The following is a 68,993-nucleotide window of genomic DNA, read 5'->3' as shown; positions in this document are numbered from 1 at the left end:
CAATAAGATCCAGGAGACAGATTGAAAACAGAAACCCAGGATGTGTAAGAGAAAAGGAAGGAGAATATGATGGCAGAGTAAGTCAAGAGTGTTGACAGACTTTACAAAGTGGGAGAGAGGTACAAATCGGCCATAGGAAGGAGAGTATGACAGCACACAGACTGGTGGGAGGGGAGCAGTACAAGAGGATGGAAGGGAATGTATTTTGTACTGAGTACAACTGGTCCAAAGAAACAAGAGTATGATGGCAGACAATGAAACGGGGGGGGGGGACACACACAACAGGCAGTATGGTGGGGGGAATAAATGTTTATGCATATATATATTAGATATTCAATAATATGTTCATCCAGATCATTACCCACCATTGTTGGGCAATGATCTGAAGAAAATGTACTCAATACAAGCTTAGAGTACAGTAGTTTATTTAAGCTGAGCCAATAGCTTGTTACTCTGTACAGCTGCTTCTGCAGATGGGAGAGACTGGACTTGCCTGACTTGTCTGAAGAAGTAACTGCTATGCCATAGAAACTCAAGAGTAACAGGCCATTCAGACCTCTGTATTTCTGTAGGCTCCACTATATTTCTATAGTCGGTCCCACACTTTTCTATAATCTGTAAATAGTTCATACAACTTCAATAAACTTCCTACAGTCACTGTACCTCTTTGTGACCTTTCTATAATTTCAACTACTCTCTATAATTTTTGAACTAATCAGAAGTAACTGAGTTATGGGTGGAGTATTTCTGTATCATTATTGTCATCATCATCATCGTCTTTTATCATTATATAAGATTATACAAAATACAAGATAAAAGAATAAAAGTACAAACAATTGACTTAATTATTTCTTATAACTTGAATGGTTCTGAGTTCAGTCCCACTACATGGCTCTTTGGGCAAGTGTTTTCCACTATAGACTATTTATAGAATATTTGCCTCAATGCAGTTCCTCATAGGTTTGTGTGCAATTAGTGTCGTATCATTGAATAATTGTTGTTGAGACAATTAGGAAATGCATAATAACAAATATAGAAAAAGCATAATAGCTTCTTCCCTTGAAACATTTACTTTCATTTTGGTGGGCAAACAAATGAACAAATACACAAACAGACAGAATCTCTCTTTTATATGTACTCTTTTACTTGTTTCAGTCATTTGACTGTGGCCATGCTGGAGCACCACCTTTAGTTGAGCAAATCGACTCCAGGACTTATTCTTTGTAAGCCTAGCACTTATTCTATCGGTCTCTTTTGCCGAACCACCAAGTTATAACCATTATCGGTAGGAACTTTTAAAAAAAAGTTATATATATATATATGTATATATAAATATGTTGTATGTGGAGTCATATTTGTGGAAAATAGAAATAAACAGTCTTTGACTGCTATTTCTGATTTTTCAGTATGTGGCTAAGCAACCTGTTGCTCGCCCCTTTATATATATATATATATATATATATATATATACACGACAGACTTCTTTCAGTTTCTGTCTACCAAATCCACTCACAAGGCTTTGGTTGGCCTGAGGCTATAGTAGAAGACACTTACCCAAGATGCCACGCAGTGGGACTGAACCTGGAACCATCTGGTTAGTAAGCAAGCTACTTACCACACAGCCACTCCTACACCTATTATATAAGATATATTACTACTATGGCAATCCCTCAAGGTCGAGGATGATGGTCTTCGCGCAAATTTATTGGTGAGTCCGCAGGTGACTGATAAGACCAATTCTTGCTCGAAAAGATCGGTCACAGTGCGGACATCTAGTGCCGGAAGGGAGAAACTTGGACTGAGCATCAACATCAAGAAGACTCACTTACTCTACCAACCTCCCCCCAATGCCCGTGTTGACAACCCGCCATCGATTCAACTCGAAGGAAATCCACTGGAAAATGTGAACCACTTCTGCTACTTTGGGAGCCATCTGTCAGCAAAGGTAGACCTCAGCGATGAAATCCAACACCGTCTGAAGTGTGCAGGAACAGCTTTCGGCAAGCTCCGAACAAGAGTTTTTGCTGATTGGGACATCCGAACCGAAACCAAACTCATGGTGTACAGGGCAGTCATTATTCCAACCCTCCTTTACGCATCCGAAACCTGGACTCCTATATAAGATATATCATCAACATCGTCATTTAACAACTGTTTTCCATGCTGGCATGGATTAAACAGCTTGACTGGAACTGGTAAGCCGGAGAGCTGCATCAGGTTTCAGTCCGAATTTGGCTTGGTTTCTATAGCTGGGTGCCCTTTCTAACACCAACCACACAGTGTAGTGGGTGCTTTTACATGTCACTGTTATGAATGCCTTTACATGTCACCAGTACAAGTGCTTTTACATATCACCATCATGGGTGCTTTTATGTGTCACCAGTACCGAAGCTGTTATGTGTCACCAGTACTGAAGCTGTTATGTGTCACCAGCACCAGCCACAACTATTATTTCACTTGCTTTGATGCGTCTTCTCATGCACAGCAAATTGCCAACGGTCATGATCACTTGTCATTGCCTCCAAGAGACCCCACATTTGAAGATCATGCTTCACTGCCTCATCCCATGTCTTCCTTAGTCTACCTCTTCCACAAATTCCCTCCACAGTTAGGGACATCTTTACGCAGCATCATTCATATGCATCATGTGACCATACCAACACAGATGTCTCCCTTGCACACTACATCTGATGCCTCTTATACCCAATTTTTCTTTCAACACAGGCACACTGACATTGTACATCCAGCAGAGCATACTAGATTCTATTCTTTCAAGCCTTCGCATATCCTTTGCCATCACAGCCCATGTTTCATGCAGTGAAACACAACTGTTTGTATGCTGGCATTATACAATCTGCCTTGTACTCTGAGGGAGAGGTCCTTTGTTGCCAACAAAGGTAGAAGCTCTCTGAACTTTGCCCAACCAACCTATTCTTATTCTGGCAGCTACACTCTCAGAGCACCCCGCTTCACTGCTGACTTGGTCACCTAAATAATGAAAGCTATCAACTACTTCTAGGTACCCCACTGGCATTTGATGGTGTCTATTTTCTGTATATTTCTAATGTTTATTTTACCTGCCACACATAAAGACTATCTTCCTTGTTGACCTTCCTCTAATATTGTTGTAACTCTTATGTGTCCTTAACTTGCACTAAGTACACCTTCTCTACATATTGAGCAGGGCCATCTACTTGAAGGGATTTGTGATTTGTCAGCTTTTCTACTAAGACTTTGATTTTTGCTAAAATAACTCTGAAGCCCTTTGATTCCAGACCTTGCTTTCACTCATTAAATTTTTTTCTCCAGTTTTGGTAGTGATTATGCTATATATATATATGTATATATATATATAAATAAACACACACACAATATACATTTATATGATGAATGAATGGATCAATGGATCGATCGATCCTTTATTTGTTTTAGGCATTTCAGCCATACAGCTGTGGTCATGCTAGAATGCCACCATGATTTTGTTCCCTTTCCACAGTCCTCTTATGGGTTGGTTTCTTCAGGGTGGTGGGATTTCATATCACAACTCTTGCAAGTGTTTTTCTTTCCTGGTTGTTGGCTCATTTTGTGTATACATCTTCTGTATATATATTCTATCTTCTGTCTTTCATTTGTTATATATATATATAGATATATATATATGTATGCATGTATATATATATATAGGTGTGTGTGTATGTGTATATATATATATATATATATATATATTATATATATATATATATATATATATATATATATATGTACCAATTAAGGACTGAACACGAAAAGTGGACAGTCAACATGCTAGATATAGACGTCAAATTGCCATTCTCCACAAAAAGTCTATGTTCTCAGATCAAACTCGACACAAAACCAAAGCAATAAACAAGTGAAAAATATACGAAATAAATATTTACCCATGGGTAAATATTTTGTGTATGTCTGAGTTTCTTATCAGGTAGGTAGTGCATGAAGACATTTGGTATTCCTCATACAAGATGAAAAAGGACCAATTTTTATCCCAAGCCATCAAGGACAAGAGGAAAGACTGTGCCACAAAGCTTTTGAACAAACTCAAGCATCCCATGGGTAAATATTTACCCATGGGTAAATATTTATTTCGTATATTTTTCACTTGTTTATTGCTTTGGTTTTGTGTCGAGTTTGATCTGAGAACATAGACTTTTTGTGGAGAATGGCGATTTGACGTCTATATCTAGCATGTTGACTGTCCACTTTTCGTGTTCAGTCCTTAATTGGTATATATAAATATTTTAATCTTTGGGTTCTTTCTTTAATATGCTAGACCACTGGTTCTAATTGATAAATATCAATTTTTACCCTAAATTTAATTTTATATATATATATATGTATATATATATATATATCTATATATATATATATATATATATATATATATATACACACACACACACACACCTATATATATACATGCATACATATATATATATCTATATATATATATATATAACAAATGAAAGACAGAAGATAGAATATACAAGAATTTATTATTAACCACGACAATTGTTTTGACACATCTAGCATCGATTCCTTGGGTGGGACACTCAACAACTGGTTCAGAAGCATCCGTCGGGTGATAAATAAATAAATAAAACTCATTAAAATGAGTCTGATGGTGAATACGAAGGTACAGCAGCTTGGAAAACTCACTCTGACTGTTCTGATAGGAAAAGAACTGAATTTGTTGGTGAGATCCAGGTCATGATTAATAGCAATCCCTCCAAGTCAATCAGGTCTATTACCAAGGACATGTGTATGTCTGAGTTTCTTATCAAGTAGGTAGTGCATGAAGACATTTGGTATTCCTCATACAAGATGAAAAAGGACCAATTTTTATCCCAAGCCATCAAGGACAAGAGGAAAGAGCGTGCCACAAAGCTTTTGAACAAACTCAAGCATCCCCTCTAACTGAACATGCTTTGATTTTTCTCAGATGAGAAAAATTTCAGCCAGGATCAGATGGTGAACATACAGAACAACTGTTGGCTTACCATGTTCCCAAAGCATGTACTGAGAGTGATAAAAATCAAATGTCCAGTCAACATCATGGTGTTTGGAGTGATCACTAATGATGAAAAAGTTATGCCTCCATCCATCTTCCCACACAGCCCCAGACTCAACACTGGGGCCTACATCAAGTGCCTGGAGGAGGTAGTGCTACCCTGAGTCAAGAGGGTTGTAGCTGGAAGACCCTATGCTTGGCAATAGGACTCTGCACCATGCCACACAAGCAGGAGAGCCCAGTCATGACTGTCAGACAGTTTCTACGATCACATCACCCTGAACATCTGGCCACCTAACTCTCCAGACTGCAACTCCTTTGTTATTATGCATGGGGCACAGTTGAGTGATAGACCAACAAAACTCTTTATAACAACAAAGGTGAACTGAGGGCAAAGATTACAGCAGCATTTACCAACTTAAACAAGGAAACTGTCCAGAATAGTTGCAGGAGATTCCAAAGTTGTCTGGAGGCCATGACTGAAGCCAATGGCAATTTAATTGAATAAATTTACTTTTTAGTATTTCAAGATATTTTTATGTAATTTTGGAAAATAATTGTTAAAATGAGATGTCAATGTTATTTTCATTTTTGCATAATTTAGATGACAATTTATTCACCGCACCCTGTATGTATGTTATATATATATATATCATCATCATCATCATCATTTAGCGTCCGTTCTCCATGCTAGCATGGGTTGGACGGTTCAACTGGGGTCTGTGAAGCTAGAAGGCTTCATCAGGCCCAGTCAGATCTGGCAGTGTTTCTACGGCTGGATGCCCTTCCTAACGCCAACCACTCCGTGAGTGTAGTGGGTGCTTTTTACGTGCCACCCGCACAGGTGCCAGACAGAGCTGGCAAACGGCCACGAACGGATGGTGCTGGCCAAACCTTCAAAGTGGAGTCCAATCTCACCTGCAACCTGGAAAACCTGATCTACGTAATCATATGCAATGGTTGCCAACATAATTACATAGGCCAGATGGGTGGATCATTATGCAACAGAATGACGACCCATCACGAATAGAATCAAGACAAAAGTCTCTAGGAAAATTCCTTTAAGCAGCCAGATGGCAACATAATTTCAAAATATTTCCCCTCTACAAGTGTTCAGATTCCTTCAATCAACAACAAAGACTGAATAAAGAAAGTAAATTTATCAACAAGTATAAACCACAATTAAATATAAACCTAATCACAACTTTGCCTTTCATTCTTTTGGAGTCGATAAATTAAGTACCAGTTGCATACTGGGGTTGATCCAATTGATTGGCCCCCTCCCCCAAAATTCCAGGCCTTGTGCCTAGAGTAGAAAAGAATATATAAGCACAAATTTATACATATTGTCACTTTTAAAAATTACTTCCCACCACCACCTAAATTTTTTTCAATATACATATATACCAGCACACACATACATACACACACACACAAAATAACATCACAAAAACACACACACAAGAGAAAACATCACAAATACACACACACAAACATACACAAAAACGCATACACATACCATAGAAAACATTACAGACACACACACACACACACACATAAACATACACAAAAAGAAAACATCACAAAAACACACATGCACAAATGCATACACACACACACACACACACAAGAAAACATCACAAAAGCACACATCATCATCATCATCGTTTAACGTACGCTTTCCATGCTAGCATGGGTTGGATGATTTGACTGAGGACTAGCGAATCAGATGGCTGCACCAGGCTCCAATCTGATCTGGCAGAGTTTCTACAGCTGGATGCAATGATCACGCTCGGACGGTGCTCTTAGCACCCCACTAGCACGGATGCCAGTCATCGAATTTGATTTTGATTTCACTTGCCTCAACAGGTCTTCGCAAGCAGAGTTTAGAATCCAATGAAGGAAAGGTATGCATAAGTGGGCTGGTTACACCCCTGGCATAGACCACAAGGTTATGGTCTCACTTTGCTTGCTGGGTTTTCTCCAGCACAGCATATTTCAAAGGTCTCAGTCACTAGTCATTGCTTCGGTGAGGCCTAATGTTCGAAGGTCGTGCTTCACCACTTCATCCCAGGTCTTCCTGGGTCTACCTCTTCCACAGGTTCCCTCAACTGCTAGGTGTGGCACTTTTTCACACAGCTATCCTCATCCATTCTCACCACATGACCATACCAGTGCAGTCGTCTCTCTGGCACACCACATCTGATGCTTCTTATGTCCAACTTTTCTCTCAAGGTACTTACACTCTGTCGAGTATGCACACTGACATAACACATCCATCAGAGCATACTGGCTTCATTCCTTGTGAGCTTACACATGTCCTCAGCAGTCACGACCCATGTTTCACTGCCATGTAGCAAGGCTGTTCGTACGCAAGCGTCATACAGTCTACTTTTTACTCTGAGCGAGAGGCCCTTTGTCACCAGCAGAGGTAAGAGCTCGCTGAACTTTGCCCAGGCTATTCTTATTCTAGCAGCTACACTTTCAATGCACCCTCACCCGCTACTGACTTGGTCACCTAGGTAACGGATACTATCAACTGTTTCTAGTTTTTCTCCCTGGAATGTGGCGGAAGTTGTTCTCTGCACATTTTCAGCATTTATTGCTCCTGAGCATCTGCCACATACAAAAACTATTTTCCCAGTAAGCCTTCCTTTGATATTGCTACACCTCTTATGTGTATATAGCTTACACAGAGTACATCTTATAGAGTTTCTACCTATGCCTTTTCTACAGATTGAGCAGGGCCATCTACCTGAAGGGATTTGTGGTTTGTCTGCATCTCAAAAACACACATAAACACAGCTGGTGACCACACACATACATACAGATGGAGACACTCAAAAGAATACATCAATCCCAAAAGAAAAATTCTACTCCTATAGGAGTAGGGGACACCCCCGAAACTGAAACCAGATGTGGTTCCTCCTGATAATGTCTTTAGCCACTAGATCCTATAAAGGAGCTGTTGCTCAACTAGAGAAATTCTTCACAGCATACACACCCATCAACTCACAGGTGGTCATGTTTCAAAACATATTGAAAGGACATTCAACACAATACACACACACATACACAGGTGGACATAAAACCCATTCAACAAATGCTTTTAGCTACTCCCTTGACAAGAACACACAAAGATTTCTTTTAGACAATAGACACTCCTTCTCTCACTCTCTAATACTTTGAACTCTACATGAAACTATATTTAAAGAAGACTCCAACAAAAAACCTCCAGACATGTTCTTGACCACCAGACCAACAGACAGACTGTTTTTACTTCAAATTTTTATAAATTTTTACTAATATTTGATAAGATAAGATACATCGAAACTGGTAATATTAATATTTTTATTTATATAATCTTTTATTAAATTCCCTCTTAAACTGAAATGTCTTAGACTTAATTCTGTACTGTTTCCACCTCCCACTTTTTTATTTATAAAAATTTGATTTGTATAGATCTCTAATCTTTTTTTTAAATCATCATCATCATTTAGCATCCGCTTTCCATGCTAACATGGGTTGGACGGTTCAACTGGGGTCTGTGAAGCCAGAAGGCTGCATCAGGCCCAGTCTGATCTAGCAGTGTTTTTATGGCTGGATGCCCTTCCTAACGCCAACCACTCCGTGAGTGTAGTGGGTGCTTTTTACGTGCCACCCGCACAGGTGCCAGATGGAGCTGGCAGACGCCACGGACAGATGGTGCGTTTTACGTGCCACTGGCACGGGGACCAGGCGAGGCTGGCAACGAGTACGATCGGATGGTGCTTTTTACGTGCCACCGGCACGGAGGCCAGTCGAGGCGGTGCTTGCAACGGCCATGCACCATACATTTGGTGTTGATTTGCTTCAGCTTTATTTTAATTTTTACATTAATCGTATTTTGGCCAGAGTTATTTTGTCACACTCCTGTGACCTCACCAGTGGTCCTTTGCTTTCTTCTTTCTTATTTATGTCTTTCCTTACTAACGATCAGCCATTTTGATACAAATATATATATATACACATATATATATACATGTATATATATATACATATACATATATATATATACACATATATATATGTATATACATATATATATATATATATGTAGATATATATACATACATGTATATATATATACATATATATATGTACATATATATATATTTATTTTTTCTTTTTAAAGTTTCAGCTCAGAGCTGCAGCCATGCTGATGCACCACCGTTTTGCGCTACAGTGCTATTACTAGGAGCCTCCTCTAATATGTGGCACTTGATGAAGAATGGAGTTTGATATAGCTACCCTCATTTGCATCTCTTGCCGTGAGGTAGGCTCATCTGGGACTCTCAACAGGAAGAGGTCCAGCTTTGATGTAAAAACCCCTACATCTACTTTGTGCAAGTTCCTCAGACTCTTTCGGAGAATATTAAAAAGCTGTGGGCCCTTGAAACCCGCCAGAAGACCATCATGGTTTCCTTATCTCTGGTTCTGAATGTTCTTAGGATCCATCCAGCCAGTCGTCTGCACTTTGTCGCCATCCTGGTAATGTGCACTTGGAAAGAGGTATCATCACTCATGTTGATACCCAGGTCCTTCACTGACTTAGGCTCTGGGATTGAAATTCCCTGTGGACTGGTGTACCCTGTAGGTTTAATATTCAGTTTTGGATGCTGGTAGCGCAGGGCCTGGAATTTTTCAGCATTAAACTGCATATGATTATCCTCAGCCCATCTGTAAATTGAGTCCAACTCCTCTGCAGGTGTGCAACATCACTGGGGTTCTGTATATTCTGTGAGACTTTCGTATCATCTGCATAGCTTGCCAGAGTGGCTATCTGGGCATTTGAGGGCATATCTGAGACGGCCACTATAAAAAGCTGTGTGTGTGTGGATATGTATCTATATATATATAAATACACTAACATATAGTAATAGATAGATACACATACATCTGTCTCTATCTAATTATCTGATTGTATATCTATATCTATCTATCTATCTATATATATATATATATATATATATATATGAATTTTTTGTGTGTCTATGACATAAAACCAACTTTGAACCCTTTATTCGCAATATTACCGAATCTGGAACTTAACTATGGTCTGCCTATAGCACTTATTCAGCATTACCTAACACCTTTGGGTCTCAATGATGCCATTATCTCTTATATATATATATATATATATATATATATATATATATATGAATATGTATGAATAAATAAATGATGTTAAATGCAGGTGTTATTCAAATTCTTTTACTTCTGAAACACGTTTCGAAGATATCATTGGTATAATTCCTAAGGAATAAAATGGTGTAAAACAATGTAATCTTCTCTTCAGGGAAATGAAGAAATAAAAATCGTATATAAGATATTTTAACGGAATATATAAGCCCCTGTACCTGGCTTTTGTTGACATGGAGAAAGCCTTCAACAGGGTCCCCCGATCCCTTATCTGGTGGTCAATGAGGAAACTAGGGATAGATGAATGGTTAGTGAGAGCTGTGCGAGCCATGTACAGGGACGCTGCTAGTAAGGTGAGGGTTGGCAACGAGTACAGTGAAGAATTCCGGGTAGAGGTAGGGGTCCACCAAGGTTCAGTCCTCAGCCCCCTCCTATTTATCATAGTCCTCCAAGCAATAATGGAGGAATTCAAGACAGGATGCCTCTGGGAGCTCCTCTATGCTGATGACCTTGCTCTAATTGCTGAGTCACTATCAGAACTGGAGGAGAAGTTTCAGGTGTGGAAGAAAGGATTAGAATCGAAGGGCCTTAGAGTCAACCTAGCTAAAACCAAAGTCCTAATAAGTAGGAAGGTAAACAAATCACAAACGCCTTCAGGTAGATGGCCCTGCTCGATCTATAGAAAAGGCATAGGTAGAAACTCTATAAGATGCACCAAGTATAAGCTATGGATACATAAGAGGTGTAGCAATGTCAAAGGAAGGCTAACTAGGAAAATAGTTTTTGTATGTGGCAGATGCTCAGGAGCAATAAACACTGAAAATGTGCAGACACCAACTTCCGCCACATTCCAGGGAGAAAAACTAGAAATAATTGATAGCTTCCGTTACCTAGGTGACCAAGTCAGTAGCGGGGGTGGGTGTGCTGAAAGTGTAACTGCTAGAGTAAGAATAGCCTGGGCAAAGTTCAGAGAGCTCTTACCTCTGCTGGTGACAAAAGGCCTCTCGCTCAGAGTAAAAAGCAGACTGTATGACGCATGTGTACAAACAGCCATGCTACATGGTAGTGAAACATGGGCTGTGACTGCTGAGGATATGCATAAGCTCGCAAGAAATGAAGCAATATGCTCCGATGGATGTGTAATGTCAGTGTTCATACTCGACAGAGTGTAAGTACCTTGAGAGAAAAGTTGGACCTAAGAAGCATCATTTGTGGTGTGCAAGAATGGATGAAGATAGTTGTGTGAAAAGAGGCACACCCTAGCGGTTGTGGAAGAGGTAGACACAGGAAAACCTGGGATGAAGTGGTGAAGCACGACCTTCAAACTTTGGGTCTCACCGAGGCAATGACTAGAGACCGAGAATAATGGAAGTATGCTGTGTGTGAGAAGACCTGGTAGGACAAGTGAGACCATAACCCGTGACCTCTACCTGGGATGTAGCCAGCCCACTTATGCATACCTTTCCTTCTTGAGACACAAAACTCTACTTGTGAGGACCTGTTGAGACAAGTGAGAATCAGAATCAAAATCGAAATCGATCAACATCAATGGAAATTGTAGCTGTGATACCAGCGCCGGTGGCACATAAAAAACACCATCCGATTGTGGCCGTGTGCCAGCCTCGTCTGGCACCTGTGCCAGTGGCGTGTAAAAAGCACCCACTACACTCACAGAGTAGTTGGCATTAGGAAGGGCATCTAGCCGTAGAAACATTGCCAAATCAGACTGGGCCTGGTGCAGCCTTCTGGCTTCCCAGACCCCAGTTGAACCGTCCACCAACCCTAGCTAGCATGGAAAGCGGACGTTAGATGATGATGATATATATATATATATATGAATATGTATAATATATATATATATATATATACATATATATATATATTTATTATATATATATATGTATATATATATATGAATATGTATGATTGATTCTAGTTTCATTGATTGATTGATTCTAGTTTCAGCAAACGAGCTGCGGCCATGCTGGGGCACCGCCATTTGGTGTTGCTACATGGTTTTACTTCACGAATGCTTTTTAGCAACTGCCATTTGGTGCACGAGAGAGTTCGATGCAGCTGCCCTCATCTGCACCTCCTGCCGTGAAGTTGGTTCATCTGCGATACCTGACAAGAAGAGATCCAGTTTCACTTTAAAGACATCTGCATCCACCCCATGCAGGTCTCTTAGATTCTTCGGGAGGATATTGAAGAGCTGTGGGCCTCGGAAGCCCAGGCTATCACAGTATCTTGTCCTACATCCTACATGTATATATATATATATATATAGGAATATGTATATATATATATGAACATATATATATGAATATGTATATATATATATATACATATATATGAATATGTATATATATATATGTATGTATATATACACATACACACATGTATGTATATATATGAATATGTATTTATATATATGAATATGTATATATATATATACATATATATGAATATGTATATATATATATATATATATATATATACATACATATATATACATACATATATATATATACATACACACATATACATATATACATACATATATATATATACATACATATATATATATACATATATATATATATACATATATATATATACATACATATATGTATATATATACACATATATATATATATACAAATATACACATACATATACATATATATATATACATACATATATATATACATACATATATATACATACATATATACATACATATATATATATACATATATATATACATACATATATATATATACATACATATATACATACATACATATATACATTATACGTATGTATACATGTATATTATACATATAGATATATATTATCCACACATATGTGTATATATATATATATATATATATATCTTATACGTATGTATATGTATACATATATATTTGTATGTGTCTGTGTGTAGATATATAATATATAAATTCCTATTTCATTATATACACAACCCATCATACACGCGTATTTTGTACTGTGTATATGTATTTAAATGTATATAATGTATGTTCACACATTCACACATGCATTTGCCCACGACTAACATGCGCATCATATGCACCTACACGCACATACACACACGCATATTTGTATTTTAAGTATTTATTTGTATGTATGTGCATACATATATATATAATTATTTTTCTCGAATTTATTAGTGTATTTATTTCTATTAAATGTGTTTCATCAAATTTTCGGGGAAAAAAAAAATGTTTATATTTCGTAGCTTTATTTTTTTTCTGCTAAGTCATCGTCGGTGATATCAGACGAGATAAAACGAGATCTGCCATCTTGGATTAAGCACTCAGCACTTTGCCGTCACACCAGAATAGTAAGATATCTGATCAGGATGGGCGACAAAGGAAGGTAAGATATGAAGTTTAAAAGGCTAACCAACAAATAACACAATACAGCACAGACATAGAAAACGCTAACGACAAACATGGTGGAAAACAAAGGGGGCAGTAGGAATAGTTAAAAGAACATACCGGAAAAATAAGTACTACATATGACTTGGAACGAAAGCAAAATTTTTAGATTGTCTTGAGTGGAGAACAAAGAAGTAAAATTATAGATACCCCCCGCTTTTAAAAACAATTATTTCGACATATGTATATTATTGTCTTTCGTTCTTTTTATATTTCTATTTATAATCGGTAAATGCTTCATACGCTTCCTTTTTCTTTTGCATTCTGTTGAAATCGTTTGTTATAAAATGCAAGTTAACCACTCTATCAAACGCAGTTTGATTCACTGAAAAGGGGTCTGTCCAAATTTTTCGACATCCGCTTTTTTTAAAAAAAAATTTCCTAGTCTTCTGTTCTATTCCGTTTCACTCTCACTAGAAATAGGAGTCAAAATATCACTCAAATCGCACGTTCTGCCTTAAAAAATAAACAAATAAAACATTGAGTAATGTAGTTCTAGATACTTTGTCTGGGATGGCGTGGTGGAGGGCAGGATTGAATGGTCAGGTCTTGAACATCTTCGGTCATTGGTCTGCTCAAAATTTCCTTGTTCACTGCTCAAAATATACTGTATTTTTATATATATTGTTTAGACACAAGTGTACCCTAGACTATATTATCTTTGTGAACTTCCTTTTCTCAAGACAGCTGTGATTTGGCTTCTATTTTGAGCAATTCGAGCTATCGCGTAGCGGCTCTCGTGAGTATGTGTGTATATATGTACGTCTGTATATATTTGTGTGTGTGTTATGATAGCCATATATATCTGTTGGACGCAACACATTCCGGTATATATATGATCTGAAACAATACTACGAAGTGTTTAATATTTTAACGATGTCTTAAGAGCTGCGACATTAGTCTGAAATGATAAATGTACAAAGAAAATCCTGTTAAACGCAAGTGAAAAATATCTATTTAACGTGTCAGTCAACACAAACGAATGTTGACAGAAATCGAACAAAGAATGAAACGATACAGATAAGGGGTGAGGTGGAGGGATGGGGGGTGGTGGTGGCTTCAGTTTAAAAATTATAGAAGAGCAGCGAATGAATCCAATTTCAATAACTTGGTTTATACCCTTGAGAAGTAGGCATGAATTTTCTCTAGTAAATATTAACTTGTAGCCACCATAAGGAACCAATGACTTGATGATCGGCAAGAAATAAAAACTACCAAAATAAAAAAAAAAAGTTGGTAGATTGATTATATAATTATCTTCGAGCTACAATTGTTACACAGATATGACTGGGTGGATGTGTATTGTACATGCTACTTGTTAGGTTTGATGTGATAAAAGTCAACTGTTTTTATTCAGCCACAGGTCAAACCTGATTAAAAGTTCTTATTACCTAAGGTATTCCAATCGTGACCATCCCGTCCGTTTTTTTTTTTTTTACTGCATCTAGAACTTACATAAACCAATGTACTTTTATGACAGCAGGACGTAATTTTCGAGACTTGGCTATTTGTGGTAGTTGAGTGACCACAGGGATTCTCATAATTAATGTATCTTGAGTTACATTATTTAACTGGAGATGTGTCTTGAGTGTGGATTCAGATGTGAGTAATCAGACAGGAATCCTTCGCTTATAAGATACGGTTGTTAGCGAAGGGATCGATTTCAATATCTTTTTGATACTTTTTCAATCGATCTTGGCTTTGGCAAAATTTGAACCAAGAACTGGGGTCCAGTCTGGCGTCCTAATCTCAGACGATACCACTCCCTTAGATGTCTCTTATAAATATACCGTTTTTGTTACAAAGTATTTTACTGTTTTTTGTCACTAATAATGTAATCATACCCTGTTTCATATAAGAAGTAATAACTTCTGTGTTTATGTATACGTATCATCGTTAAGTTGTTGAGCTGCTGACCACATGATCGTAATGAAGAACGTGTTTTGAACAAGGTACATAACTCTGCTTGCTCTAATCAGGATGACTAAGACTAAATTTCGTCATAGGAAGAAAAAGAAAGGCATTTAACAAAGAGCCAACCCTTCACTTCAGTAACACAGGCACAGAAAATTGATTCCCATAAAGACTGTGTGTATTGAGGTTTTAAAGTTTGATCCGAGTAAAATAAAATGGACTTATCGCTGGGTAATCGTAGGATATCTATTTTTCTTTTGTCTGAACACTTCGAGATACTATGTGATTACAATCTCAACCTACCTGTAAACGAAAATGTCTATAAAATTTACCAAGGTTACATAGTGGTAGAAGTATAGTTTAGTCTCGGGATCAGTCCTGGTAGAGCTGACATTCTAGCTGTTGGACATTGTGTGTTTAGGACTACATTATCCAATATTTTCCTCTCTTTCGGTTATAGTAGGATATAATTTGAGGGAGATTTGGCTGCTATTTCTTCCCGCTCGATCTATGAAGGCTCTAGTAAATGTATAGGTTCTGGTGTCGACCAGATAAGATTCTATCCTCCTAATCCTCATGAACGAAACTAATGAAAGTATATAATTTTAGTGAATGCTATTTTCCCAATGACTCGTGCTGAATAATTTTCCACTTCTGAAAATTGTTCCGTTTTATCAAGTTTCAAAATGATTGTACGAAAATCTACATTTTATTTGTTTATGGAAAAATGTATGGGATTATAGCAAATGCTTATATGTTTGCTTGTAAATCAGGCTGCATACGATACATTACATATTTTCAGTTTTAGACCCAGATTAGTAGGACTGGAAGAGCAGACCTATGGTCAAAGACGTCTCATTTGTGGTCACATCTTATTTTGTTCGGACATAGCGCATCTTAGGCAACATTTTATTGGTTTTATTTAAAACGGGAGATGGAAATTTGACTTCTATTTCTAACAACTCAAGCTACCACACAGTCTCCGTTTCATGCCTAAGTTTTCCTCATCTTCAGTGTTTCCGTGCTCGCGTGTATATATATCTGATCGATTCCTTTCTCTTCGGCTTATTCTGAATATTAGTCATTTTCTATATAAATGCCTGTCGTTACATTCACTAACATGCCTTTATGTATATTTGTGTGTGCGTGCGTATAAAATCATCTATTTTACCAGAAATTAACCTAACAGCGGAACGGACTTGTTAGTAATTTCAAACAGAAACTAGGGAAGGTAAAGAATACGCACACCCAGTGTTTAGGGTTAGGGTTACGCTGAAAAAGGATGGTCTACGTATTCTTTACCTCTGCCTAAAAACCTTTGAGTAAAAAGAGAATGGGATGAATTACTGACGTGAATATTATAATTTCTATTGGCCACAAATCGTTTTAAAATGAGTTTATGCCAAAAGAAATATATTTGAAGAGGATCTGACACACATTGGTTTATTTTAATTTCTTTGAAGAAAGTTTGCATCTAAAACATCAAAGTAACTACCTTTCTCACAAGTAGTCATTCATACACTATCACTTATTTCCGCTTGTCGTATTTCACTTTCATTTGAAAAGCGTTACTTTTCTAAGAACAACCAATTTTCGGTTTTGATCCTTAAGGTTTTGCTGTTTATTATGTTTTCTTACAGGCGTCGAAATAAAAAAAAAATCTGTTACATTTTGTTGAGTTTTAAATCAATAGAAAGTATATTTAGCAACTGTTTAGCGCTCCATCCAGCTCAAATTGGACAGATTCACTCCTATTTTGCTATCATAAAAAACATGATTGAATATTTTTCCATTCTCGAAACTACATATATAACCGTCTCCGTTTACCATCAATATTTGCGGATAACTTAGTGTTGTTGCATGGATCACCGAGTTACATGCGTCGAGTCACCAAATATTCTGTTTCTGTGGTGTCGTTCATTAATGAAGTATTGTTTTGGGGATGGTAGTAAAATAAGTATTAACCAGCAAGTCTGTGAGCAAAGGCAGGACTACATTTTCCAATGAGTTCTATTTTTTTAAAACGTCGAATGCTTTTTGAAGGAATCCAGGTGCTACGTGATTTCATGTGCGATCCCGTTGTGCTGCACCTGGGACGAGTCTCTTCTTCTATAGCCTCTGGCCGACAAAAGACACTTTACTGAAATTTAGTAGGCTGAAACTATGGAAAGACCGACGGAGAGGCCGTTTCTATTTTGGGGTAGTAGACTTGGTCCCCAGTTTAAAAACTTTCTGCCACCAGTTACGGATGTTGCTTTTCCTCTAAGCAATAAATTTTTATATATATATATGAGTGGTTAATTATCTTTACCCTCCATTCTAGTAATTTTTTTACGCTTCTGTAGACATTGTAGTAATAGTGTCATGAACTAGATTCGTACTATTGTATATTTGCCTCTCAGTTTGGCATTGTGCCTTGTTTGTTCCTCAAAGTCTGGGAGCAATTACCTCAATGGTCTACGTATTCTTTACCTCTGCCTAAAAACCTTTGTTGTCATCAGATTAGCAGTCGCACAATCTCTATCTCGTCACAAAATTGATAGCTCACCGTGTGGCGATGATGCCAAACATTTATCTCATTCTCTTCATTAACGTGTCTACTTGTTGCCGGTAAAAATACCGGTTGAAGATTCTAGAAAGTGTTGGTTGAGAGACGGAAGTAAATTTTCTCTCAGATGATATAGAGTGGCAAGCAACAAACTTAAATCTGTTTTCTCTGCTATGCTTGGGATTATTTAGTTGTACTTTATTACATCGCAAAGATTACTTATTTATTGGTAGTTATATATCCCACATGTAACATTAGCGAATGGCAACAGGTGTACTTAATAGTGTTAGAAAAATAGTAGCGGGAGGTTGACAAGTCTGGTCACGAAAATTCGGCATCGTTTTACGATGTTTCCAACTCTAGCAATTTTTTAACTCACTCCAGTCTCGGATATATAACAGTTCCAATGATATTCTTAACCCGTGCTAGCACGGAAAACGGACGTTAAATGATGATGATAGTATCGTAATTTTTTTAAGTAACTACTATTCTGTTACGTTTCGAGCTGATTACGGATGACTTAATTAGCCACGTCGACATCTTTATTAAGTAACAATTGCTATCAACATTACAGGATAAAACTCTCGAAGTAATCCACAGCATAAGGTTCAAGTTATTGTAGGAAACCAAAGTGAGAACCTTTATGTGGTCGCTCGACTTGCTAGAAATAGCTAAATCTCCTTTAGTTCACTCGTGTGTTGCCTAGCATTTCGGCATCCGGTTTCCAGAAAAATATCAATCGTTTCTCATAGAATTCAATTTTATCGTCTGCTATTTCTTCAACCTTGAAGTTCGTTTCAATCCACTGACTCGCCATTTTTTGTCATGATCAGTAATTGAATTGTTACTTGTCCATTTAATAGCTTGAAGGAAATATATTTTAACTATTAAAAAAAAAAAATTTAATCATAAAACAAAATATTCAGATCTGATCTATTATTAATGTAGATTAATTTTATACATTATCAGTGAAGACAGTGGGTCAGACAGAACCAGTTTCGTATTATTATTTTATCATTGTAACTGGAGAACTGATCTTGCTTTCTGAGATTCTTTGTTCTTTTTTTTCATTCCAGTATGTTGATGAAACAAGTCGCATTTACTTATTACAGATCATGAATTATATAGTTTGTGTGGTGTTAACGGTACTTGTTATGACAACCAGACTAACGTTTATGTGCGTGTGTGCAAATGAAAGGAAAAGTAATCGGTCCATGTATTTTTTCTTTGCTTTATTTCTTCATATTAAAACGGGTTAAGTAAGTAGAATCATCGGGTAGTTCTACTAGAATGGTTGTGTGGTTTGGTAAATGTATGAAAACCCATAAGATGGTTATTTAGATATCTTTCTCACAAACAGATTAGCTGTTTAGCTCCCATTCTCTTTTTTTTTTCTTCATAAGTTTGTTCTTCCTTAAGACTTGGTGGTGTAGTTTGAAGATTTGATTGCTACTTCTATTAAGTTGAATGACTGTGTAAAGATCAGGTTGGATCATTTGAGTTTCTGGTGTGTGTATGTGTACTCATTCAGTTTTGGGTGTCTACATAGTCAAAACACTGTTTATTTATTATCTTACCTTGACTATACTTCTGTACAGAAATACCATAGTTTGTATAGTTACATCCTCAGATTTATAACAATATTGTTCACATACAGTAGTGTCTTCAACATATGGCTGTTCACATCCTGTATCATTTCTCTATACCTTATGGTATTTTGTTCATATTTACTAGATGTTAGTGTTTGTTAAATCCCCTAGTTTGGACTCTAAATATTAACATTTTTATTGTGTGTGTGTGTGTGTGTGTATATATATATATATATATATATATATATATATATATAGGGTTGGCCAAAAGTCACCTAATAAATTAAGACTAATTCCAAGATTAAAGGAAAAAATTATTTTATGAGACTTTGCTAATGAATAGACAAATGTTGAAAAAAAAAACGGTGATTTTAACTCACTGCATTCAATTATTAAGCAGTTATAATTGGAATGAATAAATAAAATTGAATATGAAGTATCTATGGAATTTTGATTACTGTCGGGTGACTTTTGGCCAGCTTTGTGTTTTGATGTGTATATACAATAATGTATATATTGATGTGTATGCTCAGGCATTTAGGTAAACTAGTACAAATTTATATGCATTAGCTAAAAATTGCTTTCATTTCTACGATGCAGTGGTTGTATGAGCTTTTTTAAACTTTTCTGTCACCCTCTTATTCAGCTCTTGCAATTTTAGGAATACTTTGTGCCCATTCTAAAATCTGGGAAACACATGGACCAACAATCTAGTTATTTAAAAATAATGAAAATTATATGTAGATTTAAGTATATTATGGAAACTTTGTATATTTTAAAATTCTATTATCTACATAAATAATATTTCTTTCTTTGCAAGTATGGAAGATGGGGATTTTTGCACATTTCTCCTTTTGATATTGCCTTGACAGTTAGGTACCCACCTTACCCATCCAATTTCTTTAACTATTAACCCTTTAGCATTTAAGCCAGTCAAAACCAGCTTGAAATATTATCTGTTGTATGTTCAAACCAGCTGGATCTGGTCCCTCACACCTACCCTGCACTCTTGTAAAAATAAATAGCTACATCATTAAAATCTTGATGCTATAAGACAATGTATGATTAATTCAAAACAATGTGAATGCTAAAGGAATAGCAAGTGTTTTTGTTTAGTTCATCTGATACTAATGTGATCATGGGTGTTCTTATGATCTTTTAGTAGTGTACATATCATTTTATAAGGTATAGGTGTGTTTTGAGGGATATTAAAATGATACATCAGGTAGGTCATGCTACTGTGTGGAGAAGCTCCATTGTTGGCTTATAAATCAGAAGTATATATATAGAGAGAGGGCTATTCCTTTTATTATTTTATTTATTGGAAATTTAGTTTCAACTTCTTAGAAAATTTCTAATAATCAATCTATATAATAATAAAATTCTGATTGCATGCTTGTCTGTAATTTAATACAGCCAAATCAGCACATAATGAGTTAGTACTCTGAAAGTAAGGTACCCCTGAAATGAAAATACAAATAGAATAAAACAAGTTTTGCATAAATTGGACCACAGATTCCACAAATTTAAGCAGTGAAACCTGGAGTTATTGTCTTTTACTATGAACACCCGGATAGTTTTGTTTGCGTGTTTGCTTGCATGCATGCTTGTCTGTAATTTAATACAGCCAAACCGATGCATAATGGGAAAATACTCTGAAGTAAAGTGCCCCTGAAATGGGAATACAAACAGAATAAGACAAGTTTCATGTAAATCGGACCATGGGTTTCCAAGATACAGTTTTTTCAGGTACCTTTATGATTGCCTGTCTGCTTGCTTGTCTAATTTAATACAGCCAAACTGGCACATAATGGAGAAAATACTTTAAAAGTAAGGTACCATTGAAATGTGAATACAAACAGAATAAGTTTCACATAAATTGGACCACAGGTTCCTGAGATGTGTGTGTGTGTGTGGGGGGTACTTTTATAAACTGGTGCATAATGGGGAAATGCTTTGAAAGTAAGGTACCATTGAAATGTGAATACAAACAGAATAAAACAAGTTTTGCATGAATTGGGCTACAGGTTCCCAAGATGTGCATTTTTTTTTCAGGTACTTTGAACTGTTGTTGATCCAATGGGTCATAGGTAGTCTAGTAAAAAATTAGTACCTTTATGGTCAAAGCCTATTGATGTTTCTGCTCTGTTTCTACTCCTTTTTCAAACTAGTTTACAAAAATTTTCAACATTTAGACATTCAGAAGAATTTGTATTCTTAGTCGTTATATTGATATGTTTGTGTGTAATATTAGATGTAGAAGCTCAGTAGGTCAGCTTGTAGTCATATCTTGGTGGTGGTTGGATGCCTATTCATATCTTGTTCCGTTTTGGAAAAGATACACCAATGAGTGTGTTCATATCAAGATTACCACCAGATACAAAAAAAACAAAAGAAGGAATGTATGGAGGTTGAGATCCCTTGGATGAGTATAGATTCAAAGAATTTCAAGTTGATACTTATTTGAGATGGATTTATAACAGAGGGGATGAATGAGCAAATATGCTGTAGACCACGGGCCAGAGGTGAGTGGAGCAATGTTTTGGTCACAATGATAGATGGTTACAGTTTGTAGAGCCATAAAATAGAAGAGATGTATCTGAAAAGAGTTGAAGTATAAAAATAAAAAAAAACAAAAAAAAAACAATGGAAGTACAAAAAATACAAAAAAGTACAGAAATAGCTTAAATAAAAAAACATAGCAAGGAGAGTAGCTGAAAGTAAGAGGTTTGCCAATGTTCAGCAATGTGAGGTATTTCTGATTGCAAAGTAATGTGTTTGTTCAGACTAAGATGTCATTGAGGAAACTGAAAACACATTTGACCTTGCTGATGCCTGAAATGCTGTGAAGTGAATGCATAGTGGAGGGAAAATCTACTTTTAGTGGATCCCAAATTGGGTTTGCTTATAGTTATTGATGCTAACAGCCATACTGTTGAAACCAGGCTTAAGGAGATAAAGGTAAGAGCAAGTATCTGGACCAGTTAGTCCAGATGCAGCAGTTAAGATACTGAAAATATCTTGCGAAGTAGGACGGGTACTTGCATAATCAGGTACCACTGGGAAGTGTCCTCTCCAATGATTGGTGCAACAGTATCATTAACTGCCACAGAGGAAAAGGCGGGAGCTCTTGTATAATTTAGGTTACAAAAGTTCCAGAAAGTTATAACACCACTGATGAGGAAGAAACTCGGTTTAGATGAGATGTTTGGATTTGTGATAGGTTAAGTTGCCATTGAAGCTCTTTTTCTAGAGAGACGACTACTCAAAAGTAAGCCACTTTTTCTAACATTTGTTAATCTTGAGAAGTCCCAGAGTACCACACTCTGGTCTGGTGATCATTATAAAAACTAGGCATAGATTAATCATCTTGTGAGAGTCTTGCAAGCTATGTACTAAAATACTATCAGTAGTGTGTTAGCAGGTAGGTGTCTATCATGACTCAGTTCTTAACTTCCTCCTATTTATTCTTGTTCTTGAGGACAAAGCAGGAGTTTAAAACTAGCTGTTCATGGAAAATCTTTTATATTAACGACTTTGTTTGCATAGCTGAATTTGTTGAAGAAATTCTAAATGTACAAAGCTTAGAATTGAAAGACAAATGTTGTTGGTAGCAGGAAAGAAGTTTTGACTTTACTGCTATCTGGGAAGTGGTCGTATTTGATACATGGAAAAGGAGTTGATAGGAAGTTTCATTGGAATTAAGTTTTTGTTTCTTAGGTGACCTAATTAACAGTTGCAATAGTTGTTTAGTAGCCAAAGTAGGAATGGGGTGAAAAAGGTTCAGGAAGCTAACTCTGCTGGTAACAAAAGGATTGTCTTAGTGAAGGGGAGATGGTATATAATGCTTGCTTACAAAGAGTGGTGTTGGTACGAAAATATAGACATGAATGTGGATGATGTCTGTACAAAATTAATGAAACCTGTTTATTTCATTGGCATGTGTGTGCTTAAATGACTGAGCACATATGAAATAAGAGAAAAACTGGACATAGGAAAAATTAAATGTAATGTGCAAAAGACAAGACTCTGCTAGTACATACATATGTGACGTGCATGGATGATGACAGTTGGATCAGTGTTAAAATGATGTTGAAGGAGACTGGGAAGACACAGAAGTGATGCAGCAAATAGTGAGACTCTGTTCTAAGAGAAGACCAATTCAACACAAGCAAGCATAGAAATGAGGATAATAAACAATTTTTGCAACTGGTTTTCCATATATGAGAATATCTCTAATGAATAAACATAATATGAATTCAAGTTACACCAGTTGTGATTTACTTTGAAGCATTACTTTCGCAATCCATTTTCATCAAATTGAAATAGTGACTATGGTGGCTAACATGTGCATAAGTGAATTGTGATAAGATATAATCTTTTAGTTAACTTTGATTCATTGGATTAACATATTTAGGAATTGCAGTCAAGTTGTCAACCCCTTAGTTAAAAAACCAGTTTAACAGATATATTAAATAATATATCTTGTAGATTCCATTTTATGAATTGAAAGGAGTGTTACTTATCTAAATCTTTAATGCCTTCTAAAACTCTGTTATACATGATGATTCAAAAGTCCTTTTAGTATTAATATAACTAATAATCTAGGTCAGAACTTCTTAATGTATGTCATATCTCCCTCTCTTTATATCACTCCCTTAAATCTCCCTTATAGTATTTACCTCCCATCCCATTGACTGCTACAACCCAGGGATTTCAAGATAGCTAGCCTGTTTATGTTTCCTACCCACCCAGAACCACCACCCTTCCTTGGTAATTGAACAGCCATGCTGAGACAATGCCTTGAAGGGTTTACTCAAACAAATCCAATCTAGTTTCTTTAACATTCAGATTACTATGTCAAATGTAATGCTTATATATTCACATTGTTTTGAATTAATCGTGCATTATCCCATAGCTTTAAGGTTTCAACAGCGTGATTGTCTATTTTTACAATAACAATATGAGGTAGGTGTGAGTGGCTGGATCTGATCAGTTTGAACATAGAATAGGTAGATTACTTTGAGCCTGATATGGCTGGTTTAAATACTAAAGGGTTAAAATCTGGTACTTATTCTATTGGTTTCTTTGAACCTCTAAGTTACAGCATGTAAAAAGACCAACACCAGTTGTCAAGCAGTGACAAACACAACAGGCTTCCTTCAATTATTGTCTACCTAATGCACTCACAAGGCTTTGGTTGGGCCCAGATTATGATAGAAGAGACTTTCCCTGAGGTGCCACCCAGACTGAACCCAGAACCATATAGTTGGGAAGTAAATAAACTTCTTGGTACACAGCCATGCCTGCACCTGATAATAATAATCCTTGGAACAGGGGTTAGTCAGTTACATTGACTCTAGTTCTCTGTTTTATTGACCTTGAAAGGATGAAAAACAAAATCAACATCAGGAGAATTTGAAATCAGAACATAAAGTTAGAAGGAAAACTGCAAAGCATTTTGTCCAGTGTGCTAATGATTTTGCAAGTTTGCCATCTTTGAGATGGATACATGTGTGTGTGTGTGTGTGCGTGCATGTGTGTATTTATAAACAAAAAGCTGTGAACTTCTGTGTTTAACATGCTGTTGTACATTCAAATGTTGAAAGATGTTTGCTGTAGTAGTAATTGTCTCAAAGGCATTATAGTTTCTCTCTCAGGGAATTGACAATTACACATACTGCATTGTCTTTTCATGTCTAAGTATACATGATTGTATTAAATATAAATGTACACAGCTTTATTTTAATCTCCACTGTTTAGTGTGCTTGTGTCATCATTTTAATGTTCACTTTCCCATGCTTACATATAGGTTGGACAGAGTTTATTGGGGCAGATTTTCTACAACCAGATGCCCTTGTCACCAATCCATACCTGTTTCCAAGCAAGATAATATTTCCCTATAACCGAACATGTTCTCACAGAATATTGAAATTTCTTACCATGCAGTCATGCCTGTGCATGCACACATAGTGTGTGTGTGTGTGTGTATATGTTGAAAGATGCAATAAAATAGCAAAAATAGTATTAGAAATATATAAAAGAAAAATTCTAACAAAATAATAAAACTTTTATATAGTTAGATGTTAAAGGGACAGTTGAATCACCCTATATTTTTAATATTTGAACTAATTGTTTTGTTTATAGTATTAATATTAACTATAGTAAACAGATTTGGAGGGGGATTAAGACATTGCTCAGGGTAAAGCACAATCAAGGAGCCAATTTTTCTGATGTATTAGTTCTGATATTTTTTCTTACCAGGCTAGAATTTTTGTTTTTTCTTTTGATTTAGAAGTTTACTTTGCAACCATGAAATTTCAGGTTTCATTCTCAGTGTAGTACTTTTAATGCATCTTCCATTAATGTAGCAAAAGTCTTTATGGTGTTATGTAATGTTATAAGAATTGATTTGAAAAAATATGTCCAGGTAGTTAATCTGCAGAGCATGTAAAATTGTAATTTCTGAAACTAGGGAAAAACAAGTTGAAAACCTGTTTCTGGAGCATGAAGAAATATTATTCCGGAGACATTTTAAGGCAGTGAAATTTGAGGTTGACCTGCTTTATAATATGGGGTGCAAGTTGTGAGAATTTTAGTAAGAATTTCTTTGAGTTATTTACTCACATGATATTTGCCTACCTACTTTATAATGCCATAAAATTTTATTGATTCATAAGACAATTGACTGTTAAATTATAGAAGAAAATCAGATAAACAATATTTATATTTATGTTATTTGTTAAACCGATAAATATTTTATAGTTCTGGGTTCAATCCCACTGACACTTAGGGCAAATGTTCTCTGCTGAAGGTCTGGGCCAACCAAAGCCTTTGTGGGTAGATTTGTTTGACAGAAACTGAAAGAAGCTCGTCTTTGTGTGTATGTTTGTATTTGTCACTTTACCCCACCACTTTCCAATCAGTGTTTATGTTCCCATAATTTGGTAAAAAGAGAATGATAGAATGAGCACCAGACTTAAAAATACTGGGGTCAATTTGTTCAACTAAATCCTTCAAGGTGGTGCCCCAGCATGGCTGCAGTCCAATGGCTCAAACAAGTAAAAGATATATTATCTTTTATGTATATATTCTGTATATATGTTGAGTCTTTTATCAATTATTGGTACATTGCCTTCTAGGATTTTTTTTTCTGCATGTTGACCAGTAATTATTTTAAAATTAGGTGCTTATTTTATCAACATATTTGCTGAGTCATTGTTACATCATCTCTGGTTTTATAGAATACTATATTAAAAAAAAATGAGTCTTAAGTTAAACTGTTTATGAATGAGTCACTAGGAGTGGACAACCATTGTGAAAACTTACTCTGTTTCCAAAGAAGTGCTTTAGCCCTTTATCATTCAGATAAATCTGTCTAATGTACTCTTTATTCACATTGCTTTGAATTACTCATGCATTATCTTGTAGCTTTGAGATTTCAATGAAGTGATTGTTTATTTTTAGAAAGACAATATTAAAGGGTTAAACAAGTTTAAGGACTATGAATTATTAGATACAAACCGTCTTATTGTACTTTCCCATATTAACATGTAAACTGAATTTTGAAGGTGATTCTCGACTTATATCATCTAAGTTTTTCATACCAGCCACCACATAAAATTGAAAGTGATATTGTTTTTAATGTTTTGTGATTTTTAAGTAATGATTCCAACTTCACATATCTCAATCAATCCATAATGCTGATATAAAAGTTGTGATTTTGTGAAATAAATGATCTTCCAATGTGAGCTTTTCTATCTGCCCTGATTTTATTGGTCATTTGGGTATCTAATTCATGTTACCACAATATTATCCTTTCTCTAGTCATTACTTTTTATATTATGAGGATTGTTTATAATTCTCTGTAACTTGTTTGCTTCTCATACTTTTTTTTTTATCATGCTTATGTGGTTTGGGCAACTTTTGTGACACTTGTGTGTCATCTCATCTTCCTAGGTCTTTCTTCATAAATATTCATCACTACGTGTTGTCTCAACTAGTGTAGTCAGCTCTCTGCATAATTCAACTAATGTCTGTAGTGCTCAAATGACTTGTATATTTCCAACCCAACATATTCCATATTCAATGCCCCCTCACTATCCTGCAGCATTGTGTCTTACACATGTTCCATACAATGTCTCAAGGAAAAATGTGATATGTTGGAGAGGTTTCTCAATATTAAATGGTCATGAGGAAAAAAAAAAAATAATTGCAAAGAGAATTTTTAGAAATTTAAAAAATTACAAGCTTTTTATAACTTTGAATCACTTAACTTTCATTTGTTATTGATCTGCTCCTATCTTTACAGTGGATATGTCTTGAGATGTAAAATTTAACATTTGTCCTTCATTTTTTTAATAATTTGAATACTGTATTGGCTGATTAGTATCTAACATTGCATAAAAAGTTTCCATATTCAGTGTTTATAGTAAATGCCCAACGGGATCTTCCAACTACTATTAAATATAAACAAAAAAATATTTTATTGTTAATTGTTGACTAATCTTTCTGTTTATTCCTTACAGTGATTATTTGGCTACAGCTATCTTGAGGGATAAAGAACGTCCTAACAGACTCATTGTAGAAGAGGCTGCTAATGAAGACAATTCGGTTGTTTGCCTTTCACAGGTTAGTCATATGTACAACTTACTGTGGTTGAAACTTTCTTTCTTTCTCTTTCTCTCCTCTCTCACTCTTCCTCTCTCTCTCTCTCTCTCTCTCTCCTTCTCTCTCCTCTTCTCTCTCTCTCTTCTCTCCTCTTCCTCTCTCTTCCTCCCCCCTCTTCCCCCTCTCTTCCTCTCTCTTCCCCTATCTCTCTTCCCACCTATCTCCCCCCTCTCTCATCCCTCTCTCCCTTTCTCTTTATTTCTTTCATTTTCTTTCTCTACTAGAAAGAAATGTAAGTTTGTTCTGCTTGATGCATAATACATGTGTGCATAAATATTGAGCACAAATAATTTAAGAGAAAAACTGAACATAAGTGGAATTAGATCATCATTTAATGTCTGTTCTCTATGCTAGTATGGGTTCAGCCCATGGCAACATTGGGGAACTGTGTGTGCAAGGGAAGAGTACATTGTTACTGGCATTTTGATGCTTGTGGAGGAGAACAGCTATGTAAACAAGTGCCACACACTGAAAGTGAATATAACCTGTAGAAAAGGGAGACTGAGGAAGACTTGATATATTTTATTGTTAATTTTTTCATGCTTGAATTGGTCAGACAGAATGTATTGAGACAGATTTTTGTGACTGGTTGCCCTTCCTGTTAACCTTCACCTGTTACCAATCAAGTTAACATTTTCTCATGGCCAGATGTGTTTTTCACTTAAGATTTTACAGCTGTCACATGTCCGGTGGGGCAGGTGTTACTTATGTACACATGTATGCTTGCATGTTTTATATCTGCATACTGTGAAGTCCTACATCATTGACCCCTTTGATACCTTCTCACTAATCTAGCATCCCTATCACTCATCCCTCTATCTTACTGCATCTTGCATTCCTATCATTCATCTATCTTTCCTTTATGCTTATATCTCTCTTGCTTCTCATGCTCTTATGTTCATCTCTTACTCACTCCCACTTTTCTGAATCTTATGAAGTGGATGACTAAGGATGGCAGTGAATCTCTTCTGTTTATTGCTTATTTTCTGTCTGCTATACATTGCTTTCTTTCACTCATACCTATTGCTTGTTTCTCAGTCACTCCCTTCTCCTCTCAAACTCACCTTTACCCTGCTGTTGATGTGACTGAAAATGCAGTGGATCTCTTCTCTTTGCCATACACTACTTCTTGTGTAACTAAGGATGTTAATCCAGCTGCTGGTACAGGATCCACTTGCTATCATTATCACTCAACTTCTCTGGCCAGAGTAAGCTACATAGGATCATTTGCTCCCAGTACATTCTCCCATCACCCTCTTCTGTACTGCCTGCTATCATTCTCTTGTCTGCTATAATACTCTTTTTTATTCCTGCTTATCCTGAGTTTCTGTCGTTCTTCTGTCTCTTGGATCATTTTGCCATCTGTCGTTGCTTTGACTAGATGTACCTATATTAGAATACTTAAACCCCTATCACACTTTCTCTTATTACTGTCATTCATGCCTCTTCATTCTGCAAAGAAGATAGCAAACAGGGACATGGGGGTGTGTGTGGTTTCTTTAGGTATGTTGATGACACACATCTATTGCTGAATGCTATGAAAGTAGCATATAAAACTCTATGAAGTGGCTGGTGTTATAGGAAGAGCATCCAGCCATAGAAACAAAGCTAAAAATGAAACACAAATATGAAGTCCTTTCAGCCTAAGTGAGCAGTACTCCTAAATTCATGCTGACATAGCTGACCTGTCTAATTCATGCAGGCATGCAAAGTGTATCTAAAATCACAATTATAGAAGGAGGCTTGGTTGTATGGATATAGTTTGCTTCAATACCACATGGTTTTGATTTATATTTTACTGCATTATACCTTGGGTGATCCAATGTCTTGAGTGGAATTGCTAGCTATACAGAAACATTGCTCTCTCTCTCTCTCTAATTCACACACACACACTTGTTTTAATGTCTACTTTCCCATGCTTGCATGGGTCAGGTGAGATCTGTTGTGGCTGGATTTTCTTCCTGTTGCCAACCTTCACCTTTTTCCAAGCAAGATAATGTTTTCATTGAAGACTTCAAACCAAATGTCACTGCTTGTATGACAGTGAAGTTTGTTTACAATTAGTGCAATGTGAAGAAGACATGTATGCATGCGCGTGCACACACACTCACACACACATACACACACGCACAATTGATAGCCAGGCTTCTTTTCATGTTCCTTCAACTAAATTCACTCACAAAGCTTAAATTATCTTGGGTTGTTGTTTAAGGTTCTCTGCAGTGGGACTGAACATGCAACTGTATGGTTAAGAAACAAGTTTCTTGATCACACTGTCATATCTGTGCCAGTTGGTCATGTACTTGTGGGAATGTTTTCGTTTACTTACCTTTGCAAGATAACATGTGAACACAAGAAACAGTGATGTTATGTTACATCCACTTTTAACCAGTTGTCTTGTTGCTCTGCTTGTGGTCAAATGGAATAAATAGTCCTTTCCTTGAAAAACAGGTAGAGCTTAGCAAATGTAAAATAGTGTCTTGTCTAAGTATTGTATTTGATGGCAAAAAAAATGCATGAACTGAATATGTGCGGCTGAACTGAGGTTTAGCCGCACGTATTCAGAAAAAGTTTTTAGCGCATTAAAGCTGCTGGGAAGCTCAGCTTTGTATATAGGGAACAGGGTAATATTTTGAGACATTTGCAGGGGGCAAAAGTCTCATATATATATATCATCTAATTTGGTATTTGTCCCACCTATACTAGATTCTGTGTGTGTAGATATAACACACACACATAAGCATTCCCCATGGAAAAACTTGGTGCCATGCATTTCTTGTTGATTTTAGTGATAATGCATTCTAATGGGCTTTTTGGTGGGTGTGGTGGGGCAAAAAAAACAAGGAACACAACCACTTTTATGCTTGAAAATAACTTCTAAAAAAAGTGCACAGTACACTATGTATACATAAAATACTTAGAAAAATATTTTAAGGGAATAAGAATCAAATTGCAATAGGCTCTGTTATTACCATGAAAGATGTGGACAGCAGTGTGAGGGTAGTGGAATGACAGTCACTATGAGGAAGAGGGACATTACCATCTATATTATAGTTCATCCACAATCTCATGGTTTCTACTCCAAGACAGCTGGTACTGGAATAAAACACTTCATTTCACATAGCTGTAGTCTACTTAGCTGTGAGTGAGTCACCCTGTAATGGACTGGCTTCTGTTCAGGAAGTAAAATGTTGTCATCTTGGTTACTTACACACCATGGAAACCAGGTAATTGGCCCTATGACTCAAGACAAATTTTTTTTTTAACTTATAGGTAATCGTCAACACTTATGTGAGGGACAAGCTTCTCCAAAATTGTATGGTATTTATGGCCAGTCATCTCTTTGTACAGCTTGTAAAACATTTCTTGTAAATTTTACTACACACGCAATTAGGATTATCAACAGAATCTTGCAGAACTTTTTTTCTATAAGTGTCAAACCTTTAGCAATATTCTTTGCAGTGAATTTTTGTGGAATTGGTGGAATTTCCATGTTCTCATCTGTATTCTCAGTTTTCTCTTGTTCTGAGCATCAGCTCCTCATCAAATAAACATTCTCTATGAAACACTTGCAACCCGACTACCTCCTCCCCTATGATAACAACTTCCAGCCCGTCATCATCTGCAGGTGTCACAGTCTTCTCCCAATTTGAACACTTTCTGCTTAACCTTCTAGTATTCAGACTGGCCATATCCAGCTCAAATATTCTATTTGTTTTATGTTCAAACTGGCCAGATCTGGCCTCTCACACTTACCCTACAATGTCATTCTAAATAATCACATCATTTAAGTTCACTAGTGAATCTGTTTGGTGACATGTACAGAAAACTGGAGTGGGTCATGGAAGAGGAGGTGATAGGTAATAGTACAGAAAAAAAAAGCCTTCGTGCCTTTGTGAAATAAATGATCTCTTATTTGAAAATAAGATAAGGAATTAGATCATCAGGCTGTAAAACAATGCCTCAATGATATAGACGTCTAACCTATGCTGGCACTGAAAAACATGTAAAAATGGTATATGTATATTAATTATATGATTTCAGAGATGTTGAATATTTAACAATTCAATGCTTTTCATGGCCGTTTGCCCGCTCTGTCTGGCCCCCGTGTTGGTGGCACGTAAAAGCACCATCCGTTTGTGTCCGTTGCCAGCCTCGCCTGGCCCCCGTGCCGGTGACACGTAAAAGCACCATCCGTTCGTGGCCATTTGCCAGCTCTGTCTGGCACCTGTGCGGGTGGCACGTAAAAAGCACCCACTACACTCACGGAGTGGTTGGCGTTAGGAAGGGCATCCAGCCGTAGAAACATTGCCAGATCTGACTGGGCCTGATGAAGCCTTCCAGCTTCACAGACCCCAGTTGAACCGTCCAACCCATTCTAGCATGGAAAACGGACGCTAAATGATGATGATGATGAATGCTTCAATCCAATCTAAGTCATAATACCACAAAATGCTCAGTAAATAGGAAACAATAAAATGACATATTTAGAGCTACCACATTCATCTCCATGATAAACATGGAATGAGTAAATCATTACCTTCATCACTTTACCATAGCATCCACTTTTTTGTGCTTGCATGGGTTGGATGGAATTCATTGAGGTATATTTTCTATGGCCAGATGATGCCCTTCTTGTTACCGACTCTTGCCAGTTTCCAAGTAAGGTAATATTTCCCCATGTTTTCATTGAAGATTAGAAATGCACACAGCTTGCATGATGGCAGCACTCTTTACAACTACCATGCAATGTTGAGATAAGAAAGATGTGAGTGTATACACATGCGCAATCCAGGCTTTCAGTTTCTCTATCAAAACCACATACGAGGCTCTGGTCAGCTTATAGCTATAGTTGAAGACATCCAAGGTGATTGATATCTAACATTACCACAAGGTTACAATTTTATTGGTAGGTACAGATTAGACTTAGTACCGTTTTTTTTTTTTTTATTTTTATCTTTCCTAGCAGAATGAAAGATAAAGTTAATTCCTGAGATATTATCTCAAAACGAAGGGATTTAATCTAGTGCTCTTTCGATTCTACCTGCCACTTTATAACATGAGCAATACATAGCAGTATTAGGTGAGCACTTTAGCCCCAAACCAACCTTGATTATGCAGACCTATAATCACTTCATTTCCCTTTCCACACATGATGTCAGTAGGACTTTTATCAAATGGTTTTTTTTTTTTAAAGATGAGATTTGAGATATCCTGAAGTTCATAAAATAAGCACGAATTAGGAACTAGTTTGATTCACTTCCCTCATCCACAATATAAGCCTCAAAATGTTAGACTGTGTGTCACAGTTAAGAAATTTTTATTTTAAAATGTCTAGATCTTGCTAAAAGAAACTGAACTTCCATCTTTAGAAATGACCTAGTTTAAATATTTTAATTTGAGCAGATGTATGTTAACATTAAGGGAAACTAGGTTGGTAGTGTTTGGTACAGGTTAGTTTGTGTGTTTTATAAGTGGAAGACAAAAAATAACAGTAGTTTCAAGTGGTTAATGTCCTGCTTAGTGCTTGCAATCACATTCATTATTTAACCACAAACTTCGGATCCAGGCTTGGCCTCCCCACCTCCTCAGTATTATTGAAGATTACATTATCCAGTGTGTCCTTTTTTTTAAATTTGAGCAGCCACATAAAGGCTTCTCTATTGTCATATTACATTGAGCAATGGGCTGTGCTGAAACACTAAGATACCATTTTTTGTTAACTTGAATCGATTATATGCCAGAAGCACTCAACCTCTGTGTCTGTAACTGACTTATATATCAGTCTAATGTTTTTGAAGTTCTTGAGTTTTTATTTCTTTTTAATTCTATTTACTTTTTGCATGATTTTTAGGCAAAAATGGATGAATTGCAGTTATTTCGTGGTGATACTGTCCTTTTGAAGGGTAAACGTCGCCGAGAGACTGTTGTCATTGTTTTATCTGATGATTCAGCATCTGATAATAAAATCCGAATTAATAGGTGTGTGCGCAGCAACCTCAGAGTTCGCCTCGGAGACATAGTTAGGTAGGTAAATGACTTCTTTTAAATATCTTTGCAGTTTCTATTTTTCCTTTCTTTTGTGAGTTTAATTTCTTAGTTTAAACTATTTCATTTTAGTGTCCAGTCTTGTCAGGATGTGAAGTATGGTCGGAGGATACATGTCCTTCCAATTGATGACACTGTTGAAGGAATTACAGGGTAAGTACACCATTGCTCTATTTCTGTGTAAAGATATTACTAAAACAGTAAAACATTAATGGAACTATTGATATTCCTTCTGTTGTTATTGTTTACACCTGTTCTTGAACTCTCATGATTTTGAGATTGCGCTCATAAACTTTGATATTTACTACAAAGACTAGCAAATTCTAGTTCAGTTTTCCAAATATTTCATTGACATGTGTAAAAATATATATACTCATTGATGTATTAAGTACTTAAGTTTTTATACCACTAGCTATATACACACGCTTGTCTGCAGTTCTACTATACTTTGTGCATCTGCAGTTTGCACTCAATATATTGTCTGGAATTTTTTCCTATTTCTTTCCTGGATATTGAGCATGGCCATTTCCCTTGTAGTAACATTAGGGTTTTTTTTTTTGTTTTCACCAATTTTTGTCTTTGCTAAGTTTGCCTCTCGATTACAGGTTTTGTTTCCAGAAATCTTCAGATTGTTATAAGAACTAGTTGATTAACATAAGAGTTCCCATAGACACCTGGTTTTAACTTTACTCTTATTCCCTCTAACACTATAATAAACAGGTGGGAGCTGAGGACTTTGGTCCTCATGCACCCATATATCCGCATGCTAAATTTATTGCTGAACTCTTTGTTGACTGCTCCTTTGCTTATTGCAACTCTATACATGGCTTGTATGGCCCTCATAAGCTGTTCATATATTCCTAGTTAATGACAAAGTTATGGAACATGGAAAAAGCCTTCTCTAAGTCACCTGAAAGATGGCATTGATAGTACTTTTTCTTGATACAGATCTGAACTACATCCAGCCTATGCTAATTTAGTTCCTAATCACTTGTGCTTTCCATGGCTTTCAAAAGCAGGTCTAACAATTTGTCATGTTTGCATCAATATAACTTCTGTTCAAAAACAGAAGTTATATTGATGCAAACATGATGTAATCAATAGCAACAGGGGGAATGTCAAATCAAGAGGATCTTTTTCACCTTTGTAGCAATCAACAATGTCACTTCTTTGTCAGTTATTGGCTATAGCCCTTCCTGTACTACCAGATTCAATTTGCGAGTAACTAGCATTTGTCCTACTTTGCCAAATGTTTTAATAATCTCAGCAGCAATTCCTGAAAGACTAGCTGCCTTCTCTGTTTTTGTATCCTTAACTGTGCTGTCAACTTGAGTGGTTATCGTTCTATTGGTTGGGTCTGTTCCTGGGAGTTGACTATCTCTCTCTTTCTCTCTCCCTTGTGCATTCTCCCATTTTGGAAACTTTATAATAGCACTCCTATACCTTTTCCCAGTATCGTTTTGGTTTTCTTTAGTATATTGCCTTGCAATTCAAAGCATCTCAGCAAAAACTTGTTTTTGCTTCCGTCTTAAATATACTTGGTCTAACATCTCTTTCAGGTGCTTGGTATTATTCTCTGCTTCCTCTATTCTCCCAGGTTACTCAGGCTTTTTTTTAACACTTAAACTGCTCTATCTACATTACTATTCTACTACCACATCACTTTTTATCTGCCAGGAACCTTGTACCAGCCATATATCTCATTTACAGCCTTTAGCACTCCTTACCTACTAGGCTATAATTATCCATCTCTTCCCTCTAGCACTTTTCTGAAAATAAGACTGTTCACTCATTTCTAGCTTCAATATCTTTCTACAGACTGATTTATCTCTGCCTGCCTAGTTCTTATTCTGAAGTTACTTTTCACTAGTCTATGTTTGGTATGTTTTTCCCCAGGGAAAGATTTTTTATTTGTCTGCCTTTTATTCTGGCAAAGATGTCAAGTCATTAGCATCACAGAACTTTAGGAGACTTGATCCCTCCTTATCCCTTCACCAAAACCAGACAAATTCTCAGTGCACACCATGGAGTCTATCCAAGTGTTACCCAGTATGTCTTAAAATATTCAGCTACAATAATGTAATTTTCCTTTAAGTAGTAGTCTGCATGAGATCCTTTGGATTGTCTGCCAGCTCAGATTGTGATACATACTTGATTACTTGAATAATTTCTCTGCCAACCTTTTCCTCTTACACTTGCTGTCATCCACCCAGAATTTATATCTAAAAAGAAAGAAATATCCAAAAAATAAAAATGGAAAAAGAAGCAGGAAGATGTATGAAAGCTATACATGCACACACTCTCCTATATGCACTTTAATTTGCTTCTGCTAAGTTTTTATTTACCAAATTTCATAAGGTATTGGTTGACTTGAAGATATGATAAAAGGACATTTTCTCAAAGTACCATATCTATTAGAGCAGTTGCTTTATGTCATAATAAAGTTATGTTCACTTATGGACAGCCTATAATAGCTCCAGTAGTAAAGTTTGAATTCCTAACCCTTGTAACCACTAATCCTTATGGCATAACTCCAGACATTATTATATGAAAATGTTTGAAAAAAGCAAAAAATGACATGTTTGTTAATGTATCCAGAGAACTATTAGAGCATTGGACAAAATACCTTATAGTGTTAGCTCCTTTTACATTTAAAATTCAAATTTACCTTTCATTCTTGCAAGTGCTAGTCAGATACTGAGTCAATATAAATGACTATAGTTTTGTATGCAGTTCCCCAGTATGTCCTCAGTCCAATCAATGAAACCAGTAAACAAATAAACATATCATTATCAAACTGTTAATTGTTTAAAATTGGTCTTGAACTAAATACAGATAGCCATTGCAATGGTTGTTTGAAACTATATGATTTATATTTTCAGAAATTTATTTGAAGTTTATCTGAAACCTTACTTTTTGGAAGCTTATCGTCCTGTTCGCAAAGGAGACATCTTTCTTGTTCGAGGTACAATGAGAGCTGTTGAATTTAAAGTTATTGAAACTGACCCCAGTCCATATTGTATTGTGGCACCTGACACCATCATCCATTGTGAGGGAAAACCTGTAAAGAGAGAGGTAAGAAGTTTGTTATATCATTGGGGCACTGCAAGAAATCTGTTTTACCTGACTCATTCTACCTTTTTTTTTCTGCTTTTACTTTACACCATTCCATTATTCTCTTACTGTCTATTGATGACTCTTTTCTTTACTGCTCACCTGTGTGTGTGTGTGTGTGTGTGTGTATAAAGTCTTTCTATTATTTACATTGGATGGATATGTGTCCTCATCTTGTTTGTTGTTACCATGTTTCGACTGATTTACTCTCCTGTCTTCATCAGGTTTTTTGGTAGAATTTTGAACCCAACCCTGGGTTCTCATTCCTAAGGTATTTTTTGCTGATATTATTATTTATTCAAGGTACTGCCTGGAATTGAACTCGGTTAGTTGCCTGCACTCTTAACTATTATGCTATATGCTCGTGGGCAATTATAGAGTGAATTTTAGGGCTTATAAACTTAATATTTTTGTATCCTTCCTTAATACCGTTCCTATATTCTATTCATATCTGCACTAGGAGGTTATTGTGTCCTAGCATATGTACTGCCTCTTAGTTTCCATATCTTCCAGTGGTGTTCTCTGTCTATTATTTTAACTTCATCCAACAGGGGAAGGTGGTCTCCATTTTTCCATACATGATCAGCTATACCCGGTTTTTCAACATTTCGTGTCACAGCTTTGCAATCCTTTACCCTTAATTTGAGTGGGCGGCATGCTTTGCCTTTGTGTAACCTACCATAACCGCACGGGATGGAGTACACACAGTCTTTGGTCATATTGTCTTCTATTGGTGATTTTACTCTTGCATATTGTCCTGATGTCATATGGGCTGCATGTCTTTTGTATCGTTTCTGAGATGCCTTTCACATAGGGTAGACAGATTGTGGTCAATTTATGGGTTTCATCTCTCTCCTCTTCCTAATTGGAGTGGATAGTATGTTTTTGGGGTATTTATTGCTTAATAGATTGTTACTTAGCTTGATCATTTCTTCATGGTGTGTATCAGGATCGCTACTTATATTCTTTGGTCGATGTTTTAGGCACTGAGCAATCCCTTGCTTTACACTGTATGGATGGTGGGAATTGAAGTTGAGGTAGTGTCCAGTGAATGTTGGCTTGCAGTATACGTATGTCCTGAACCCATGCTTAGTGCATGTTATTAATACATCCAGGAATACTAGATGATTGTCTTTTTCCTTTTCTATTGTGAACTGTAAGAATGGCTTTATTGAGTTCACATGATCTAGCAGTACTTGGACATCTTCCTGGTGGAGCCAGAGTATAGTGTTGTCATCTAAGTATCGAAGCCATAAAGTTGGCTTAAGTGGTGTTGATCCTAAACCCAAATTCTCAAAGTATTCCATGTATATATTGGCTATTATTGGTGATAATGGCAAACCCATAGCTAAACCCTCATTCTGTTGATATATATCAATATCTATTCTGAAGTAGGTAGTTTCTACACAGAAGGTCAACATTTCCATCAAGTTTCCTATTGGTATACTTACTATGGGTCTTAATGGAATACCATCCTTGTGAATCTTAGAGAGGCCATACACATGTGGTAGCTTACTGTAGTGTTGGGTCAGTTGTCTGAACTTCATTGATATGAAGTGACTCTTGTTCTTGATTAAAATCTGTGACAACTTCCTCTGTTTTCAGAGTTGGTTCTTTCTTTACTTTACTGTAGCTACCATCACTTATGAGACTTGCCAATTTTTCAGAGTAGTCAGACTTGTTCATCACCACCTTAGCATTGCTTTTGTCTGCTTCTTAATCTGGCATCTTTACAATTTCAAATTCTCTCTTGTATGATTTTCTAGATCTTGTTGGATTCTCTATCATCATCTCTGGTTATTCTCTCAAGTAATGAAGATAACCTGTCTCTGATTTCGTTATTTAGTTGATGTTTTTTCCAACGGTTATAATGGATCCTCTGCCCTTTCCACAACTCTTCAAGCTTTATTTGAATCCACTGGTATCATTACATTCAAGCCAGTGGGTATTAACTTTGAGTCTCTACATCTACACAGGGAGGTTAGATGCTTTGAAAAACGAGCAAGTTTCTGATGGAGTTTCTCTGTATGTCTCCATTGAAGTCTAATGTCAGCTCTGTACCAATTAGATAATACTGTTCTATATTTTAGAGATTAACAACAAACAAGATGAGGACACATATCAGTCCAATGTAAATTAATGTACAGAATTCCTCATCTCTAAAATATAGAACAGCAATGGAATTCTGCTTCCACATCTGGGACAGCACTGCTGCTACATAGACGTCCTACGCTACTTTCTCTTCACTCTGCCTTCTCTCCTGCTATTACAGTAATTAGTTTCTGCTCCTCAGAGCTTGCTGGTCTTCTGCCCACTTTCTTATCACTCTTTTCATCTCCCTTTTTGTGTTTGGGACCCTAACCACTATGTTTTATCTTCGCTCTTCTAAATGTCACCCTTTTATCAATGTTTTTGCTATCAACTTCATCCATCTTGGAGAGCCTACCTATTAAGGCCATCATCTTTGTGACTGCTATTTTGTAAGTAGGAAAAAAAATGATTGTTTTAATTATATATTGTTGTGTAACCACTGTGCTTTATTGCATCATTGCTTAGGATGAAGAAGAAGCTCTTAATGAAGTTGGTTATGATGACATTGGTGGTTGTAGGAAACAATTGGCTGCCATTAAAGAGATGGTTGAACTTCCACTCAGACATCCACAGTTGTTCAAAGCAATTGGTGTGAAGGTAATAAACAGCTTTTCAATGTTGATATAAAGTGTACATCACTTCTATATATCAACCTTCTCTTTCCGCATTTAGTCTAAGAATATTTATAATTATTTTTCCATCATTTTATTATCATAAATATAATTTAGAATTGTAGATATTTGTAGAGATGGATCTTTTACCTATTGCTAAATGATTTAGCTTCTATTTTAAGCTATGTAGATTTTTACTTCAATATTTGGCATTATAAGTACCAGGCAACAAACCAACTGACTAGTCTAAAATTATATATTTATTACTTGCTTTATGACAAATAAATGTATAGTTTGTGTCCTGTCAGAGGTTTGCTTGTTCTTTTTTCTGCTTCTAGTTGCTAATTAAACTTAGCAGTTAATTTATAGGGAGTCATTTGTATAAGCTAACTACTTTGTAACCTTGGCAATATGCATTAATACAATCTTGAAATATTTTAAAGAGTATTTGAATTTTTTTTTCCATATCTGTTAGTAATTTAAATTCTATTTCAGCCACCAAGAGGAATCCTCATGTATGGTCCACCAGGAACAGGCAAGACTTTAATTGCTAGAGCCGTTGCCAATGAAACAGGAGCCTTTTTCTTCCTGATTAATGGTAAGATTTCTTTTTTTCTATGGGATTTATTTCACTTACTGAAACTGGAAGCTGGTACTTACAATCAAAAGATAACATGTAACCATTAACGGCTAGGTGATGCCAGATAATGACTTGAGTTTTAGCTTCCTTTCCCATTCTAAAACCTTATTTAATTGGTTTATCTGTTGTCTTGGAAACCACTGAGTAAAATCACTGTTTTTGGTGCAAAATTTAAGTTGGTGTAGTTCAGTATTTCTTGTGTGTGGGTTGCTTCAGTATAGGATTTGAGTACCAGGTGTATAAAACTTTATATCAATAAATATATAATATAGATATACCTTGTTCACATTTGGTAGGGCTCATGATTTTTTTGAAAATCAATGTGGTTGAGACATTTTTTTCCCTTATCTACAGACACTTATTTCTGTGGTCTGGGTTTATCATCCTCTGTTTAAAGCATATTATGACACAAGTAAATCTCTCATATAAATGGTCACTGAAATTTTATTATTGTAAACTAAAATTGCATGCTAAAAGTTACCTTAATACATAATTATATATATATTTATTTGATAGGTGAATGTAAGAAATATATAAACCAGTGAAATAGTTTTATAAAGAAGGGAGTAATAAGATCTCGTGCTTGGCTGGTTGTCAGCAAGCATTTTTCTTGCATGAGTTATATCCTTATCACTATGCATTGGCATTTTAATCTTCTCAACTAGAAGAGTAGAATTAGTTTATTTTTTTATATATGGTGGCTATTCCAACAGCCAAATGTTTAGCCATGGTTCTTTGTGTTTCACATGTTTATTGTTTATTATAGGTCCAGAGGTAATGAGCAAACTGGCTGGTGAATCAGAGAGTAATCTGAGGAAGGCTTTTGAACAAGCAGAAAAGAATGCTCCTGCCATAATCTTTATTGATGAGATTGATGCTATTGCTCCTAAAAGAGAGAAGGTATTGTTCTGTTTTTCTGCTACAATTTATGACTTAAGTATTTTGAAAGTTCTTAAATCTTTCTCTATTTTTTTATCGTTATCTCAAGTTATTTATTGCAGAATGAAAGATCATATCCTATTTTTCTTTTATTTCTAATCGCCATGTTTATTAATAGAACATTTACTTATGGTTTCCTTGTGAATCCTTTAATGCATGGATGAATGTAAAAGGTATCTTGAAAACTGGAGTTAACTTTATTTGGAAATTTATGGGATGGCTTTGCTTATTTGTACTAAGTACTGGATAAATATGGGTTGCTACAAGCAGTCAGAGCTGCAGTAAGCAGATTTCAAAAGATTTTAAGTTCAGAGCAGTAGTTTGTAAATTGTAATGGTTAGGAGTATCAGAAAATTTATTAAGTAAGTAGAAGCTTTTCCCTGAACACAGCTTGGTATATTAGGGATAAAAAGTAGGTTGTGGGAACGGTCTCTATAACTGAAGTTTAAGTTAGTATGTGTTCAGTGTAAATTATTCAAGACACTGAAGTCTGCTAGGTATTGATTTTGATTTTATCAATAATCTTTTAGATGTTAATGGGCTGTATTTAGCTAAATTTTTTAGCATGTGTAGGCATTTACATTGCTTAATTGTCTTTGATACATTTGAACGTCTTTTTTTCAAAGATACCTGTTTTGAAACTTTTTGTTGTCTATGAAAATATTTATATAAATGTTGTTTCTATTTATTGACAGACTCATGGAGAAGTTGAAAGACGTATAGTTTCTCAACTGCTGACTCTGATGGATGGCCTAAAACAACGTGCTCATGTTGTTGTCATGGCTGCCACCAATCGACCGAACAGTATTGATCCAGCTCTCAGACGTTTTGGTACTTATATTTATGTCATAAATTTGACTAATTAACTGGGTGTTTTTTTTTTCAGTTGGAACTGATTTAATGAGAACAGCAACTGATGCTTGCATCTAAAGAATCTAAACTTTTATTTCTCTTTAAATTCTGCTTCAGTCAACTTCGAAATAAATTAGATAGAAGGGATAAAACAAAAAATAATTCTATGGTAAGTTAAATTAACTGGTTTCATCATGTGTGATGGCCAACTTAAGTTAAAATGATGGTTAGTTATCACAGTTATGTAGTGTTCATGGAACCAGTGCAAGATTGATAAAGTATTTTGGCTGCATGTGATTGATGTCTTTGTGGAGGGTTAGGGAGGAGTGAAGGAATTGGTGTTGATGTGAAAGCAACCAGATCATTTGTGTACAGAAAAAGTGTGGGGAAGCATAACCGAAACTGGGGGAAGGGAGAATTGACAGGAGTGTGGCTCAAAGAGAACTCCATCAGCACAGTCATGATGGTGCATTCTGACAGGAAGCTTACAGTTCAAGAGATGTCCACTGGTGGGCAGCTTGGTCTAGACAAGTGGTTCCCAAACTTTTTTTACTCACGGCTCACCTTACAAGTCAAAATATTATGGTGCACTTTGTACATAAATTCTAAAATTTATTCAAAAGGGTTTTTATACATATTACCATAGCATAAACTATAAAGTAAATTATAGATAATTAAAAATACAGAAAAATTGCACATAATTATTCTTTATTCAATATATGAAGCAAAGTTATAAGAAATATGTGCTTGATGTTTTTTGGAAAAGTTTTTCAATATTGGGACGTAATTGAGAAAGACAAACCCTCAGTTCTTTAATGCAACAGAGCCTCTCTCTCTCTTTTTGGATTTGATGTTATTGAGGGTTGAAGATCCCAACTCACATAAATATGATGTGGAAAACTGCATCAAAATGGATAAAGCTTTTCTTGCTACTGAGAGGTATTGTTCAAAATATATCAATAGGTAACTCAGCATACTTGATTTTAAGTCTGCAGATACTGGATATAGATGTCAATTCCTCTTCACATATTTTCAGACCAATATTAGATAGAATTTAAAGAAGGGATTTCAAACCCAATCATACTCTTCTGTGTTCAAATACAATAGAAGTCATTTCTGTTATGCAGCTTTTACATATTAAGGGAAACATTTTGAAGTTACCACCTTCAGCTCTTTTTCCCAAATTACACATTCTTTTTAAATGAAACCAGCTTATCTGTCGAAGTGAGAATGTTCTCATCTTTACCTTGCATAATTGTGTTGACTCTATTAGGTTGTGCAAATATCCCTGTTAAATATTCCAGCTTCGAAACGCAAAATTCACATTGTAGATATTCCAAGAAGCGTTCAGGTTTTACTTTAAAAAATGCAAGCAATTCCTTCTGGAGTTTATGTATGTGACCATACGTTTTGAGAGCCATCTGACTTTTGTGTGTATAAGTAAGCACTTGTGCTGGGAATCCATATCAACACAAATTTGTTCAAATAAGCAACACTTCAATGGCCTACTTTTAATATAATTAACCATTTCAACAACTTGGTTTAATACTTCTCATTCTTAGTTTAGAACTTAGTATTTAGTTTTTTGCCACTTTGACATTTATATATGAACTTTCAAGTGAATTTTGGTTTGTATTTTTCATATTCTGAAATATAACCATGCCTTTTTGAGGTGCACTTAATTGCATTTTGTGGCACAACAGTGCACGGTTTGAGAACCACTGGTCTAGACATTGCTTTTACCAAATCTCATAAGGGTGAGAGACTAGTGGTGAATGATGCATTCTGATTCTGAATGGCAAATAATAATTTTGTTTAAATGTATAGAAGAAACTGAGCAGTTGTTTCTAGAAGTAATAATGGTGGCTTAACAAAAATTAGTATTTATAAGATTCTTTACAGAATCGTTCTGCAGACTAACACTCACTGTAATAATCACTTGAAGTCTTCTAACTTTTCTATCTATGGATAATAACACTATAAGACATCAGTGCTGTGATTAAGAAGTTTTTAGAAACAGTTTTTGTAGGTCATTTTGTATATCTCGGGTTTTATTAATAACATAGATTTTGTTATGTTTAGAAAGAAAAATATTTCCACCATTCTCATTTTTTGGTGTTTGTCATGACTTCTCCTTATCTAACATGATATTGTAGGACAGTTCATTTGACAAAAGCACTAAAATGGCAAAAAAAAAAAAAAAAACAGATTTCAGAAAGATACCAGAGATATTAAAATAGCTTGTACAAGTATTTTTTTGCTGTCACAATCCATTTTCTTTAATGGTGATTTCCTTTGCATTTCTTATGTCTGCTGTAATTAACAGATACCTGTATTTAATTCTAATGATCTATTACCATCAATTTTAACTTGTCAACCCTGTGATTAGTAAATCTCATTACCTATTCATATGTAAAGGAGTTATGAACATCATTACCAATTAGTCTATATGGTTTTCTTACAGGTCGTTTTGATAAGGAAGTTGACATCAATGTTCCTGATGCCACTGGTCGTCTTGAAATTTTGCGTATCCATACAAAGAATATGAAGTTGGCAGATAATGTTGACTTGGAACAGGTAATCTCACTCCCTTACTTTTGCAATCAAAGAGAACTGTAGAAATGAAGTACATTGTACAAGTTTACTACCATAACCTTGGGTCGACTTTCACTTAACATCATCATTTAAACATCCATTTTCCATGCTCGAATGGGTTGGACAGTTTAACAGGAGCTGGAGAGCAGTCCAGGTTCTAATTGTCTATTTTGGCATGGTTTCTCTGATTGGATACCCTTTCTAATGCCAACTGCTTCACAGGGTATACCAGGTGCTTTTTGTGTGGCACAGGCACTAACATGTGGTGCCAGCACCCGTTAATGTATGAAATTCTGTGAATAGAAACAGGAAATCTGTTGGATTGTCTGTACCTTTTATTGTACTACTTTCTGGTCCTTGAGTGCCTTTAAGTTTTGGATCAGCTCTTTGGTTTGAGGATAACCTCTGAGTTGAGATGTTTTACTCTGGTCTATGTATATGACTTAATTGCCAGCGGAGGTAGCTTTATAAGTGAATAATAATGTAATGTTGTTTATTGTGGTTGTTTAACCACAATATTCTAACTTTGAAGATCCTGCCTCTTATCTATCCCCCACATGTTTTTAGGCTTGCAATATTCAGTGTATCCTTCATTAAGACATTGGGTGTGTTCTGAGGGAGACCAGACCAAAATTTCCACTTGGTTAGACAATTCTGTAAGCAGTCACCGCTTTGGCTTGATGAACAAGTGTTGTCTCTGCTGTTTAACCTTTTTGTTACCATATACTTGTTGAGATATACTGCTTTTATTTCAATTAATTTTGAAAATAAGGGAGGGTTTAGTAAAATAACTTCTGTCATTATTAAGCTAGTGTTTGGTTCATAAATTAACATACAATTTTGAAGTAAGATTTTAATCACTTTAAAGTGAGAAGTTTGTACCATAGAACCAGGGGTTGTCTCAGGTGGGTTGGTATCAAAAAGGTTAAGAGCATTTCCAACTGAGCTGATCCATGACCCAAAGCAACTGTGACTGACACCTTAGTTGTACTCATCCTATTCTATATTGGAATGTACCTTGTGTATGTGTGTCCTTTTTAAGACTATAAAGTATCATTAGAGGGAGATTTAGCCGCTATTTCTAGCAACTGAAATATCCGCGTAGCTGCTCTCTCTTTGGCTTCAGCTTACTCTGAGCAGATAAATGTTTGGCTTTTTACTAATGTCGATACATTGATATTAATCATAATCATTGTTTTTGGCATTCACTTTCTAAACTGGCAGGGGTTGGACAAGACTTTTGAGGCTGTGTTTTATGATTAGATACCCTTCCTTACTTTAACCCTTTTCGTTGCTGCTTAAGATATATGTAGTGGGTCTGTTATAAAAACCGGGATACACAATGTGAATTTTCTTTTTGCTGCAGATTGCCCAAGAAACTCATGGTCATGTTGGTGCTGACTTGGCATCTCTTTGCTCTGAGGCAGCTCTTCAGCAGATTCGGGAGAAGATGGATCTTATTGACTTGGAAGACGATTCGATAGATGCAGAAGTGCTTGATTCTCTGGCAGTTACAATGGAAGACTTCAGGGTATGTACACATTCCATCTTTATATCTCTAAATTTTTCTTTCTCTCTTCCTCTCCTTCCCTTGTTAACTATGTATGGTCATGCTTGTGTGACATCTGTTGTGAGATTACCTGTCTTTCATAAATTTCTCTTTGAATATGAAGGTGTAGAGCATGGTGATAGTGACTTTTTTATGCCAGCATGTCAATATTTTCGTATCTTTTATAATCCTGTCATTGGAGTGTTACTTAAATGTATTTTAGATATAGGTAAAAGCATATAAGAATTTTCTAAAATGATTTTGCAGAAAGTATTTTTTTCTTGTAAACTCATTGCTTCTAACATGTCTTATAGGGTACTGTAAATATAATACTGTTCTTATTGTCTCCTAGCTGTTACTATTTCTGTGGATTGTTGTTAACTTTTCTATTGGACTTCATATTTTCAGTGGGCTCTTGGAAAGAGTAATCCTAGTGCTCTTAGAGAAACTTCAATTGAGGTTCCTTCTGTCACTTGGGATGATATTGGTGGTCTTGATGATGTTAAGAGAGAACTCCAAGAACTTGTTCAGGTAAGCTGTCTTCCTTTTTCAACCAAATTTCTAATGAAATGCAGTTCATGAGCTTACATTTTCAAAATATTTGTTAATTTGGAGGGGTTCAGTAAAATAATTTTAAGGGAAGGTTTATATCAAAATCTTCCTATTTTTGTCTTTCTTGATAAAATAGTTAACATTAGAAAGGGCCATCAATTAACTGTTAACATTTAAGTCTGAAAAATAACCTAAGAATAATTTTTAAAAAAAGCATTTACATGTTCTAGCACTCAAGTATGTACTTTCTTGGAAAATTTTACAGGCGTTTCCTATTCAGTGTTCTATACAATGTCTTCCATTTCAGATATATTTTCCTACTTTCTCTTTGAAAAATTGAATTCATATAATAAATTCTGTTATCTTAACATTATTAATTTCTACTTATTTAGTATTGTTTCTTGTCTTTAACTTTTTTAAAATTGTTTTTCAGTATCCTGTTGAGCACCCTGAGAAATTCCTCAAGTTTGGCCTGACTCCATCTAAGGGAGTTTTGTTTTATGGGCCACCTGGATGTGGTAAAACCCTATTGGCAAAAGCAATTGCTAATGAATGCCAGGCCAATTTTATTTCTATTAAAGGCCCTGAATTGCTTACCATGTGGTTTGGAGAGTCTGAAGCAAATGTCAGAGATATCTTTGATAAGGTAACCTTTTTCTTCCTATCATGACCTCAAAATTCATAGACTTACTTTTAAGCTCACACTCTCTATGAAGCATATTCCATCAACAACTTTTCTTCTCAATTCTTAGATTTGGGCTTTCTTTTTGGCTGCACTGCCTCCTATATTTCCCAGAGAGAAGGTCACTATCTCCAGGATCTTAATGGTTTTGAATTGCCATTGATGCTTCTGCAACTTTGCTTTTTTTTTCTATGTTGTGGTGTTGGCCTTACACTATTTTTTATTTCTGGAAAGAGGCAATCCATATTAGTTTGACATCTGCCCTTTGACCTGTGCAGCATAGGAGGTCTTATCTGGAGCTTGCACTCTGCTAGCATAGCTCTTTGGGTTATTGACTCACACAAGTCACAGTAATGCAATAAGAACTGGACTCTGTGTATAATGTATTACAAAAAGAAAAACTAGTTCAAATACAATAAAAAATATATAAATATGATCTTTGCAATTCATCAAAAATATTTCAAATCAACATTGAAAAACTTTCCAGTGAGTTAGAAATCAAACCAAATATTGTGCCATCTCAATAATATTCTAGGGATGTTTGTGTGTAACTGAAATATCTCAGAAATAGTATATTTTATTTTAATTTTTTTTACATATTTATTTTCATACTTACCTTCAGCAGTGCTTTACAAATTTTGGTGACATTTGGACCTCTATTTAAATGATTAAACACAATTTTTGTTTGTTATTTATTGATGTAAAAAAAAACATGGCTTCCATCACATTAACACACATATAGAATATACACATATGAATGTCATGGCGTATCAATCAGCACAAACGCATATCTACTATCTGTGACATACACACACACATAGTCTTTGCGCTCTCTAAGAAAATAAAGTCAACTTTTTGCCGTACACTATATTTTAACCACTTAGAAATATTTTTAACTGAATGTGATTTCATCATCCAGAGTTCGTTAATTTACGTAAAAATCTTTTATTTATTTACTCTTCATCATCATCATCATCATCATTTAGCGTCCGTTTTCCATGCTAGCATGGGTGGACGGTTCTACTGGGGTCTGTGAAGCCAGAAGGCTCATCAGGCCCAGTCAAATCTGGCAGTGTTCTACGGTGGATGCCCTCCTAACGCCAACCACTCCGTGAGTGTAGTGGGTGCTTTTTACGTGCCACCCGCTCTGGTGCCAGACAGAGCTGGCAAACGGCCACGACGGATGGTGCTTTTTAGGTGCCAACCGGCAACCGGGCCAGGCGAGGCTGCAACGGAACGAAACGGGCGGTGCTGGCAACGGTCGCGAAACGGAAAGTCTCTTATATGCCACCGGCATTGGTAACACATCTGCAATTTCCATTGATCGATTCCATTGATCAATTTCGATTCTTGTTTTAAAGTAAAAGAAAGTGAAAGATGTATGGACATGTGCGTGTGAAAGAGGGAGTGAGGGGGTGCATTGTGTACGTACATACATCAATACATATGCATACATCTTTTTTGTATGCCTGTGTGAGAGAAAGTGAGTGAACGTGTGTGTTCTCATGTATGTGTAAATCTCTCTCTGTTTCACGTTAAAGCAAAAGTAACAGGTGATTTTCAGGATTCAAAATTGCTAAAAAAAAAAAAGCTTCTGCTCATGTAAATTGATTACTATTGTTTGGATAGTTCTAAGTAAATAAGTGCAGAAGTTATGTTAAATATATATATATATATATATATATACATGCATAAGTACCATGAATTCTCATTCTACAAACTGGCAAACAATTCTATGAATATTTTACCGGGCAACGCTGGGTAGTATGTAAATATATATATATATATATATATATATCCCAATATCTTTTGATATTTTTTTTTATTTTAGAAATACATCTTATTGATTAACGATTATCTAACAATTTCTCTTGTAATATTTGTTGTAATTACCAAATAACTGACGAGATATATTTTTGCTTTTTCCTACATTTCTAGGCTCGTTCTGCTGCACCATGTATCTTATTCTTCGATGAATTGGATTCAATAGCTAAATCTCGTGGTGGAAGTGTTGGTGATGGTGGTATGTATTCTCTTGTGCTGAATTCTGATTGAGGAATGATGATCCCCATGGTGATATATTTTTTTGTTTGTAGCTTCAGGAATAGCAGATTCTAGCATCAACTCTTTGAAATTGTCAAAGCCAGTTTAAGATATTATGTTGTGGAAATTCTAAAAGTATACATGTTTAATTTGTTAAATGATATGGAAAAATCTTTTACTTTTAAGGAATTTGGTTTTAAGTATGAAGGTGTTTTAAATTGTTTAACCCTTTTGTTACCAAACCGCCCAAAGCCGCCCGAAAAAAATTTTGGTTAATGTGACCAAACCGCCCAAACCCGCCCGTATTTACCTATTCATATTTAAATGAGAATATCAGAGCAAATCTCTTTAGTACATTCGTGAAAACACGTATTATACTTCGTAAACAGTTCATCTACAGTTTTGTACAACAATCGAAGTGTAATTTTAATTCCGTGAATTTTGGGAGATTTTTTTCCGAAATTTGTTCCTATTGTGTTTTCAAAATTTGTAATTCTGACAAAAAATGGATACGAATTTCATTATATCAAGCAGCGAGTCAGAATTCGAAGGATTTTCTACTGAAGACCTTGATAAATCTAACTCTATGACTGAAAAAAAAAAGCACATGGTATTTGATAATGAATCTGTTTCATTTTCCGAAAGTGAAAACAGTGAATCCGAGAGCTCTGACAGCGATAAAGAAAATGAATTGGCACCTGAATGGAGTGAAAATTTAAAAACTGTTTCTTTCGGTGATATTTCTGAAGAAACTGGACCAAGCCACAGACTTTCCCAGGAGAGTAAAGCCTTAGACTATTCTTTTTACTTTTTCGAATGAGCCTATTTGAAATCATTACGGCGGAAACGAACCGTTACGCTAAATGTAAACAAAGCGAAAGAAAGGATAGTTAGTGGTTTCCCACAACCTTAAATGAAATTAAGACTATTTTGCCATAAATATTATTATGGGTATCAGAAAGTTACCCAGAATAACAAATTCTATCGTAAAATTGTATACCCGATTGAATATTAGCTAATAACTCATTTTCTATAGCGATGTTTGAACAAAATTTTAATAATTTTATATTTTGTTGAATTTACCTGTATCTACCTGCAATTAGAGTCACTTTGTGACAAAAATTATAGTATAGAATTGGTTGAGAACATTTCATTAAATTATCTTCCAAAAATCACATTAATATATTGATAAATAAAAAAGTTATAGTTGTTTAATGAAACCAGACTAAATTTATGATTATGTTAGAAATTAATTGAAACACATAAGGGGTGTATTTTGGTCATAAATATAGTAACGAAAGGGTTAATTCAGTTCAACGCTGGTAGATTAGATCTGTCATCAAAGGTATTTCAGCAATAATTACCTTGTTTTACATTCAGACTACATTATCTGAATCACTTTTCTTCTTCAGCAAGATGTGTGTGTTGGCTTTTAACTGTGATTTGTAGTGAGTTGAGCTGACTACAAACACTTTCAGTTTATGTATTTGGAATCCTCATCAGTTTTATGTCTGCTTTTTCATGCTTGCACGAGTCAGGTGGAATTTATCAGTTTTTCTATGGCCAGATGCTCTTGTTAAACTTCACCTATTTCCAAGCAAGGTAATATTTTCCCTTTGTGAAACATATTTTTCATGGAAAGATTGGAAATGAACGTCACTTGATGGTGCTCATTTACAAGCTTCATATGATGTCAAAACAAGGGTAGATACACATACACACAACTGGCTTTGGTTGGCCCAGGGCTATAGTAGAAGACATTTGCCTTCGGTGTTAGTTAGTTGGGCTAAACCTGAAACCACATGGCTGTAAAGCAAGCTTCTAAACTACACTATCATGCCTGCAAATACTGTTAAGTTAGAAAATTTTGTTGACTTGCGTTTAATTTCAGTTTTACCTTATCACTTTTAGGTGGTGCTTCGGATAGAGTTATTAACCAGATGCTAACAGAAATGGATGGAATGAATGCAAAGAAAAATGTATTTATCATAGGAGCTACTAATAGGTAAATTGATTTTGTATTTCAAAGAAATTGCTCTTTTGTATTTTCTGTTGTTATTTCTTTTCTAATGTTGTAAAATTTTGTTGCAGACCAGAAATAATTGATGCTGCCATTCTTCGACCAGGCCGTCTTGATCAGTTGATATATATTCCATTGCCTGATGGAAAATCTCGGTCTCAAATTCTAAAAGCTAATCTACGAAAATCTCCTGTTGCTAGAGTAAGTTCTATTTTACTAATTACTCAGAATCTGTTTTAACACTTCAATGAGCATTTGTAATACATTTATAATGAGAAAAATCATTAGTCTTGTTGTCAAGAAGACATTTTAAGGGCAAAGAAGAGAACTCTGAAATTTAAGTTAAGGTATAAATGAAGAAATGCAGGGAGGAGTAAGTAGGCGTGGTGACAGCCCTGATCATGTTTGTCTTATTATACCTCCTTAATGAAGTATAGTCTAACATGTAACTGTCAGGCATAGTTTTCATAAAAATTAACCCCTTATTAGTTTGAAAATTTTGCAGGTATGTTATAAAATGTCAGTTTGAGGTTCCATTGCCTCTCTGAATATACAAGATTCTCCTGTGCTGGCTCATATTGCCTACTGGAGTTCTATTTCACTTGTTGCTAAGTAGCTGGCTCATATTGCCTACTGGAGTTCTATTTCACTTGTTGCTAAGTAGTGTTCCTTGTCAGATTGTCAAATGGACTAGTTGATAAAATATAATCACTCGAACTACACTTCATGAATTTCTTCATAATATATTATTTTGCTCTGCTTTTTCAGGATGTCGATCTAGAATGTCTTGCTGTAAATACAAAAGGTTTCAGCGGTGCAGATTTGATGGAAATTTGCCAACGTGCTTGCAAATTAGCAATTAAAGAGTCAATTGAAGCTGAGATTCGATTAGAGAGAGAACGCAGTCAAAGTGCAGATGCAAACATGGTGAGTAGTAATGCTCTGACAACTAATGTGTTTGGGACTTCTTCCTATACATTTCTCAACTTTAAAAATTTTTCTTTTATAAGGGTTGTGTTAAAGGTTTGTAAGTTTGTTTGTACATTTGTTTTATGACCAGACCTTCTTTTCACTAACAATTTCTGTCTGGGATATTTGTTTTTTCCACTTGTCTTTGAAAGCATAAAGCTGCAAGACTTGTTTGTAGAAAATGTGAACACATCAGTTTGCCTAGAAGGTGTCATGTGTAGATACAGAATGTAACATTCTTACATACTCTTATAAACAAGGAGCTGCTGTTCAGCCTCTGTCTACTAATTTCACTCACAGGGCATTGGTTGCCTAAATGCTGTGTTTGAACCTTGTTGGCAATGTTAAATATGCAAAATTATTAGTCAGAAAAGAGAAAGGAGGGATTCATTAGTTTTGTGCGTTATTGCATGCCACCAATATCTAGTTAGCTTTATGTCTCTGCAGCCGTTACCGAAAGATTCTTTCTATGAAATTGTGCTGAATGATCTTTTAAAGCTTGTTTATCATGTGCAAAAAGTAATGAGTGTCAGCATTTGTCTGTTTTAGCATTTTAATCCGTTCGATACCAACGTGCCTGAAACTGCCTTTGGTTCTAAGGTACAAAATTCTTGTTTTAAAAGGATCTAATTTAGAATCTTCCAGCGAAATTGCATGTTAATTTACATTCTAAATATGAGGTTAATAAGGACAGTTATTTTATTAAATTATTCATTATTTTAAAAATGAATTGAAGAAAAAGGCTAAATAAGTTAGGGAAAGGGCATAGTAAACAACTTTTGAAAGTCTCCCCCATAGCTGTTGAAATTGCTGCCATTGAAGTTTATTCTCAAATTGTGTTGGTTTAATATCAGCTGGGAAAATATGGACTCGGGGTATTCCGGTGAGGTTGGTCTTTTGTGGCTGAGGAGATGGTTAGAGTTTAGAAACATTAGGGGTAACTTTGAACTGGATGGAGAGAGTATGCAAGTAAGGGCTCTTTCAATAAAGAGGTCCCTGACTAGGGATAGAGGGCTGAGATAGGAAACAAACAAATTGTATGCTTCTTAAAAAATGAAACTGCTTGACATATAGAATATCATTCATTTACCATCTTTCTAATGTCTTTTTTTTTTATCTAACATAACTATAAAGTGTTTATCTTCAGCTTTGTTATGAGTTTTAATGAGTAAGATTGTAGGTTCAAACCTTATCACCTCACAAATATTGTCATATGGAGTAAACCACATTCCTATTAAATGAATTTTGGATACTCTGAAGTTTTCTCTAGAAATTCATAAACAATAATATTCAACATTATAAAATTGCAAAAGTATCAACTGGGAGTATGCATTACAATACAGCTTGTTGAGATGTTAATTAGGTCCATCACAGCTTTTATTTGGTGGATACAAGTATCCATGCAATTGTTGATTCATTTAACTATATAAAAAAATTAACCTTCTTGATTAAAAATTATTAAGTAGGCATAGGAGTTGCTGTGTGGTAAATAGCTTGGTTATGAACCACATAGTTCCCAGTTCAGTCCCACTGCGTGGCACCTTGGGCAAGTCTTTTACTATAGCCTCGGGTTGACCAAAGCCTTGTAAGTGGATTTGGTAGACGGAAACTGAAAGAAGCCCATCGTATATATATATATATAAATAAAATGTATCTGTGTGTGTATATGTTTGTGTGTCTGTGTTTGTCCCCCAACATTGCTTGACAACCAATGCTGGTGTGTTTACATCCCCGTAACTTAGTGGTTCAACAAAAGAGATCTGATAGAATAAGTACTAGGCTTACAAAGAGTAAGTCCTGGGGTCGATTTGCTTGACTAAAAGGTGGTGTTCCAGCATGGCCACAGTCAAATGACTGAAACAAGTAGAAGAGTAAAGTTACAAACTAAGCTGTTTTTCACTATCTTTTTCTCTCTCACAGTATTTTCTTTCTTTCTCATTTCTCACTGCTATTAAATAAAAGTGCAGTTGAATTTATTTGCGATCATGTGTTAAGTGCACTCATACTGTGCAGCATCTTAGAATGCATGTCTTCTATAGCCTTAGGTTGGTCTGGTCCTTGTGAATTAGTCAGAAAGTGTATAAGTTTATCAGATATTGCTGTAATTCAAATAACCAACCTTGTCATGCACTCTCACCATGATTATGCCTGAGAATTACATTAAGGATACAAGTGTTTATGGAATACTCAGCCACTTAAACTACAATGCAATGAGTGGGTAGTCCAGTTCTATTGAAAATTACAGTGATGGTAATAAATACCGAGTATTTACACTTCAGTTAAGTGACCAACTCTCCACACAATGTCAGCTTTACTTTAGCACATGACATTATAATTTACATTATAGCTGTATGTTCATAATTGGTTTCCTTTTGGTTTTTCAGGAAGTTGATGTTGACCCTGTCCCAGAGATCCGTAAAGACCATTTTGAGAGAGCTATGGAGCCAGCTCGTCGTTCAGTATCTGATAATGACATTAGAAAATATGAAATGTTCGCTCAGAATTTCCAAAGGAGTAGAGGTTTTGGAAATTTCAGGTATATCTATTTCTATATGTGATTAATATTATATATAATTGACAACAAATGAATTATATGATGTATGTAGCTTGTTATAAATTTTATCTTGGCAGCATTGGTTTGTCGTTGTAAGGTAATGCTAATTGCTGTTTCATTGGTTTAAAACTCTGTAGTGTTGCAACCTCCTTTATTATCATTATTATATGTAGTACATACCAAAGAGGTTATTGCAGGCATATTCAGTAAGGATGATCACTTGTATAAGGAACTGTATATGCTTATATATGTTTGTGGAAGATTGTGTGATTGCTTGCATGTATGGATTTGCTCATATGGAGATGTGTATATGTACAATCATATTCTAGTACTAAAGCTGCAATATGATTTTTTTTTTTCAGGTTTCCTGGTAGCAGTTCAACAGGTGGAAATAATCAACCATCCGGAACAGGTGGTAGTACTCCTAATACATTTGCTGATGATGGTGAAGATGATCTCTACAGTTAGATTGTTACTTCCAGCAAAGTCTTTTATCACCCCAAACAATTTATAAACAAAAAAAAATTTTTTTTTTCCTCCTCTGTCAACCACTTTCAACATGTCTGCTGTTGAATTTGTTAGTTTCACATTCCCTTCTCTCAATAATTTGCCATTTCACTTATCAGTTAAAATGTAGAGCTATTCAAGTATGTTACTTCATGGCCATTTCAGAATTGCATAGTTAAAAGTGGAAAAAAAAACAAAAAAACAAAAAACAAAATGTCTCTAATATCCAAATTTTCATACTTTTTTTTTCTTTATTTTTTACATGTTTCCCATTGAAGTTTTTACTTGAAAATTTTCTCATTTCCCTCTCATTTTATTGATAAATGGGAGGAGATCTTATATTCCAAGAAAACACCTATTCGTAAAGAGAAAAATTTATAAATGCCTACCTACTTTCTCCTCTCCCTGCCACTGAAAAAAATTTAGAAAAAAAACAAACCAAAAATGTGAACTAAATATTACAGAAAACATAATTTAAAAATGGACAAGACATGGACAATTTTATTCAGACAACAAGGCTAAAATGACAAAGGTATATGACAAAAGACGGTTCAAAGCACTGAGATGTTTAAATCGAATGTTATTGCTATAATAAAATACCTATTTAAAAAAGAAAAAAAAAATTAGAGTATGTTGTTCACTTTGTATTTTTAATGATGAAAAGGTTTTGTCTGTGTTTGGTATTTTTTTTTTGGTTTCCCCCACCCTCAGTGATTTCATGTTTACATCTGTTTTTAATTATTTCTTTTGATTTAATTGCTGTTGTTTTGGATTGTTTGTTGCTATCCTGTAAGAAATTTCAGATGAAATTTTTGAATGCTGTTTAGATTGTGAACGTAAGTCAATTATATTCATCATCTAAAAATACAATAGTACTACTTACTGACCTACATTTTGTGTCATATTGCAGAAACTTGATTTGAAAAAATTTTCTTACAAAAATAAAATATTTTTTGACTTCAGCTGGATTTGAACTCTGAATATAAATAAACCCAAATAAATACCACAAATCATATTCTATCACTCCAACAATTCTACCAGTTTTGATCATCTATAAATAGAATTGTATTTTCTCTTTCTACCTATCTCTTGTGTCATACTCTAGATACTTTTACTTAGAATTTTTATATTATTTAAGAGGAATGATATTAATTCATTTCCCTTATAAGTTGCATTATTTTATACTTGATTCTAACTGAAAAGAGTGGGAGGTAACTTTGTACCTGGAGCAAAGCTAAAACTATGACGAGAAAATATTTTCCTACCAAGATAACTCTAAATTAGGATAGCAACTTATACACAAGTAAATACAATAAATAAAATATGCAGGCCAGAGAATACAAGCAAATGAAATTGAGTATCATATTTACTATAATTAGTAAAAGGAAATATCAATAAATAATACTTTAAAAAATTATTAATGAAATGTTTTCATTAGTTACATCCCTGTATATTTTCAGTTAATGAAGAAAATATTGAACCCGTTTGATTGCCTTAATGCATATTTTTAGAAGGAACGGTTTTAATTGAATAACTTGTGGAGTTTTCATGGGTTTTGCTCGCTGTAACAATTTTACTGGTTCACTACATTTCCCCACGAGTGACTTGGGATAACTAATCATCATCATCGTTTAACGTCCGCTTTCCATGCTAGCATGGGTTGGACGATTTGACTGAGGACTGGCGAACCAGATGGCTGCACCAGGCTCCAATCTGATCTGGCAGAGTTTCTACAGCTGGATGCCCTTCCTAACGCCAACCACTCTAAGAGTGTAGTGAGTGGTTTTACGTGCCACTGGTACGAGGACCAGTGAGGCGGTACTGGCAACGGCCACGCTCAAATGGTGGCTTTTTACGTACCAACTGCACAGGAGTCAGTCCAGCAGCACTGGCAACGACTTCGCTCGAATGTTTTTTTTCACGTGCCACCGGCACAAGTGCCAGTAATGTGACGCCGGTAATAATCATGCTCGAATAGTGCTAGAATGAAAGACATAACATAAAGGGAAAGAGGAATTGGTTTTAGATTGTAACAGTCATAAGCATATATATATATGAAGAATGAAAGCTGAAAGTGTTAAGCAATCCAAACGGGAAGTAGTCTCAGGGAGATATGAAGTAAAAACGGTGAGTGTTGATATTTAGAATATTAAGCCTCAAGTAGATAAGAGACTGAAACGAGTAGTGTGAAAATATACTGGAAAAATGAACATAAATTATATAGCATCTATATATACTATCAACGGTATATGTAACCAGTTACTGCTATATTTGTCTACAGAAAAAAACGTCTCTTATGGAGGTGCTGTGTAAACACAAATAGAGAGAGATCAAAATTCGTCTCCGTGAGAACACTAGAAGCATTTCGGCCATTGAAAATGTCCTAGATTGAAATGCTGCTGGGGCGAAATTTGTCTCCTTTTCTTATATGTATTGTGTTTTTTTACACAGCAAGTCTCAAAGGTTTTCTCTGGACAAATATTGTTGTAACTGGTCTATCGACAATGTGTGTACATTAAGTATAATATATAGATAGCTATTTTAATTAAATACTGCCTCAGTTGCGTATACCGGGTAAAATTACGTATATATTGTGTGGATATATTATGTATTCTGTTGCATGTGTATATTATTCGTTTAACCCATTAGATTCCAGATATATTGTGGTGCTATATTAAAAGGTTTTGTCAAATTGATCCAGTACTTATTTTGAATTTGGAGCTTACCGTATTTGCCGTGTAGAACATGCGCTTTTTTTACTTTTGCGATGTGTGTGTATGTATATATTCAGCCACTTGAGTCTTAATTTCGCAAGCAGGCTGTTTTGTTGATCGGATCAACTGGGACCCTGGTCGTAATCACCGACAGAGTGCCATACACACACAAAGATTGCCCTGCGTCATATACAGTTGTATTACAGATGGAAGACTGAGCTTTGTTGGCTAGAGAGTCGGAGAAAGAGTAAGTCTCTCTGGCACAATGAAAAAAAAAAAAAAAAGTTGGTAACGAACCAAATTATCACACCTTGAAAGAACAAATCATCGAAAATGTGCTAACGGTTCATTGGCAGTTACGTGAGATCACATATTACTGTGCCTCCTTTCCCAGCATACATAACCTAAACCCAATATATTCCTTAGGTTTGTAACATATATATATAAGCAAAACACCTTCGTGGCTGATTGCAGCGACACACATCAAAGCCAGAAATACTAAATCCTCATCCTGTGGAATAATTTTCTTAAACAAAATAGACCGACGATAAAGTTGGCTTGAAACAAGATTAAGTGGAGACACAGCGTTCCCATAAAGTTATTTATGATAAATTCCTTATATTGCAATGTTATCAGTTCGAGCATGCTTGATGCATGTTCAAACTGGGGCACAAGCTACTCACTGCGTTTTGTTACGGAGAACATATCTCGCTTGTTGATAAATGGTGTGTATACAAATGAGGTGTGTACACACCATTTGTCAACAAGTCAGATATACCATGACAAAACAGTGAATCGCTTGTTCCTCGGTTCAAACGTTCAGCAAGCATATTCGGGTTGATAACATTGCAATTTCACTTATCACTGCTTAGCGCTCCCACTCCGTAAAATTCGTATAGTTCAAACCTATGGCTGAAAAATAAAAAGAGCCACCCTTATAACATTAAATTTGAGCTAGATGCTGTAGCATCTAGCTTAAAATAAATAATAATAAATTATAAATAAATAATAAAGAAGAAATAATAAGGCGGCACTGGAAAAAAAATGGTAAGGACTTTGAGAAAACAAGAATGGCTGAAAGCTACTAGATGTTGCAAATGTCTCCGTAGAGGAGTTGTAAAGACTTGAACAATTAAGTCTTCTACTAAAAGGATTTACACCATTGAAGACTTGTAGCAAAAAAAAAGATATCAATGAGTAGAGGGTCACTCATGGTGTTCCAGATTTATGAGGAGAAATAATCCTGTATGAGGTCTAGAACAAGTATAGCACAAAATGTCTTCTAAAACGATAAAAGCATCATTAAATTTCATAGGTTTGTAATTAACGCAAGAAAGTGTTAATTTTGATCTTTCACAGATATCAAATAAGAATGAAATATTTTTGACATATAATGTCCCATCAAACAAAACGGTAGAATTCTATATATATATATATTAGTAACTAAACCCGGTCGGTTTGGATGATGTGGCTGTAAAACCTGTTCTGTGTAAGCATTCGATTTGTTTGGGTACGTTTACGTTAACAATTTTAGAATGACTTTTTTTCTGTCAAAACGCTAAAAATAACTGATAAAAAAACCCCACTTCCATTGCGCTCGCGCACACACATTCACATGCACTCTTTTACATACACACACACATATTCACACGGATTTGAAACGCTCACCACTTCTTTCCTTATTCATCAATCACCTTCCTTTCTCATTCATAAACACAATAGTAGATTATCTCGGTGAAAAAAATGACATCTTCCCTTCCTTCCTTATTCATCTATTACCCCTTCCTCGTTCATAAACACAAGAGTATTATTATAATAGATTATCTCGGTAAGCATGGAAGCTATGAAAAAATACAAAGTCCATCATCACCACCGGATCATTCTATACATCTGTGTAATTTTTCGCGCAATTCCACCCAGCCGTTTGACCGTGAATCCCAAGACAGGAAAGAATCGCCCATGTCAAATTTATGTGTATAAATAAATAAAAAATAAAAGCGAAAAGATTCAAGGGAGACAATCAAGTTAAAAATTATGCAAGGGATACAACTCTAAATAAAAGCCATTTATTCACTAAGTAAGGGAGATAATTCTAACTTTTTAAAAAATGAATTGTTAGTTAATGCGGCTTACACACACACATACGCGCGCGCAAACAAAATAATGTAATTGACCAAAGCTTAAATTTCTTCTCATAATTGAAAAATATCATATTTAAAAGCACTAAAATACTATCGTTACATACATCCTAACAGGTCATTTCTACGGATTCTACAATTCAACGTATATATATATCTTTCCACAGGAAAGCCTTTCTTCACATCAAATATTTTTAGTCAATGTCTCCTGAACTTCCCATGTCTATTGTACAATGGACAATAAGTGATGGATTTTCGGAAATGTCAGAGCGGTGAAGGAACGGCAGTATTTAATTACAATCCTTTACATTTTGAGTCAAAATTCTGCCATGGTCGACTTTGCCTTTCTACATTTCAAATCCATAAAACAGAACATTTTAATATTCCAACAAACTCCCTAGATGTGAATGGAATTATAATTGAAGACGAGACATGCCCTGGTCTAAGTGGGTATGGAAAGATTATGGGCGCTACTTTACTCATGCAGATAAAATATTTTGATTCAGTGGAGGAATATAATTCATAGAAGCGAGTCAAAGAAATAAAATATGCACATTGATAGACATATCTTCTGTCAGCATTTGGGTTTTCTCCTTACCTTTAAAAAAATCTTGCAACTCTATCTAACCGGGCATTTATCAAGACATCTCTGCCAACGACATTACTTTTCCACTCTGCGTTAGCATGGCTATCTATCTATCTATCTATCTATCTGCCTTCTGCCTGTTTATCTATCTACCTGTCAATCAATCAATCAATCTATCTATGTTTCTCTCTCTCTCTCTCTCGATATATATGTGTATATATATATAAGCAGTTATGCGGATAAGCAAATTAAATGACAGCTGCTGTATATATGATTATGTATTATGTATACACACACACATACACACACACACACCACACACACACACACACACACACACATAAGGATCAAAGGTCCTTTCCGAGTCATTGGCTCACGAGGTCGGTTTCTCGGTTTCTGTCAATATTCTCCCTTTGGACAAGGGGCTGGTCCGTGGCAGGATTACTCATTTATGCCTGCTGATGCAACGTGAAATGACGTACTTTGTTCAAGAATACAACACATCATCCGGTCCAGGAAAAGAAACTACAATTTTACATCATGAATGCAACACCCTAATTACTAATCCACGCGTCATCACACACATACACACATATATATATATACACACACACATACACACAACGTGTATGTGTGTATATATATATATATATATATATATATGTGTGTGTGTGTATATATATATATATATATGTGTGTGTGTGTGTGTGTGTGTGTGTGTGTGTGTGTATTGATAGATGGTTAGTTATAAACATTACCAATATTAGATACTTAATGTTTGTGTGTTGCTAAATTCTTGCTGTGGTATTTCGTCTGAAGGAAGTTTCTTTAAGGACGTATAGTGTTATAAAACACTGTGTACTTCAAAGCCAGACGAAACGAAACGGAGAAGCGAACGAGACTGACACCGGCTCATCAGTGCAATATACTTATCTCGCCTTCGAAACGAAGTGTTTATGGGTGATGGATTGACTTCTTGAATAAAATTAATGTTAAACTGGTTTGCAGTGTTTAAACAAAACCAACCCAAACACCCTGGAAACCTCTCGCGACAACGATTCGTCTATTACTCGATTCTTCGAGCCAAGAAACAATTGCCCCTCTCAAGAGTGAAATTTGAAGCGAAACTAAAACAAACAATGCATACTGAGACCAGAGTAAAATATAAAACAACTTGGTGGCATTCTGAGTTGGATACTGACAACAAATTGATCTGGCGACGAATTGTCTTACTGCAGGAGATAAACGGATGACAAGCCTTGGTTTCACGAACAAAGATCTATGAACAGAGCTGTCCATGTAAGATTGCAGGCTCACGGGTGGCTGACAGGACAATACCTGACACAGGCAGGCTAGGCCACAGCAGCTGGAAAAGAGTATTCTGGACTCGGAGTTACTATTTACAGTTCTTTCTCAGTCACTTTTGTTTCTCTCAAGATCAGCCCTGAGAGTGTTCCTGAAGAAGAGACACTGATAAATTGTATATCATGAGCCATTGTGATTATAGGCTATAGTAGACACTTGAGGATATTCATCGTGACATACACGAAGGATTTCTCCAGAGTATCTTTCTGCTGTTTCTTTAGTAACCCTCATTGACGTTGTGACAGCTAGTGGACACTTCACCATACAGCACAATCTTATGCAGGCGATGAAACTCTCTTCTGGAATGTATCATGCTCAGACTTTTCCAAAATCTGCCAAACACTATTTTTACTTATGCCAGCTTATTGTTAGCCCCTTTGCCGACCTTGGCTCTGACGAAACTATGTACCTCAGGTTGTTAAAATTGTGGACTGTCTTAGTTTTGTCTGGCGATGGTGATGCAGAGAGGGCGGTAATCTTCTGACGGTGTGATTGGTGAAGAACTTTGGACTTCTTTAACCTGGTTTCAACCCCGAAGAGCTCAATAACTTCTATGAAGTAGGATTTTATGCACTGATTCTTGTGGGGAACAAGTGTAGTACTTCTTGAGTGAATATTTCCAATGTCTTGATGTGGAATTGTTGTCGACTCAAGTTGAGGTAGTTGTCGTTGGTGCAATATTGAATAGAAAACCATCCTGTTCATTGAGGTCTTCCGTGGTCCTCGCGAGTATCACACTGAAGAAGATGCTGAAGCGAACAGACATGGGGATACAGCTTAGCTTTACATCGTTTGCTTTTGCGAAGGGCTAGAGATTTTGTTGTTGTATTTGACTTGTCCATGCTGATTCTCATATAGCTGAAGAACCACGTTGAAGAATTGGGGAGGGACGGCTTAGTCGTTCGAAAATTATTCACAAACCCTTCCTGTTCACTGTCGAACCCTTTTCTAAGGTCTGCAAACTTCACGAACAGATTCTTATTCTGTTCGCTGCATTTTTCTTGCAGTTGACTAAGAACAAATGCTATGTCAATGATGCTCTTGTTGGCTTCGAATTCACATTGGGAGGTGTTCATCCACAATGACACATACTAGTCTTTTTCAAAGTTACACAAGATTCTTCTTGCGAGGAAGAGCTGTGTTGTACTCCAGTAGTAGGAGCTATCTGTCTCCTCGCCCCATGCATCTTGTAAAATAACGACGACATTACAAAGATCTAGTGGTAGTTTGATTTTATTCCCAGAAGCAGATAATGAACTGATGAAGCTTAGTATGCAATGTAGATTTCATTCTTCCAAATGTCAGCTGGAATTTCATCAACCTACTATCTTACAACTTTTCAACTGCTCTATAGCTTTGGCAGTCCCGTTGATGGTTTGAATCTCGTCCAGGTGTTTCCTCCGGTTGTAGCAAGATGCAGTAAAATACCGAATTACGGACCATACGGTTGGTGCTGAGAAGGGCTTAGAAATGCTCCAACCATTAGTTCAGGATGGTTGTCTTGTCTGTAAAGGATGCTTGTTTGTCTGCGCTTCGCGAGCTTCATAAAAGCCTTCTAATACTAGTACAAAACTGAGTTCTTATTGCAAGGCTGGTCTACCACACGTTCTGAATCTCACGAAACTTGCACCGGAGGTTGCTGTACGCACAACAAAAGGCTGCTTTCTTAACAAAACAGGTGTCTGGTAGGCATATATCTTTTCAAGTAGCAAGTTCTGGATTTCCTGGTTATTTCGATCCAGCCAATTATTCTACATGCGTAGAATTTAACTTTTTAAACTAAATTATATGATTCAATCCATTCGTCTGCATCGAGTCCTTTTTATAGTGTCTGGTTATTCTTCTTTATTGAATGATACATATAAATACGTACGTACGTACGTACATACATACATACATACATACATACATACATACATACATACATACATACATACATACATTGTTGGCATCGTTTTGTTTCGGGAGACAATGGAGTTGCGCATAAACTGATCCAGTATGGTTTTTACATTTCATGTCCTCTTCACTTTACTCTCCAGTTTTGCGCAGGCTTGGGCTAGATGTAAGACAATCCTGGGTAGCCCAATCGTCAGGATTCCTCTCTTGGTTTTGCTGACGTAGTCCAAAGGAGTGAAGAGCATTATGTTTGGCACCAGCTTGGTTGCAGGAGCAACCGGAAGAGTGTCGAGTCGAACACTAAACCGCATACGGGGGTCCACTCTTCAGACATTCTTTAATGTATTCTTCTTTTCACTAAGACAAACCCCTGTGGGTTGAGGAAGATTTAACTACTATTTCTACGAGGTCGAAACAGCCACATAGCTGGTTATGAAGAAACCAGATATAATTTTCTGGCGGAGGTTGTTGTTGATGTACAACTTCGTCCTCGGTTCTGACCAAGCAGATCTATGAGCAAATGTATTCCATCCATGGCAATCACATCTTATTTTTCGGCGTAATGAATCTACAGCTACATTATTTTTAGGGTTGAAAAGTATGAATTGAGGGAGATTGGATTGCTATTTCCAACAGATTCAATGATCACATGCATGGTGATAGTGTGGGTGACGTAGCATAGATAACGACGGCGTGTGTTTGTGTATGTATATATGTGTATGTGTGGGTGTGGGTGTATATGTTTATGTGTATGTATGTGTGTGTGTGTATATATATATGTATACACACACATATATACACACACACATATGTACATATATTCATGCATATATACGTAAAAACACACACACACACATATATGTATGTATATGCATGTATACCTAACTATATACTCGTACATATAACCTTGTATGTTTGCGTGTGCAAGTGTGTGTATGTGTGTGTGTGAATGGCATGTGTGTGTTGTGGGTGGGGTGAGCGTATGTTTAGTGAAGTATCGGCATTCGGAATTGAATACAAAAAAAACGAAACGCTCCCGCTACCAACACCACCACCACCACCACCACTACCACCACCACCACCACCACCATCACAATTGCCTCCCCCATCAATGTTATCATGTTTGTCGACACCATCCTTCCCCTTCCCTACGCCACCATAATCTGTCGCCATCCCGGGTCAGCTTTAAACGAACCATGTAAATTCAGGTAAGTTAATAAAAAAATAAATTATAGAATAAAATAAAATCAAGCTTGATTTCAAAGTTGTCAAACACAGGTGTTGTTGAAATGGAATATCTTACGGCTCCTGCATTCTTTTAGAATATATATATATTTTTTTTTTAGTTGTTTCTTCTTCGTTATGTTGTTTGCTTTTGTTTGTGTGTTGCTTAGATTCTAGCTTTCTGTCTTGTTTGTTTTTGTGTGTATTAGATTTGGTTTGCACACACACACGCACACGCGAGCGCGCACGCACGTACACACACACACACACACACACACACACACACACACACACACACACGCATGCATGTATGTATACCTATACGTATATATATATACGTACATTATATATTTATATACATAAAGATATATATATGTATATATACATATATATGTATATACTAGCAGTATCGCCCGGCGTTGCTCGGGTTTGTAAGGGAAATAACTATATAAGCATTTTTAGAGAGTTATAGCCAAAAAATAGCAAAAAAAATGCATTAAAAATTGAAAAAAAATTAAGGTAAATTTTTTTAAATCGTTGACACATCGTAGATATTTTTAGAGAGTTACTTCCCTTATATAAAAGCGAAAAAAATGCATTAAAATGGAAAAATATGATGGTAAATTTTTTTAAAATCGTAGACTCATCGTAGACGCGCGCTAATACCCAGAAGGGCTCGATATGAATCACGACTATAAGATACCCGCTTTTGGTTAAACTGCACCGCAAAATGTGGGAGTAATTACGAATGTAAATCGAAGGGGACAGACACACAACTTCACTCTTATATAAAGATGCTTTTTTTTTTCAGTCATAGAGTTAGATTTATGAAGGTCTTCAGTAGAAAATCCTTCGAATTCTGACTCGCTGCTTGATATAATGAAATTCGTATCCATTTTTTGTCAGAATTACAAATTTTGAAGACACAATAGGAACAAATTTCGGAAAAAAATCTCCCATAATTCACGGAATTAAAATTACACTTCGATTTTTGTACAAAACTGTATTTGAAGTGTTTACGAAGTATAATACGTGTTTTCACGAATGTACTAAAGAGATTTACTCTGATATTCTCATTTAAATATGAATAGGTAAATTCGGGCGGTTTGGTAACGAAAGGGTTTATATAAGTGTCGTCTGTTTATACATAAACACTGTTTCATAGTTTCAGTTTAGTCTTCCTCAAATCACTGTCGCTAATTTACTCTCTTCCAAGAACATTTTCACTCACTGTTATCTGTTAGCTTCCCATACATTTTACTCATGTATCTATCAGCGTGATAGACAGAAACAAATATTACATTTACTTTCATTTTATTCGTTGCCCACTGTGTGTGTGCGTTTGCGTGTGGTGTAAACCAGACTAAGAAAAGCATTTGACACACACACCAGAATGTGAGTTTTCTGTAAATTTTGCTTAATTGGAGTTTAAATTTTAAAAACTGGACCTGGCATGACGCGATGCATTGTACTCTCAAAACTGCTAGGTAAATTGTAATTGAAGAAATCCTATATTGTAGATTTGTATAACTCCCAAAGGGAGGCAGATAAAATACTACAAATATACATACATATATGCATACATACACACATGCATATATATATATATATATATATATTATATATATATATATATATATAATATATATATATATATATATACCTATACATATATATAAATATATATGAGTATACATATATATATATATATATATTTATATACATAAATATATATATATATATATATGTATATATACATGAATATGTGTACATACATATACACACACGCTCATACACATACATACATACATACATACATACATACATACATACATACATACATACATACATACATACATACATACATGCATACATACATGTACACACACATCAGCTTAACGAGGGTTAGAAATCCGAGCGGTTTTCCCAGTCAATACTCTTGCAAAAACTGGCTAACAAAGTGCATAGAAACAGAATTTTCCTTTGAAACCGTTCCAAACAAACTAATATTCCGGGAACAATGTATTAGTCGCTGAGTATAATACATTACGATCGTTTCAACAGTGTGTAGTTCACATATATCATGAATATAAATGATTTTGTAATGCTGCAACATATTAAGGCAACGAGATGGCAGAATCGTCAACATACCAGGTAAAATGCTTTGCGGCATTTCGTCCGTCTTTATGTTCTGAATTCGAATTCCGCCGAGGTCGACTTTGTTTTTCATCCTTTCGGGGGCTACAAAATAAGTACCAGTTAAACACTGAGGTTGATGTAATCGACTTACCCACTCCCCTGAAACTGCTGACCTTGTGCCAAAATTTGAAATCAATAGTTCAACATATATGTGATCTGTGTTCATCCCGTCACAGTGAATGACTATAAAGGCAGTTTCAAAATTTGGTGGAATCTACAGACAGAATTGAATTATTTCATGAATGCTGATAAAACGGAGCAATGAAATCACAAGCAACAGTGAACATTTCGTTCGGTATTTGTGCGCATTTTCGTTCATCGGTTCCCCTCAAATCATCTCCTGTTGCCGGTTTCGCACCGATAAGTTTTATCTTTTAAGAATCTCAAAAAAAAAAAAAAATTTAGTGGTGTGAGTTTCGATGATCGATGAGAGTATTTTACCGAACCTCTTCGTCCAATCTATTCCTGTATGGCAAAATTTCATAAAAAGATTCCAATAGGATAATTATCAGACTTTAAAAAAAATGTTCTAGGCTTGATTTGTTCGTGTATACACGTCACAGCGGTGCTCAAGCATGGTCACAGTCCAATGACTGAAACAAATAAAAGATTGAAGATAAATAAATATTTGTGTGTGTGTGTGTGGGTGTGTGTATTGAATCCTTTATTGTGCCGTGGTCTTCTTGTTCGCTTTT

At 35.7% G+C, this 68,993-nt stretch overlaps 1 protein-coding gene and 1 long non-coding RNA gene across 2 annotated transcripts; one reads left to right on the top strand and one right to left on the bottom strand.

Annotated features, from left to right (window-relative positions):
• The first annotated feature begins 13,473 nt into the window (after positions 1–13,473).
• On the top strand, positions 13,474–56,799 carry LOC115213827 (transitional endoplasmic reticulum ATPase). The gene is made up of 19 exons (XM_029782723.2): positions 13,474–13,627; positions 28,269–28,371; positions 34,265–34,437; positions 34,531–34,611; positions 37,341–37,533; positions 40,129–40,260; positions 40,770–40,872; positions 41,681–41,814; positions 42,549–42,684; positions 45,170–45,282; positions 46,667–46,831; positions 47,258–47,380; positions 47,835–48,047; positions 50,022–50,106; positions 52,038–52,131; positions 52,218–52,347; positions 52,915–53,073; positions 55,500–55,651; positions 56,032–56,799. Exons 1-19 carry the CDS (start codon positions 13,611–13,613, stop codon positions 56,135–56,137), a joined length of 2,412 nt encoding a protein of 803 aa, XP_029638583.1. The 5' UTR covers positions 13,474–13,610; the 3' UTR covers positions 56,138–56,799.
• Positions 53,016–55,352, bottom strand: LOC118764245. The gene is made up of 3 exons (XR_005000043.1): positions 55,311–55,352; positions 53,689–53,692; positions 53,016–53,127 (listed from the first exon to the last, which is right to left on the bottom strand). It is a non-coding gene; the product is annotated as an uncharacterized LOC118764245 (long non-coding RNA).
• Positions 56,800–68,993: the final 12,194 nt, after the last annotated feature.

Source organism: Octopus sinensis, linkage group LG7, assembly GCF_006345805.1.
Source record: "Octopus sinensis linkage group LG7, ASM634580v1, whole genome shotgun sequence".
In the NCBI taxonomy this organism is placed as follows: domain Eukaryota; kingdom Metazoa; phylum Mollusca; class Cephalopoda; order Octopoda; family Octopodidae; genus Octopus; species Octopus sinensis.
Note: the sequence above shows the minus strand (reverse complement) of the source record. Positions and strands in the feature narration are given on the sequence as shown.

Coding starts and splice junctions, on each gene's coding strand:
- LOC115213827 (XM_029782723.2), top strand. Junction 45,283..46,666: donor ATAATGTTGACTTGGAACAG/GTAATCTCACTC, acceptor TTTTTGCTGCAG/ATTGCCCAAGAAACTCATGG. Junction 48,048..50,021: donor TCAGAGATATCTTTGATAAG/GTAACCTTTTTC, acceptor CTACATTTCTAG/GCTCGTTCTGCTGCACCATG.